The sequence below is a fragment of the Hippoglossus hippoglossus genome, chromosome 22 (genome assembly GCF_009819705.1).
Source record: "Hippoglossus hippoglossus isolate fHipHip1 chromosome 22, fHipHip1.pri, whole genome shotgun sequence".
Lineage (NCBI taxonomy): Eukaryota > Metazoa > Chordata > Actinopteri > Pleuronectiformes > Pleuronectidae > Hippoglossus > Hippoglossus hippoglossus.
In genome coordinates, this window is record NC_047172.1 from 26,094,838 (window position 1) to 26,145,723 (window position 50,886).

Genomic DNA, 50,886 nt, shown 5'->3' on the forward strand with positions numbered 1-50,886 from the left:
CGAAAAGCTGTCCACCTCCTTTCCGCGCCCATGTTAATCAATTGGGCTGTTCACACCGGCAGCGAAGCGCCGGAAAGCGCAGGGAAGCGCCGGGAAGCGTCGCGGCCGGCTCGAGATCAGTGTTGGTTTCGGGGTCTCGGGGTCTGTTCTATTTTTTTCGCTGACCACGAGCGAATTGGGTCGGAAAACACACTGAAATTCCCATACTTCTGATTTCCCCGCTGTTCTCCTGGAGTTTCAGTTTCCCCGATTTTTCCTCCCACATGATGAAATTTCCCCATCTTTAATTATGTACTTATTCCACACATTTGTCAGTTGTGTCTAAACAGACAGACACACACAAGCACACATATATGCTGCCCCTAGCATAAAGTTTTGAAAAATATAATGTCTCCTTTCACTGCTTTGCAGACGACATTCAAATATACTTGCCCCTGAACCATAAAACTAAGACATCACTGCAGCCCCTGCTTGACTGCTTAAATTACATAAAATCATGGATGGGTTAAAACTTCCTCAAATTAAACAACAATAAGACTGAGGTTATCATATTTGGACAATCAGAACTGCAAGTTGTGGACAATCTTGGGCCTACAATCTATTGTGGGGGGGACCTTGCGTAGGTGAGTCACCTACCTAATTTTTTTGTTAACTTGTTTTATTAACTAATGAATGTAACCTCTGGAGTGAAGGAAGGAATTTGCATTTGTGTGTGTGTGTGTGTGGGGGGGGTTGGGCACTTCCAGTTTTGCGTGTGTATGTTGGGGGGCCTGGGGGGGGCACCAATCTATGTTGTGATTGCTATCTCACAGGGCTCACACTCATTGGTAGCTGGAACAGGCTTACGTGTCTCAACGCCGACATGTTCACTGACATTATAAAAAATCCAGTTACTAAAATAAGCAATCCTCCTAACTCAGCTGAGCTCTAATAATAAAACACATTATAACAGTCTAGGGCTGCACAATTATGGCCAAAATCATAATCACGATTATTTTGATCAATATTGAGATCACGATTATTTATCACGATTATTCATTAATTTTAGGGACAACATATTTTTATTGCACTTTCACGTTTAAATTAACAAGAACACTGCTTCCACTTCCATTGTTGTGCTACATTCTGGCTAATGTACAAATCTTTGCATCAGACTGGTCCTTATCACAGTGCATCTTGTAGAAGGAAAATATAAATAAAATAGTATCAACACTTTTTACCCAAAATTAAATCAACAGAGCACTGCTTTCACTTCCATGTTGTGCTACATTCCAGCTAATGTACACGTCTTTGCATCAAAATAAAACTTATACGGTTCTTATTCACCTGAAGCAAAATATAAATACAAATTTTACCCAAAATAAAGGGCTAACTAAAAATAAATATGCCATCACAGAATGCAACCAAATGAAAACAATTCCGGCCTATGCAGAAAAGGCAATAACAAGGTGTTAGGCCTACAGGTTTTTGGCAAGAAGCACCAGCCTGTCGACATTTTTCTGGCTTGAGAGATGAGCGAAGGCAGGTCACTACATTTCCCCTCTCTGAGGGGGAACTTGTGGCCGGAATTCAAAAGTACTTTTTTGCCAGCTTTGAGAGTCGTGGGTACAGTCTCTGGTGTTCCCTCCACCAGTCCAGAGGGTCCTCCTCACTGTCAAGGTTGGCACACTGTATGTAAGACTGTAGCTCAGAGGCTACAGCTTGGTGTGGTTCCCTCAGCGGTCTTGAACAAGCTCCCCAAGGTCTTCTTTTTCTTTGAAGTGCTGGGTGCATCCTCTGCAGCCTCAACGTGGGGATCAGTTGGGCCCATCTCCTTGAAAAGAGTATGGTAAATAAAATATGAATGTAATCTAATGAAACATATTTAACATCCATATCCAGAAAGTAGATTACAGCACATTAAATCACTTGATTTCATAGCACATTTTAATCCACTTCATTTCATTAATTTATAATAAATTCTGTATGTAATCACAATAATTACTAACCATGCTCGCAGACGCAGCCATCTCAGAAGTAAGTCTGGCTTGGATTGGTCCAACCCTGTCTACACTAACGTATCTCAGCTTGAACCGTGGATCAAGAGCAGAGGCCATGTCAAGCAGTTCTTGTGTCCCAGGATCCTTGTATTTTTCATCCAGGTAGCTCAGGATTTTGGTCTTGATGGTGGTTGTTAGGCCTGGATCATCATCGTTCACTTTCAGGATAGAGGAGCTGAAAAGGTGGAGGACTGGCTTGACAAAGGAAACACTGACATACTTCTCACTGGAAAGCGCATCAGTAAACTCAGTCAGAGGGCGGAGGGATTTGTTGATGGCTCCCAGTACGTCAGTGTCCTGCCATGTTGGGATGAGGTGTCGGGCCTTTCTGTCAGTGGACAAGACTTGAGAGATGGCCCTCTGCTGCTCCAGGACTCTTGCTATCATTGCCTGCCTTGATCCCCACCTTGTGGGGCACTCAGTCTTCAGTGCATGCTCTGGAAGCTTCGGCTCCTTTTGTGCCTGTGCTAGCTCCTTTTTACGCCTCCAGCTGTAGGAGAAACTGCTCACAAGCTTTTTGCAGATCCCCACTGCACGGTCAATCCGAGGATCTCTCATTGCATTCTCTAAAAAAGAACATGAGATTCATATGTAAAATTAAAACACAGAATAAAACCTTATATACACTCTTCCTTTTGAATGTTTTATTTTCACGTGTTCTTTTAAGATGTTTTATTTTTTATTATTGATCTTACTCACCTATTGCTAGATGGAGCCTGTGGCCAAAGCACTGGAGCCTAGTCCATTTATTCAGAGAAGCTGCCTTGACAACGTTAGATCCGTTGTCTGTTGTAATGCAGACAAGTCTCTCCTCCTGCAAGCTCCAAGAGGCCATCGCTTCCCTCAGTCCCTGGGCAATCGACTCTCCTGTGTGGTCTTGTGGGAAAAATGACGTCTGCAAGCATCGACTCTTCATTGCAAAATTACCGTCGATGTAGTGAATTGTCAGGGACATGTACGGCTCCATTGTTCTGCTTGACCATAGGTCAGTCGTAGTCGCAAAATACTCTGTGACATCCCTTTGTATTCCCCCCCCCCGACGTTTTTCATACAGTGCACGTAATGCCTGTTTGGAGAAATAATTGCGCGAGGGGATCACGTATCTCTTGTCTAGTGTCTTGACCATTTTTCTGAAGCCTTCATTGCTCACAGTATTTATTGGACACATGTCTTTGGCCAAATGAAATGTGATTGCATCTGTTATTTCAGTGTGTCTTTGGGAGGTGGATGGATGCGCTGTCGCGCTATGCAGGGTCGCTGTTATGGTTTTCTGGGTTGACGTTGGACATGGACGGAGATTCAGTGAGGTAACGTTAGCTTTGGCCTTAATGCATTCGTCGTACTGTGGTTTGTGGTGATTTTTCAGGTGGTTGAACAAGTTGTATTGCTATGCGGCGCAGACACAACTCTAACGCACTCTGTGCATATGATTTGTTCTTGGTTAACATCACTTGCCCTAAATCCAAAAAACTTCCAGACAACGGATGATGATCCTTTTCGAGGGACTAGCTCCTCGCCTTCTGCTCCTGACATTTGATTTACCTTTCACACGACACCTGTGACCGTCTGCTCTCTGTTCTGTTGTCTGTCTCTCTACTCTTCTACTAATACCGGAGTCGACTGCAGACAGAACTTTTTTTGAGGCTGCTGCTGCAGGGTGCGCGCATGACACCTCCCATCTCGTTCTCCCCCTGGTGGTTGGCCGACTGTTAGTTGAGGAAGCGCTTGATTTGATATGTAGCAGAGCACGCATTTTAAACATCAATATCGCTGACGATCATGCTCAATTAATTGTGGCAGCCAAAATCGTGATCGCGATTAAAATTCGATTAATTGTGCAGCCCTATAACAGTCCAACATTAACATGTTAACCAGTCCGTTACTGTATATATATTGGTTGCACAGACATACATATATATATATATATATATATATATACACACACTGCTCAGAAAAAGTAAGGTAACACTTAAATCACACCTTAGCTCTCGATGAACGAATTAGTTAAAAATCTTTTGTTGTATACATTGTAGAGACAAAATGATGTAACAACGGTCAACGGAAACCAAAATCATGCCCAGAGTACACACTGAGGCCGGGCATTGTCCTACAACAGGAGGAACCCAAGACCCGCTGCACCAGCGTAGGGTCTGACAATCGCTCTGAGGATTTAATCCCGGTACCTAACAGCAGTCAGGCTACCTTTGGCTATGACATGGAGGTCTGTGCAACCCTGGGGCTGGAGTGTGGTAGTGGAGCAGGTCGGTGAGGTAGGAGGGGGCCTGGTTATGGAGGGGTAATATGATCACAGCAGCGGGAGTGGGTGAGCAGGTGAGGAGCAGAGCTCTGGATGTGCTGTAGTTTATTTAGTACTTTGGATGATGTGCCATAGAGAATACTGTTGCAATCGTCGATTCTGAAGGTGATGAAAGCGTGGATCAAAGTTTCAGCAGTAGAGGAGGAGAGTGATGGGCGGAGACAGGCTATGTTTTTTAGGTGGAAAAAGGCAGTTCTGGTGATTTGGTTAACATGGTTTCGAAGGAGAGGTTGCTATCAAACATGACTCCGAGGTTGCGGATGTGTGGGGAGGGAGAAAGAATGGAGTTGTCGATGGTGAGGCAGAAGTTGTGACTGGTTTTAGTGAGGGATTGGGACAGATGATGATCATGTCCGATTTGTCACAGTTTAGTTCGAGGAAGTTGATTTGCATCCATGATTTAATGTCAGTGGAATGAGTTGCAGAGGTGATGGATTTAGTGGAGATGGAGAGCTGGACATCATCTGCTTAGCAGTGGAAGTGGAGACAATGTTAACGTATGATATTACCTAGTTGGAACAGGAGAGGACCAAGCACCGAACCCTGGGGGACGCCTTGGGAAAGAGGAGCAGTGGAGGAGGTGCAGTTGTGGATATTGATGAACTGTTGTCAGTTTGTAAGATATGATTTAAGCCAGGAGAGAGCAGTACCGGTGATGTTGAGGGAGGATTTGAGGTGGGAAAGAAATTTTTTGTGGTTGATGATGTCGAAAGCTGCAGTGAGGTCGAGGAGAATGAGGATGTTGAGGTGACCCGAGTCTGAGGAGAGGAGGAGGTCATTTGTGACTTTGAGGAGGGCTGTTTCTGTGCTGTGCTGTGCTGTGAGCGGAAACCGCATTCAAATGGCTCGAACAGATCGTTGGAGATGAGGTGAGCTTTGAGTTGTGAGGCGACAACACGTTCCAGTATTTTGGACAGAAAGGGAAGTTTGGAGATGGGCCGGAAATTGCTCATGGTGTCGGGGTCAAGTCCAGGTTTTTTGAGGATGGGGGTGACAGCAGCCAGTTTTAGTGTATTGGTTACTGAACCGAAGCTGATGGACGAGTTAATGATTACTGTGATGAGATGGCTGGGAGACAGTCCTTGACAAGATTGGATGGGATGGAGTCCAGGATACAAGTGGAGCTTCTCATTCCTACCGTGAAGTTGGACTCCATCGGGGGACACAGGGGAGAACTGAGAAAGGGGCTGAGGGGTGGAAGAAGGGGGGGCAGGTGGAGCAACTGAGAGGGCTGGGGAGGTTTTCAGGTTGCTCTAAATGGTATCAATTTTTGTTTGGAAAAATGAAAGGAAAGACTTGCACTTGCTCACTGTGAAGGATTTGGAGGTGTTGTCCCTGGGATTGAGGATTTTGTTTATTGTGGAGAAGAGAGCCTTGGGGTTGGAGGAACCATAGTTTATGAGGTGTGAGTAGTAGGTGGACCGGGCTGAGATAAGAGCATCTTTGTATTGTTGAAGGTAGCCGGTGTGAGCTTGGAGATGGACTGTTAAACCAGTTTTCTTGCAGAGTCTTTCAAGCTGGCGCCTATGGGATTCCATTTGATGGAGTTCAGGAGTATACCATGGAGCTGAGTGTGTGAATGAGACAGTTCAGGCTTTAATGGGAGCCAGCTGATCAAGACAGGAGGAGAGTGGGTCATTGTAGTAGTTGACAAGATTGGAGGGATTATCAGACAGCGGGGGAGGGGAGGCAGACATTGTACTGGCGAGAGAGGCTGAAAGAGTTGTGGGGGAGATAGATTTAAGATTTCTGAAGGATATATTGCGCTTGTCTTTTGGGATGGGGAGAGGGATGTCAATGTCCATGGTGATTGCCAGGTGGTCAGAGATATTGAGGTTGAGGCGATGTATTGTGAGACCAGTAGAACAGACCAAATACAGGATGTGACCTGTGAGTGGAGAAGTTTATGTGTTGCGTGAAGTTGAAGCAATGCAGCAGTTCCAGGAATTCTGTGGCAGATTTACAGTCAGTGTTATCAATGTGGATGTTAAAATCTCCTAGGAGGAGAACGGAAGGTGAGATGGCACATAGCTGGGTCAGAAAATCTGAGAAGTCAGAGAGAAAGGAGGGGTTGGCTTGGGGGGGGCAGTAGATAACAGCAGTTTGTTGTGGTGATGTAATGAGGAAGTTTGGGTGCGACAGGATCATAGGGATGGGATGGAATTAGGGGACGTGAAGTTGTACCAAGAGCTGGGTGTCCGTGAAAGGAGAAGCGATGAGCATCCCAGGAGTATCCACTGGATGATCCACAGCATAACAGCTGCAAGACGGTGGCCTTTCTGGCAAGACAGTCCGGTGAGGAGGAGCTGCAGGCCGGAGGGGCCACCAGCCAGTTAGCCTGACAATCCTGCCTGGAGAATGGAGGTCAGTCTGGTGATGTGGTGGCTAGCGGAGAATACCAACCCAAGCAGGCTAACCGCGCCGGGATGGAAAGATCCCGGCAGGATAAGAAGGTGGGCTCGTGCCGGCTAGCAATGCGGCAGGCAGGGATGAGAAGATTGACCGCTCCGGCAGCAGGAAAACGATGCAGCGCCGCGAACCAAACCCGAGTCCCGGAGCCAATAAGGAGGTAACTTTTGGCACATGGAAACAGCGAGCTGATCTGGTGATGCTATTTGTGTAGTTTGGATAATAGACGGTAGCATTTAGCCGCAAACACGTAGCTCAACTTTATCGCCTAATTTCAGTGATAAATGGCAGAACTAAGGATCAGGATCAGGTACGGAGTGGCAGCCAAAAGTGCACCAGCATCCGCCATCTTGTAAGTAATCTGCTGGGAGTCATTTTGTAGGGCTCTGGCGGTGCTCCTCCTGTTCCTCTTCGCACAAAGGAGCAGATACTGGAAGTAACATGACCAGAGCAGAATTTATTTAACATTTCGGATGGTGTTGTAGAGTCTGACAGCAGTGGGAATGAAGGACCTGCGAAAGCGTTTCTTCTCGCACTGTGGGTGGAGTAGTCTGCTGCTGAAAGAGCTACTAAGGGCCCCCTCGCTGTCATGTAGGGGGTGAGAGGTGTCATAAATAGTCTGCTGCACACTCCAAAGGACCTCAGTCTCCTCAGCAGATGGAGACGACTCTTTCCCTTCTTGTATCCTAGATGTAAACCTGTATGGTCTGGGGCGACCTCATGCGAAAGTCTATCACCATCTCCCTTGTCATGGTGGCGTTGATGGAAAGGTGATTCAGTTCACAAAAGTGGACAAAGTCAGTGTTGATCCCCCTTTACTCCAGTTTGTTGCCCTGCGATACACGACCAACGATGGCTGTGTCATCAGAGAACTTCTGGATATGACAGCTGTCTGTGTTGTGTCTGAAGTCTGATGTGTATATGGTGAACAGGAAAGGAGAAAGCACTGTCCCTTGTGGGGCTCCTGTGCTGCAAACTACCACATCCGACACACAGTCATGAAGCCTCACATACTGTGGTCTGTCGGTGAGGTAGTCGATGGTCCATGCAGCCAGGTGGCAGTCCACTCCAGCTCCTTCCAGCTGTTCCCTTAGCAGTGATGGCTGGATTGTTTTGAAAGCACTGGAGAAGTCAAAGAACATGACTCTCACAGTGCGTCAAGAGTGTTCTCCAGGTGCTCAAGGGAACTGTCTTCCACGTGTGGCCCACAGAGCACTTCCCAGTCCGTGGTCTCAAAACAGTCCCTCAGTGCCATGCTCGTCTCCTCACACCATTTCCTCACATACCTCTTGGTTTGGGGTTGTTTATTCACCATAGGTATGTAGGCAGGGAGCAGACGAACCAGGTTGTGATCAGAACGACCCAGTGGGGGGAGGGTGGAAGAGCTGTATGCATCCTTGGCATTTACATACAGTATTCCAGTGTTTTATGGTCTCTGGTGTGGCATTTAAAGGACCCATATCGTGTAAAATACATTTTGTGGGCTTTACTATCCGTAATTATTTGAAGGGGGTCAGTAGGTACCCTCAAAGTAAGCTCCCCACCACCACCAACACCCCTCCTCCCCTCCACACCGAACGCGACACCAAGCAGACATGTTGCTGAGTTAGCACCTTGTTAGCTACCACAGGCTAACCACAACATACAACACTGAAGAAACACTGCAGTGTGGAGGGATGCAAGGAAGAGAATGTGTCTGTGGACATTCCTCTTAAGAACGATACTATTCCAGACCAGTGGTTACGCTTTATTTCTTCTGACATGTCGTGTCGGTGTGGGCTCATTACACCAGACTCTCAACCTACAGCATCTCCTCAATGATACAGCTGTTCCACACTGCTCACTGCATGCTCTACATGCAGCAGTATGGAGAAACGAATAAGTTACTGTAACTCGGGACCGAAACTCAGGACTTACTCCTATATTGGCAGACTGTCCTGCTAAAACTTGAACAAACATGAGGATGGTGTAACTTACCGTTCGGAAACATCCTGTTGTAACTGACTGTGAATATGTGGGTTGTCTTCTATAGCTGTATCCAAACATAACAACATGACTTTCAGCTGTGTTTACCAGAGAGATCGTCAATGCGCCAGAATGAGACCGGTGATAGGCCCGGTCACGTGTCCCTCAAAGTGCAGTCAGCCAATCAGAGGAGGGGCTCATAAATAATTAATGAGGCAGGCGAAAACAGTCTGTTCTGTCTGGAGAACCAGAGAGAGGCAGAAGAGAGGACATGGAAATACACATTGCAGCTGTTTTTCGACTTTAAACCACTGATATCATCTAAGGGGTACCAATACCTCAAATTTAATCCCAGAAAGGTGTAAAATATGGGCCCTTTATAACAAACTGGGTGAAGGTAGGGAGAGTGGAAGACAGGGAATCATGGTTGGAATCTCCAGAGATGAGGAGGAGGGACTGAGGGTGCGATGTCTGCAGCTGTGACACTACAGTGTGCAGAAGCTCGCAAGCTGCTGCAGCATCGGCCAAAGGGGGGATGTAGACAGTTATCGCAATGACGTGCAAGAACTCCCACAGGAGGTAATATGGCCAAATGCTTACAGTTAGCAGTTCGATGTCTCTTGTGAAGCACATGATGCTACATTCCAGGTGCTCCCTCTGCAGCATGGTTAGCGCCGTTAGCTCTTCCATCTTATTGGGGAGAGATCTCACGTTCCCCATAATCACGGAAGGAATACACGGCTTATTACGTTGTTTCTTCTCCCGGCACTTTGTATGGCGCCATCTTGGGGTCTGGTAGTTTCAGTTTATGAAAAGTGTCCTGTTTGGTTTATTGCAAGGAAAAGGGACAATGTGCAAAAACCAGGCATGTAGTCAATGGAAAATGTACAGTTTAATCATGTTGGGTACATGTGTTAAACACTGTTCAATCCCATAAACTGTGGCTTCAACATTTAAATATCAGAGATTAAGTAAACTGAAACTGAGAAAATGGAGAATCATACACAAAGTTCTGTTGTTCTGTCATCATCACATCTCATTAAAGAATTAAGGATATTGTTATCCAGTCTCTGTCCTCCATATCCTGAAGAATTGCACCAAATAGGCTTGTGATAGTTGGATGAGGTCCAGTTGTTTTACGTCATTATCTAAGGCTTCAGCCAGTCAGCGTCTGGTAGATTAATGGCTGATTAAAAAAACAATCAAAAGCAAGTGAGCTCAGAGAAATAGAAAAAGAATGCATGAAGTAGTTGCTAACAATCAGACATTATCACACTAAATTCAGTTTTATGATTTCCCCTGGGCTGTGGATGTGGATGTTGGGTTTCTGGGTGCCAGAAACATTACTTTTAATCTGAATCTAAATCTAATGTAGTAAATTTACACTTACTTTCCTTCACAGTCAGTATAATCTGACAGCTTCACTACATAACTGCATAGACTTACACACAGCTTTTTACCTGATAAACTTTAGACATACAGCAGGTGTGAGACCAAAATGACTTGTGATAAAAATCAATTGCCGGGTATTTCATGGGAGAAGTTGACATTTTTTGAATTGCAGTAAATGGAGAATTTCTGGAGCCAGCCTCTGCCGGATCTTCTGTGGTATTACACTTTTAAGCACTTCCGCATTGGCTTCATCTTGTTGAAACTCTTCGAGCCTGATCTACTAAAGGTTTGAGCATACAAAAACGTGTGCAAACTGGATTTCACCCGCAAAAAAAACATGCAAGCTGATCTACTAACGGTGCGCACTGAGGATTGCCTGCAGAATAACACGTGCTGTCCATTTAGTACATTTGCCTTAATGAATATGCAATTTCAAGCGTTTCTACCCGAGACCGCAAAATATTGGGAGGAGTAGATGCAAATACCTTCATTTAGTACACGCATTGTGATTTACAAAGCCTGAAAATAATTGCGGTGATTGTGACTGCGTCTATATTTAATACCTTTGAAAGGTAGCTGCTAATCGGTACAGCGTTGCCGACAGATGGCAGCAGTTATTGTGGTGAGGAGGAGACGGCATGGAAGAAGATTCACACTTAAAACAAATTTCTACGACTGCCTTTTTCCACTTGCGTAATATCTCCAAAATCAGACATGTCCTTTCTCAAAAGGATGCAGAAAAACTAGTCCACGCCTTTGTTACATCCAGACTGGATTATTGTAATTCCTTATTATCAGGCTCCAGCAGTAAGTCGTTAAAGACTCTGCAGCTTGTCCAAAATGCTGCAGCACGTGTCCTGACGAGAACCAAGAAAAGAGACCACATATCTCCAGTATTAGCTTCGCTACACTGACTTCTGGTTAAATCTAGAATAGAATTTAAAATTCTCCTCCTCACCTTCAAGGCCCTTAATAATATGGCACCATTATATCTTAAAGAGCTGTTAGTACCTTATCAACCCACTAGAGCACTGCGCTCCCAGAATTCAGGCTTACTTGTCGTCCCTAAAGTCTCTAAAAGTAGAGTAGGAGCCAGAGCTTTCAGCTATCAAGCTCCTCTCCTGTGGAATCATCTCCCACTTTCAGTTCGGGAGGCAGACACCATCTGTACGTTTAAGAGTAGACTTAAAACCTTCCTTTTTGATAAAGCTTATAGTTAGAGCTGGTACAGGCTTGTCTTAGACCTGCTCTTAGTTATGCTGCTATAGGTCTAGAAGGTCGGGGGACACAAGCTTCTCTTTCCAGCTTCTCCTTCCTCTTCTCAATCTTTATCACATCAAAGTAATTCATATCCCATCAATACATGTTACTGACTTGACTTCTTCCCCGGAGTCCCTTTGCCTTATCGTCCGCAGCTGTGGCCACATCGTGGATTAGGATCTGTGGATCGCGTATCAGAGATCGTAATGGTGGATCCAGTATGGCGGATTCTGTATCGTGCTGGCTGATCATGATAATAAAGGCAGATCCTGTATCGTGTTGGCATCAGATAATGGTGGTGGACCACGATCGAGGTGGCAGCTGATGGTGGATCCTGATGGTGGCAGTGGACAATGACTGTGGACTATAGTGGCATCCGATCTTGATGGTGGATCATGATCTTGCTGGCTGCTGACCATGGACTATGATTGCAGCAGGACTGCTTGATATATAATATTTCTCCTCAGACACTTGACCATTAATGACATTAATCCACCAATTCACTGACCTTCAGTTATGCTTCAAAATGTTTACCCTTATCAATGCTGCAAATACCCTTATCTTTCTGATGTTCTCCTTTACACGTGGCATCTATTGCACTTCTGTCCGTCCTGGGAGAGGGATCCCTCACATGTGGCTCTCTCTGAGGTTTCTACCTTTTTTTTACCCTGTTAAAAGGGTTTTTTTAGTAGTTTTTCCTTACTCTTGTTGAGGGTTAAGGGCAGAGGATGTCACACAAATTGTGATTTGTGAATATGGGCTATACAAATAAAATTTGATTGATTGATTGATTGAAGATGTAGAGAACAGGCTTTTTCTGCTCATCACAGAAAGTGAACTGCACCTGCTGCCCCACCTGTTTTATTTGCTGAGGTTTTATTATGAGCTTTTTTCTCTTGTTCTTCTTCTTATGGCCTGCCATCTTCTCTTAATTACATCGGTTGTTCTTTTTGTTTTACCCACAGCATTTACTTTCTCACAGAGACTCTCCCATATCGCGTTTCTTTGAGTGAAATTAATATTTCTTTGCTGTAGCTCAACAACATGTTTGTTTGCCTCTTCCACTAACACTTCCAATTCCATGGCATTAAATTTCACTTTGTGCTTGCAGTTGAGGTTACGGGGTCCTCCAAAAGTCAGGTGGGTACCAAGGTATGGATTTATGGTGGGCATAGAGTCAGGGAAGGAGGGCAGGGGGCTGGCAGGCCATGGAGCAGACTGATGGTTAACAGGCTAGATGTTAGCATCCTGAGACTGAGACTTGGGCAAGGAAAGTGTTCAGTCTTTTCTCGACCACACTAAGATATGGGACAAAGTGACTCACTCAAGGTCTCTCTTTAAACCAGGTCTGAAGGGCAGAAATCATCCTGAGGAGGACAGTTCGCAGCTGGGAGCCCGAACAGGTCAGCTCATCCACCACCCCCTCAAATTCACAAACCTTGTGAAAAAAAGGGCGAAGCTCTGCTGGGTACATGTTTTGTTCAGTTCGTACCGTCACAGAATGTAGAGCAGGAGGACCCAACTCAGAAGTCACAGGTTCAGGTGAAGAAACAAAGATTGTCCTGTAATGCAGGCCGATTTCAATACATAGAAAAATAAGTGCAGAAGAAAAGAAGGGTTCATAATTCAAAATCAAAATAATCTAAACACAAAAAATCTAAAGAACGGGAACACAACTGATAGGGAACCAGACAAACAAGACAAACTGACAAAGACCAAGAGAAGCACAGAGACTTATATTCACAAGGGAAGCAGGAATATATGCCAAATCTTAATCTTAATAAAAATAATAGGCAAGAGCTAATCAAATAAACAAAAGAAGGATAACTCTAGGAACTACAATGTGCCAGATTAAACGTTCTGTAACACAAGAACATAGATGGGACTTTCATTCATGAGCCACAAAATGAGTTAATTTACAGGTATAATTTACCTCATATCTTTAAATTTTACAATTCTGCCCAATGTCTCTGTGAATTGAGATAACTATATATATGAATTATGATGCACCCTATGTCAAATCTGAATAATAATATGCCATACATCGAAAAATGGTAAATAGTCTGTACATATATATAGTGCTTCTCTGGTTTTGATGACCACTCAAAGCGCTTAACAGTGAAGTTTTTGACACATATCACACATACATTCTTTGTGCAGCACAGCCTTCAGGGGCAATTTGGGGTTCCCAAAGACACTTGGGCATGTGGAATGGGAAAGACTGGGATTGAACCCCGACCTTCTGGTTAAAAGACGACCCCGCTCAATAGCCTAAGCCCCAGCCGCCTCGAATAAACAACATTGAAAAACTTGTCAAGTCAAAATTGAAGGAAAACCGGTGACACAAACAACTAGCCTTCCACGTTTCCTTTTCAGTTTACAGAGTCTCTGTGAAGGGCGCAAACCAAAATCAAAATGACTTGTGCTGGAGCTGTACTAAGTGCTAATATTTCTCTATGTCTGCTCTGGGCTCTGGCCAGCCAAATGGTAAAACACCACTAAGCAAAAGTAAGCATCCCACCAGCCTTTAAAGTTTCACAAGTGAATATGAATGCTTTTTTCCCTCTCACAAGACACTATCCTTTTGGCACTCAAAAGGAAAACTAAAGGATGAAAACATTTCTGGAGACATTGGCATCACACAGGCTTCCCAGCAAGCTTTGAGTTTATGCATGTGGGTTTGTGTGATTGTGTGTGAAAGAGTTGACAGGTCTGACAGGGGCTTGATATTTTACTCATGGAAATGATGCCCTCACCCAGCCATCAGTGTCACATAGTCTCACTGGGTGTCCATCACAGGCTTTGTAAGGAATAAAAAAACAAAATGTGGAAGAAACATGTTATAAAAAGGATGTTTTTCATGTTTGGAGTGCCCAGCCGATTGGCCTGTCAGCGGGGGGAGTGATGAGACACACATGTGATTACCTATGCATTAAGGAAGATGATAAGGGCCTTGCAGCTTAGGAATGCTTCAAAATAGCTGTGGAACAAGGCAGCCTTGTATTGAATAGTAGAGGACTGTTTAGTTGAAGCTTATGTATTCCAGCTTTCATAATGCTGGATGAGATACCTCTGATTGAAATTGTTGAGTAATGCACCAAAACAAATATTTTGAATTGCGAGGCTCTCAGCTCACTTTGCTTTCCTGAACTATAAAAAGCAGCTCAACTGTCAGAACATTTTTGTTGAGGAAATTGCAACTCAGTGTTGATATTGTGCTGATGGTCACAAATCAATCAATGTATGTGAAACACTGAGATGTGTAAAAATACTTTGAGTTCACTATGAAACTTGTGGGTCAGAGGACGTCAGTTTAGTAGGTGGTCTTTCAGTGTGAACTAGAACACATTTACATTAACTTTGGTAAAATAATGTGGGCACATGAATTCTTACCCACCTCTAAATGTTGTCTGATTGATCAGATCTCAATTGCATCCCCAGTGCATCTTAGATTGTTCACATCTGCACTTAAAGGTTCAGTGTGTAACAATTCATACAATTTAGATGATTACACACTAGTGAAAACATTAGTAGGATAATATTATATTCAATTTATGCCAATAGATGCCTTTCATCCAAATCTTACACACTGAACCTAAGATCTGTCCACAGGTGATTGGAACACCTGAGATGGATTTGATACCAGGTCTGAACAGGGCCATAGTTGAAGTTAAAAGCAGTTATTGTCATATGTACCCTCCCTGTACAATGAAATTCTTTCTTTGCCTTCCACTATGAATACCGTTAAGAGTTAAACAAATATCAAAGAAAAATATAAAAATATATTAAGAGTAAAAGATATAAGCATGTTATATACAGTAAAACATCTGTGCAATGTAGTATAATAGACAGTAGTGTAGATTTTGTTATGGTAGAGTAGTCCAGCCAGTTCAGCTCATTGTTTATTCATTCTGAATATTTGGTTTCTGTTAAGAATATTTGTTTCTCTGTTTGTGTTTTAAATTAGGATCAACTTTAGTTGATAAATGCATTTGTTTAACTTAATATATTTTCATTCAAATATTTGTTTCGTTGTTGCTTGTTTGCCTTGATTTCTAATCCTTGTTTTCTTTGAGGTTCCCTTCCTAGTTGAGGCTGGTGCTCATGAATGCCTGCACATGAATGCCACATCTCCACCAGATGGTTTCAATGTGGACTAAACCATGTAGGAATGAGGAATAGGGGGATGGGAGCCAATGGTTTTCTTTTGTATTTTCTCTTTCACCCAGCCTTAATTAATATTAACTCTAGCCTTAATAATTTGTTGTAGAGTTATTGTACTCTTTAATGTATTAATTTAAAGACACATTTTAACATATTTAAATGCTTTTGTTTGAGGTTGATGCTCAGTTTTGTGTATCGATGCCATGTATCTTTATCTTGTGAGAAAGTTCCTGGACTTCTGGTCTAATTGTTGCACTTCCATTCTCCCAGACTGACTGCTCACATCCTGAGTTTAAATGGTTATGGTTTTATATAACGCTTTTCTAGACTTGATGACCACTCAAAGCTCTTTACAGTACAGTTTTACATTCACCCATTCACACACACATTCACACACACATTCACACAGTGCATCTATTAGCAGCACTTTGTTGTTCTATGACGGGCAATTTGGGGTTCAGCATCTTGCCCAAGGACACTTCAGCATGCAGATGGGGAAGACTAGGGATTGAACTGCCAACCTTCAGGTTGGAGGATGACCGCTCTACCCCTCAGCCACAGCCACCCCAAAGGGTTTAAAGGGTTGAAACATCAATCCCTAACAGACCCCCAGCAATTTGAAGCTGCTCACTCTCTCAACCTCAGGTCCACAGATGATCAGCAGCCGATGAGTTCTCCTCTCCTTTCTCGTGTCCACGATCATCTCATTGTTCTACTCACACCATGTCACCAGACTTGCCACCTCACTCACATGTTGTTTTAACATTGCCAGAAATGACTCATCAGCAGATTTCAGGAGTATTGTCCTTTTGAGAGGCGTATGTGAACACTGTGTAGAGCATGGGGCACAGTGTGGAGTTGAATCCAAGGTTTCCAAACAGTTTGTTAGTGAGCTTGTTGGGGATGACTGTATTAAAAGCAGAGCTGTAGTCTATGAAAAGCATCCTGAAGTAGGCGTCTATTTTTTCTAGGTGGGAGAGGGCTATGTGAAGGGCTGCAGAGAGGTACTTCTATTAGGGCGGTAGGCGTACTGCAAGGAGTGCAGCGTCTCAGGTATAGTGCTCTGAATGTGGCCCAGAACCACTCTCTCTGAGTCTTTACTCTTTGTGTGGTTATTAAGACAAGAAAAGTGCAGTACAGACCATTTATCATTTTACAGATAATTTAGGCCACCAAAGCTCAACTCAGAAGGGCCAACTCCTCCAGTGAAGACCAAGCCTTTTGCCTACACATGAAGAGCTACAAGGGCATTCAGAGAGTGCATTCCTCCACCTAGGCGAATGCCCTATCTCACGATATTAAACAAAGAAAAAATAAATTCCTTGAGTTGTGTGAGAGATCCTTCTCCCAGGAGGGAGAGAAGTGCAATAGATGCTGGCATAGCAGACCACATCAACAAAATAACCATATTTACAACATTGATTAGAAAAAACATAAAGGGAGAGGTGTATCAATGTTTAAAGTATTTGGACATAAGAAAATGTCTGACTGAGATGAAGGAAGCAGTAATGGAAGTTGTAATGATAGAGGTGTTGTCAGTAATGGTAGAATATGTGATATTATATTGTATATCTAAGCAATCAAGTTGTAATCATCACCCCGATCTACGATCACGATCGTCCACCATGATCTACGATCAGCTACCACCACGATCACCATCCATGATCGCAATCTACGATCCACCATCCACCGTCACAGTCATGATCCATGATCTGCAAATGATAAATCACTATGGGCCTCATTCACCAATATCTCTTCTAAGAAACCTCTGTCAGATTCATGCATTGTTCGCATCTGTTTTCTTATATTGATGAATGCATTGTGGTCGTAGGTTGAAAGCGTGTGTCAGTTTTTCCTAATTAGCATTGGTAAATGCCCCGCCAATGCTCATAAAAGGGAATGAGACTGCACACAGAAACTGAAAAGAACATTTAAGAACCCAGGAATGATTGAACGTAATTCTAACGACGGCGCCGTCAAACCATCAAAAAATCTGTTATATTTTGTAGTAAATACCACAAAAAACGATACATGGAATGCAGTTACACGTGCAGTGAAAGCTGTATCGGGAGAAAGTTGCATAATTGAGGTAAGCATTTTCATCTCTGATTTGAAGTCTCAATGAATATTGTCAAACACAGAAGAGAGAGTGGGAAGGAAAAAGAAAAGGAAGGTGCACAGAGTGATCTGAGCTGGAGCAGCGCATCATTGGAAACACAGAACTGCAGGTGAATCCTCAGCTGAGCATCTGTGGATACTAGACCTGAGCCTGAAGGGAACCATCGGAATCAGACATGCTGGGCCAGGTTCAAATAAAATGTTGGTGAATAAGGGTCAATTACTCCAGGGAATACGTCAAGTCAGTAATATTGATGAGACATTGCTGTGATGAAGACGAAGAGAGTGTCATGTGTCCCCGACATTCTAGGCCTTTAGCAGCATAAATAATCGCTGGACCAAGACAGACTTGAACCAGATCTAACTATAAGCTTTATCAGAAAGGAAGGTTTTAAGCATACTCTTAAACTAGGAGATGGTTCATCAGGAGAGGACCTTGATAGCTGAAGGCTTTGGCTTCTACTTTACTTTTAGAACCTTCAGTGATCAAAAGAAAGCCTGATTTCTTGGAGACGAGTGCTCTCGTGATATGATATGGTACTATGAGCTCTTTAAGGTATGATGATGCCATATTATCAAGGTGTGGAGGTGAGGGGGTTGGGAGAGCACCCAGACACCACAGAGGATCAATCAGCACAGGTGAGAGCTGTTAGCTGAGTGATCCTCACGTTTAAAAGGCAGCGACTGGGCTGCCTCGAGAGAACACTCAGACAGACTCGGAGAGACTCAGAGACTCGGGACATGAGCAAAGCTCACGGAGAAGCACATGAGCGACACTCAAGACATTAAGCTGAGCTGCAAAGCCAGGGGCCAGCTGAATTAGCTGGCACTTTAAGTTGGAGTTTATGAGTTTTGTTTTATATTAATAAAGATGCTAAAACCTGAATGGTTTGTCTCTGGCTGCTGTGGTGAGAGCCCCGTGGCATGGTCAACTGCCACACAAGGGCTTTGTAAATTAAATTTATCAGGAAGCCTGTGTAGTGAATCTAATACATGGGAAATATGACCACATTTCCTGGTTCATTTCAGGACAAGCTGCAGAGTATTGAAAGACTTACTGCTGGAACTACAATAATCAAGTCTGGACGTAACAAAAGCATGGACACATTTTTCTGCATCTTTTTGAGACAAGACATTTAGAATGTTACGCTGGTGAAAAAAGGCAGTCCTTGAAATTACTTTTAAATGAGAATCAAAGGACAAATCTGGATGAAAGATAACTCCCAGATTCCTGATGATTTTGCTGAAAGCAAGTGCAATGCCATCCAGAATAGCTAAATCATTAGATAATGTATTTCTGAGGTGTTAAGGGCCAAGTATTACAACTTCTGTTTTATCTGAGTTCAATAGGAGAAAATTGTAGGTGATCAAGGTTTTTATGTCCTTAAAACATGCTTGAAATTTGGTTAATTGATTACTTTGTCATGGTTTCATTGATGAGCTTACCTGGGTATCTGCATAGCAGCGAAAATAAAAATATTTTGACATTTACAAAATTGAATTGTTTCCTGATGTTTCCTAATGGAAGCATATAGTTAACTTTGGTGGGAAGAATTTCTTTGAATTTCTTTGTTGGAATTGGGTCAAAAATACAAGTTTCTGGTTTAGACAATGAGATGATTCAGGTTAGCTGATCAAGGTTGATCTGAGAGGTGCTGTCTAAATAAATAACAGGATTCTCAGGAGCAACTGAGAATGTGTTGAAGATACTTTAGCATTAACTAAGGGCAGGTGAATTTTGCTTTTAATTGTAAAATGTATCAATAATGAATCCTGTAATGACATCTAGATAAGGAGTTTTTAATAATTGACATGTACTCTGGTAATAAGACATTAAAGGTTATTAAATTACCGTCTGACAGGAGGATTATGATTATTCAGATTATGTGGAAGGACAATAAAATCTTCAATTTTGATGCCATATGATAAAAGAACAACACATGACTGGGTTGGTATACACTCTGACTGAAACCAATTGAGTCTTATATTGAAATAAATATAGGCTATCATTATTAATGTCCACATGAATATTAAAATGACCTACAATAATTACTTTATCTGATTTAAGGACTAAGCTTGACAAAAAGATCAGAATCAGAATAAACCCCAGTAGTACAGTAAGCTACAGAAAATAGGATAGTTGTTTAGAAGAAGGCTTTCAAAGGAGTTAGTTTAGGTTTAGAATGAATTGATAAACTGGAGTTAAAAATAGCTGCAATTCAACCTCCATGGCCATAGCAGCGAGGAATGTGAGTATTTAATGACTAGGGGGAGCAGATTCATTCACGCTGACATATTCTTCAGGATGCAGCCAGGTAAATAAGAAAGTAAATAAATATTGTAATCTGAGATTAATAAATTTACTAAAACAGCCTTGGATGGGAATGATTTTACGTTTAAGATTCCACATTTCGGCATCTTGTTAAGAACCCTATTGTTTTTGCTCCGGTTTGTTATTGCTATTACTATTTGGTGTCTGCCACTTCGGCTCAAATTCCTGTGAGCTGGAAGGAGCTAGAAACATGAAACTTGGCACAATAACTGAGTTGTGCATCAACTTTCTTTGAAAGATCACCCATGGTGGCTTTAATTAGGCCTCAAAAATAAAAGATTTGAATGGCCACGCCCCTCACACCCTAAGTCTGATTGACTTGAAATTTGACACACAAGGCCAACTTTATGTACTCCATAACTGTTGAGTGAGTTAAGGCTAGAATCCGCTTATTGCCGCTTGCAGCTATATTGTTGTGGTGTTTTTGCAGAGGTTGTGGTAATTTTCTTTTTTAATGCGGAATTCCTCTTTCCTCTAACCCTAACCCTGCATATTTTTGATTTAAATAATTTAATCAGGGGTGGGGCAGACACAGTCTTTATGGGGTTTGGGCTTTATGACTGATCTAAAAGGAGCACAAAGTGTATAGCACTAATCTGCAACTCCAACTCAAGTCATTTTGGAATTTTATACTTATAGTTATATTCCTGAAGTGTCATGGAAAAAGAAAATATATGATTCTATACTATTTCAAGGTCACCAACTAAATATAGAGGTCAGATTACCCTGAGTTGTATCCCTTTCATTGAAGCATGTGTTGAGATTAGAGTTATGCATTTGGTTATTGTAACAGGACTCCGGGACAGTGTCTTTGTCCGGCCCTGCGCCCGCTGCACGCTACTGCTGATAAAGGGGAGAGAGCGATTAGCCAACGTAGAAAACCTGTGCATGATCAGACTCCTTCCCTGGCATCGTGTTACGTTTTGTGGCTGGAACTCAAAGCAGAGAGACTGAGGCAGGTGTAAAACTGTGAAAAATGGTATTTAATGACAGATTGTCAGGTAAAACGACAGGTGGAGTAGAGGGCAGGCTGGCTCTGAGGAGGAGTTTCTGGCAGCAAAACTCGATGACTGAGCGCACGGAGGAACACATGAAATCTGGAAAACGCTGAAGCTGGTACAGCAGCGATGCACACTGGCGAAATCTGAACACAAGGGAGAAGAAAACAGGTAAATAAAACACAAGAGCAGAAACACAGCAAGGCTGTAGACTGGCAGCAACAAAAATCTTGCAGGCGAAAAACACGCCAGAAAAAGGCAAGAGCATGAGAAGGACTAAAGTCGGGATGGAATTATCTGGCAGGCTTTTATTGTCAGGTTGATGAACTGGAGATTGAAGCCAGGTGTGCGTGTGCCTCGACTGCAGCCACGGGGAGACCATCCACGCTCCCTGCACTACACACACACACACACACACACACACTGAGGAGAGGAAACAGAGGAGGGAGAGAGAAGGAGAGGAGAACACAGAAAAACAAAAACAAAAACCTCACACATTGTTCCCTAAACCACACCCCCGATCTCTCCCTCCTGCTGCCAACGCTGTCCACGCCCCACTACCACAGCTATGCTTTAGCTTCATAATGATATCTCTGGCTGAGAAGGTAGATCTGGTTTTACACTAACCCAAAAGGGTTGGTGATTTAATCCCTGGCATCTCCAGTCTGCATCCCTGTGTTCTTGGGCAAGTTACTGAACACCAAATTTCCCTGGACGGATGTACCAGCAGTGTTTGATAGAAAAATAAGCACAGCATATCGTAGCACTGTTTGAGTGTGTTTGTGAATCGGTGAATGTAACTTGAAAGTAGACAATAAACCAGAAAACTGCTATATCAATTTTTCATCATGGAAAAAAGGGATTACATGTATTTTCCAAATATTCTAGAGCAGAGGTCTTCAATAGGGGGTCCGCGACCCCTAGGGGGTACGCGGAGGTACTGCAGGGGGGTCGTGAATTTTTTTTTCAACCAATTTTTTTTCCACAAATTTAAACCTCTTTAAATACAAATTAACATGAATCCAACATATTGTAGCGAGCGGATGAATGGAGGCAGAAGACGTTATCTTTTAGTCAGCAATGCACACATTCAGCAACACAATAATAAAAACATGAATATATGAACCTGTGTATTATTTGAATAGCTTAGTATTGAATGCACAATAACAGGGTAGCTATGTTTATACATGGCACTAGGCCCAGTTGAATATAAAACACAAGTTTATACAATATATATAGTAGGGGGTCCCTGCTCCATCTCTCCATCAGTTTGGGGGTCCTTGGCCTGAAAAACATTGAAGACCCCTGTTCTAGAGATTAAATAGCTCCTACTGGGATTTTTCTATCTCCTTAACCAAAGTTTTTCAACAAGCACGGTTATCAGTAGTAGTCCACCAATCATACCTGTACACAGTTGCATTGGGAACAGTGGGAGAAGGTAATTTAAAGAGAGCATTAATTACATGAAGGCTGACTTGTACCTGATGGCAATTTTGAAACCCTACATTAAGAGTCGCTAATCATTTGGACATTTTGACTTGTTCACATGTTTTAAGAATTAGCATAGTTAGGCTCACTTTCCCCTTCAACCTACACTTACAAAAGCTGATTATGAGGCAATAAGCAAACAGGCAATGTGTATTAATTCACTGTGAAAAAGTAAATGCTTTCAGGTTTAGTACCCTGATGTTTTTTGACACCTACATAACGGAGAAAAACATTATAGCTTTAGCATTAAAGGCAAAGATATTTTCCAACCTATTAACATTCATTAGTCAGGTTATCTTTGGAACCCACACAGAAAAAATACGTTAATATGTTTAAGGTGCTGTCAATGTTATGGATCCTCACTCTTCATCATATGCTAAGGGAGTCTTGCCTTTCTCTGCTCTCACTCAAATGAAAAGTACCATTGTTTGGAATTTATGTAAAAAACATGACAGGGGGTTGGGAAAAAAGTATATATACCGGGGGTTGGTGGTGTGTGTGTGTGGGGGGGGGGGGATCTTGATTTTTACAAAATCCAGGCCTCCAGAGCTAAAAGTTTGGAGAAATACCCTTGATAGTTCTTTTTATGAGGGGTTTGAAATTCTTGTCTTGTAATAATAATGCCTGTCTGGGTCATCAGAAGTGAAGCAATGGCCATGACCTTGGGCAATTACAGACAGCCATCAGCAAAAGCTCCCTTTTGGTCCTGTCATCTCTGAATTCCCCTGGCAGAATGTATTACTCTGCTGTCAGGGCACAGCCACTACATGTATTTCTGGTTGCCAAAAACCTGCAACTCGCTAATGTTTGGCTCTCTCACACACTGCAGAACATTCTAAATCTAATGGGGAGAAACACCTCTATTCACAAAAAGGGGCATAAATCACAAACTGCCCTCCAATATTAGAGTCTGAACTAAATTCCCGGGAGATGGAGTGGGTGACAATGCCTGCTGGAAATTTGACAAACATGTCAGGCACTTTTCTCGTTTGTGTTGCAATTTGTCATATCAGCTAACACTGTCATGAAGCATGGCTCTTTTATTATGAAGGTGTTTGCCAAGTAGATGGTGGATATTTGGATTTGAATGCTGAGATTAGTGCAAGTTAGATTTTTTTGTCTTTCTTGCCTTACCCTAATGCCCTTAATCCATTTTATTGTGGCTATATTATCCCGTAACAAAGGTAAAAGGACTTGCCTCCACAGCTAAAAGCTCTCCTTAAAAGCAGCAGTTAGCGGTTAGAAGTCAGCAGTTCCCACAACAATGTGACAGAGATACACAGAAAGAGGTACATGCTAGTGATGCGCGTACCGCAGTTATACCTGCGGACTCGCTGTTGATTCGCAGGTCAGGTGGGTAGGGTCGTAAAAATTTACATTTCTGATTAATAACAGATGGGTTCGGGTGAGTGAAATAGGCATCATACATCATTCATTTTTTTAATTGTAAAGGACAAACAAAGAGAAACTTGTTCATTCCTTCTACGAGCACTGCGTGCGAGCGCTTATTCAGCACGGATGGGCGCATCATTGAGGCCAGCACTTTTTGTGCAATTTGCAATTACTAGTCAATGAAAACATAGGGCCTAATTTTCTTGCGGCAAGGCGCACTGTGCAAAGTGCGGTTAAATGTCCAATGCACAGAGAGCGTGTCTGTACACATTTGGATTATGGTGACTGCGCCTGGCACATTTGAAAACGGGGAGAGATGAGATGTACTGGGTGTGTAAGCGGCGTGATAACAAGACCTAGTTTATTACTTTTATCCTTCCCTTTAAGTAAGTTCATCCTATGAAATAAAAAAAAAATTGTAACTGGAGATAGATAATTACAGATTTAACCTGTGACAGCCCCTCTCTCTCTCTGAGACCCACGCAGTCAGTCCTCACCAAATGGACACTACAACTTTTTGCGTGGTGCACACTAACACACCTAGTACATCTCAAAACTAAAAGCCCCCAGATGGTTATAGGACCTTACCAGGAAGCCCATATAGAGGCTGGAGTTTAGAAATGAAAGCCCCCAGATGGTTATTGGCCCTTACCAAGGAAGCCAGAATTTTGGCTGGATTTTTCAAACTAAAAGCCACCATATTTTAACAGGAGCTTAAAGTAAGCCCAAATAGAGTCGGGATTTTCAAAATGAAAGCCCCATGATGGTTATAGGACCTTACCAGGAAGCCAGAATAGAGGCCGGATTGTGAAAATACAAGACCCCTGATGTTATAGGAGGAATTTTATGGATTTTTGGGATGCTACTCCTCCCACAGCGTTGCGCACACATGCACAAAAATAGACCAAAAACTGCAGCTCCATCGAGATGGTGTGCAATGACTTTTCTCAAGTCTTTGCACAAAAGTCTTTGCTCGAAAATGGAGATAACAAGACAGAGATGCCCCCTGTCCCCAAGACAATAGGGTTCTTCAAGAAGATATCATGAGGCAAAAGGGTTCATACGGTGTCATTATATGCAGATGACCTCCTCCTTTATATAACTGACCCAGCATTGTCTCATCCACCTATTTTATCCAAGCTGGAACAATTTGGAACACTCTACGGCTATAGCCTGAACTTGCATAAAAGTAAAATTTTCCCTACTATCCCTGCAGCTCTCAATCTTCCTGCTTCTATGTTTCCCTTTAACAGAATGACTTCACACTTGAAATACTTGGGGATTGCAGTTCCTCCCTCCTATCTTCTTCTATACAAACTAAATTTCTTGCCTCTAATTAACAATTGAAAAAAAGATATGGAACGTTGATGTACACTATCACTATTGATGGCTGGGTGTATCAACCTACTTAAAATTATAATTTTTCTTAAATTCCTGTATCTTTTTCAGAACATACCCATACTCATGCCCAAAAAACTGTTTGTGTTCCTCGACAGGATTTTTTCTAACTTTATCTGAGATGGCAGCCACTGCTCAAAGAAATTCTGACTGCTGTTTGATAGCGGGATGTAATCCTCAAAGTGATTGTCAGACCTTATGCTGGTGCAGTGGGCCATGGGTTCCTTCTAGTGCAGCACAATGCCCAGGGTCATGTGGCCAGAGTGTGTAGGCAGTTCCTTGATGACCAAGGCATTGATGCCATTGCCTGGCCCTCACGTTCCCCTGACCTCCTTATGTATCAGTTGCATCCGATGCTGCCAAAGTGCCGCTACAGACTGTCCAGGAGCTCACTGCTACCTGATCCAGGTCTGGGAAGAGATCCCCAAGGGACACCCATCTGCCGACTGATCAGGAGCATGCCCAGACGTTGTCAGGAGTGCATACAGGCACGCAGGGTCAATACACACTACTGAGTCACATAATGTGATGAAATTTATGCTTTTATTTTCTGTGTGGTTTTGAATCCAGCCCTCAATGGGTTGATGATTTGATTTCCATTAACCGTTGTTACGTCATTTTGTTATCAACAAATTATACAATGTACATCAGTAAAGACTTTTAACTTAAACATCATTTGTTCATCAAGATCTTATGTGTCATTTAAGTGTTCCCTTAGCCGTTTGAGCCGTTGTACATAAGGCCTTTTTACAAAGACCCAAAACATTGGGAGGGATGGTTATGCCCAACCTCCTCTATTACTACTGGACCTGTAACATTCAGAAGGTTGTCGTGCTAGTCCAAGGCAGCTCACTTGAATATCCACCTGAATAGGGGAAGACGGAACCAAATGACCTACCTATTCACTCCTTAGTCAACTCTCCACTGCCATTGGTAACTGGTACATATTGCAGCAATCCAGTTACACAATCAGATCATGGTCTCAACTGAGGAAGTATTTTGATATACAAAAAGCCTCTTTAATGGTAAATGGTTTGTATTTATATAGAGCTTTTCTAGTCTTGATGACCACTCAAAGCACTTTACAGTGCAGTTTGCCAGTCACACATTCACGCATACATTTATACAGTGCATCTATTAGCAGCACTTTTTTTTCTATGAGGGGCAATTCAGCATCTTGCCCAAGGAAACTTTGGCATGCAGATGGGGAAGACTGGGATCGAACTGCCGACCTTCTGGTTGGAGGACCACCTTTTCACACCAGCAAAGTTGGATCTTTCTTTTTGTGCATGGCATAGTAATGGTAGTTTAGTCATAAAGGATTTATATTTTGATGTAGTGTTTGCATCATTCAATCAAGTGGTAGAAAAATTTAACCTACCCCACTCCCACTTTTATTGTTACTTGCAGATCAGGCACTAAGTACAGAAGGGTTACCATCCTTTTCCAGAGACACCAATAGATAATCTCTTAGCCATTGTTCCTAATCTCAAGGGTACCGTCACAAAGATCGATCATCAATCAATCAATCCAATTTTATTTGTATAGCCCATATTCACAAATCACACTTTGTCTCAAGGTGTGACATCCTCTGTCCTTAACCCTCAACAATAGTAAGAAAAAACTACCCCCCATCACCATGGTTGATGGCCTGGTCGCCCACTACAACACTGCTCTATCCCTCAGTCTTGACTCTCTCTCGCCACCCTCTAAACCTGAACTGTCTCCTTCACCTGCCCAGCCCCCTGGTTCACAGCTGAACTTCACGCCAGGGCGGCTCTATAAAAGATCTGGCCTCAATGTCCACCTGGAGGCCTAAAGAGACCATTTGCGTTCATACAAGGAGGTGATCTCACACACCAAGACACAGTACACTCCTCCCTCATTGGCAACCAGCAAAACCATCCCAGAAAGCTATTCACAACCATTAACTGCCTACTTCGCCCAATTGACCCCCCCTGAGGGGGAACATGGATAAGTTCAGGAGGGTCTGAATGCCTTTTCTTATCTACTGTGATAGCTTAACAACCATTACAGATTATGTCTGATTAGAGTGCAACATCGCCCAAACTGTACAAGCTGTAGGATGTGAGAGCATTTATATGTAAATATGTAAACATAACAATGCTGAAGATGCTTGCTTATACAACTATTTATTTTGATGTCTTGCTCCTATTGTATTTTTATTTCTTTGCTGTATTTTTTTTGTAAATGTGATTTTTTCACTTTGTCTGGGTGGCAATATACCACTACAGATAAAAATGAATTAGTTTCTTTATTTAATTTAGGCAAATTTTGTCAATAGATAGAGGATGATTTTCAGTGAGTTGGATAGGTATTCTAGTTGTTAGCAACAGTATCAGCTAAGAAAAAATGGTCAAGAGTTGTTTGACTATCAACCGGAGATGCTTGGATTGAACAGGGCAACAATATTGAGGCTCAATACTTGGCTGCGGTGCATTGAGATTAACTTGGTTGTCATTAAACACCACTGACAGTCACTAAAGTTGACTCTTAACATGTTACCAAAGCCAAGATCATTTATTCCACTCTCGGGATGTCAACATGTGAGAAGCGAAGATATCATCCTAATTGGACAAAACAAAATGTCTTAAGCAGAGGAAAAAGTCTCATTGGATCAGAGTTACTTATTTTATTTGTAAATATACATCCATTCCTGCCATTCAGGCAAAAAAGTTTGGATGGGGCAATTTAGGGCTAGTAATGAGGTACAAAGATTAAAAAATTAAGTGATTTAAAATAGGTGATGTCAACAGGTTATTGTAATCATGATTCGGTACAAAAGCAGCATCCGGGAAAGGCCTAGCTTGTTAGGAGCAAAGATGGGCCGAGGATCGCCAGTTTGCCAACAAATGTGTGAGAAAATTATTGAAATGTTTAAAAACAGTTTTCCTCAAAGAAGGATAGGAAGGAATTTGGATATTTCATCCATTACATATATTAACAAAGGGGTAAATGCTTTACTGTCCCAAGTGTTTATTTTGAAAAAACAATACAATTCATGAGGTCAAACATCAAATAATGTGCTTTTGTATTGTTTTTATTGTAATACAGGTCAAAGGTCATATATTAAATCACTGTTCTCAGTTTTAATTTTAAATGTAACATACAGTCCCAACTCTTTCTGATATGGGGTTGTATTAATATACAATATTAAGTCTGAGAACCTCTTCTCCAGCTCAGTACCTTGCTCCCGCCAAACTTTACTGAGAATCCAGTTAGGGATCATGTGGGTGGGACCTGGAGGAAAGATGTGCAGAGGGTTGTTAGTCATGAGTTGACTACAAGCCGTCTCGTCGTTGTTTGTGATGAGGCCCAGGATTGTCATTTCGTCTGCAAGCTTAATGATGGTGATAGATCTGTGCTTGGCTGTGCAGTCGTGGGTGAATATGGAATACAGGAGGGGGCTGAGCACAAAGCCCTGAGGTGTGCCCTTGTTGAGGATTAGCTGGGAGGAGATGTGACTGCTAATTCTCACCACCTGAGGCCTGCTTGTCAGGAAGTCATATATCCAGCTGCAGATGGAGCTCCAGGCCATAATCAATGAGCTTCGAGACGAGTTTCGAGGGAATAATGGTGTTGAACGCTGAGCTGTAATCAGTGTTACGCATGACCGCGTTCATTTTTTCTGTGAACGCTGAACTGAACGAATCAGTTTACAAATGATGACGTCTCGCTGGATTGAACGCCACTAAAAAATGAAGTATGAACGTGAACTAGTTAATTTTCATACGAATTAACTCAAGTTTGAACAAGTTATTTTAAAGTGTAAACTGGCACAACACTGGCTGTATTCAACAAAGACCATTCTCCCATATGTAAGTGGGGCTCTGAGTTACATGAAGACAGCACAGGTAACACCGTCTTTTAATATCTAAGTACAGTGCACAGTAGAGAGTACTTGCATTGACCTGCACATAGTTCACCATGTTCATAATCATGTGTTTACCAGTTTGTCCTGGTCCTTATACTGGGATGATTGTATATTTATGTGTGCACATGACTGTAATCTGGCAGTGGGTTACATCACACTCCTGTGGTTTTTCAATTACCCCAGTAACTGACCAGGCAGTGGTAATGACCTGTGAAAGCTTGGTTCTGCTTTCTGGCTATGTCGGCCCTCCATAAACCAGTTTGACTTTGGGTGTCTGTCAGAGTCTGGCTGCATTTACACATAACTCAAACAAGTAGAGTCTGCTCTCTGTGTGAGTTTCTCTGGGTCTCACTGACATGACCAAGGTTGCCTAGTCACCCCACAGAGCCCTCTCTCAGCCTACACATGCTGATGAGGATAATAAAGAAAATTTTTGTTAACAGCCGGACATGGATGCTATTGAGCTGTTGAATTTGGAAAGAAATGCAGATTTCTTAAGAACTATTGTTTTTTTTTACTCTGGCCTGATCAATGTTAGCACCCCAACCCCAGTGCCCATGAAAATAATTCATGAAGTGGTCCCATTTTGAGCCTATTCCTCCCCTCCCATCCTCGTTTGTAGGTAAATCGTGGCTGTCAGTATAGTAGCAACTCTGATTAAAGTTCAGGGGTTTAATAGATCATTTTAAATAACTCCCAAATTACTCTCCTCTCCCCAGCCGATCCACCTGGACCCTTGCCCTGGGTGCATGGCAGTTTTCAGCCGTCGAAGGGCAAGCCAAGTCCAACCTTGTGGTTCCTGCTTATTCCCCCAGGAGGGAGTGCTGCAGGCCTAGACCAACATTCTCAGCTGTGTTCAATCTGCTCTGAGACAAGCTGGCTATGAGAAAATGCAAAGAGTAAAGGCACTTGTGTGCACATGAACCCACACCCTCACGCATACACATCAATTCAACACACACATATACAGGAGTAGGGACATGGAAAATCTGGACAGTTAGCACACTTTGTTCACTTGGTTCAGTTGAAATCTGTCCAGAAACACTCTGACACACGTGCTCTCGCACACACACACACACACACACACACACAAACACACCACCACGATCTCCACCTCCTAGCTCCCCAGGTGACTGGAGTCTGCTCCAATTAATTGTGTTTAACCAATCTAATCACACTTTAGCACATTAATCCAATTTTCAAGCCAAAATACATCTGAAATGACCGGCATGTGGCCTACTGACTTTTTTTTATTGCCACTGCAAATCAGATGAAACCCAGAGCTGGCTGCCGGCCCCTGCTTCAGCCTGCACTCTCACTGAACTTGGACGTTCAATCTTTTCTTTCTCCTCCTCAACTCATAGAATTTATAGCATGACCCTGATGCTTTCACTCAAAATATATGCCCCTGCAGAATTCAACAATTAACTAAGATGAGGTAATAAATAAAAGGTTTGTTATGTTTTTACCCATGCTTTGCTTGATTATGCTGTATTATTGGTTGTTGTGTAGATACTGTCCCAGTATCTTATCAGTTTGACATCCAAAGTCATCAAGACAGTCAGATCATTTGAGCCAAATCCCCCATGTGAACCAATCCTTCTGCTTTTGGACTACCCCTGGGGGCAGGTCACAATACTTTAGTGACACTAATTTAATGTTCTTCATATACATCTGAGCTATATAACTTCACTATGGATCATCTGGAGGCAAACAATTATCAAGAAGGGGAAGTTGTTGCTCTGTGAAATTACATCTTCGGGTTCTTACAAAGAAATTGGTTTACAATCAAGGGTCCTGTAAAAGGTGATGGTGCATTTATAATTAGGCTCTGCAAAGCAAACAAAATATCGAAAACTTTTTGGGATCTTGCAGCAGCACCATAGAATGTGAGAAACATTAGGGTAATTGAGTTTAAGAGTTGATATAAAACTGTCAGTGATATTCAAAATAATGTAGACAAACAAAAGGGCTACTCATAGGAAAAATAATGACTTGGAAACTGAGTAAACTGAGTGACATTACCAAATCCCAGCTCAGCATGTGGGTAGAATGATGTAATGGGAGGTGGAGCAGCACGCCTGCCATTGAATTTACTATCCTTGAAGCCATTCTAACCCCCCTCTCTACTAGTAATCCAGCCATAAAACCAGCCTCAGCAGTAGGAGAAATTGATTAATTAATCATTGGGTAATTAGTTAAGAGGCAAGCCTTTATTTTCAAAAATGAGACATCTAATTACAAGTTCTCCTCTAAACGTAGCTGTTTAATATGATGGTAAGAAAACATATATCTACAAGCAAATAGGAGGTTCAAGAACTGGGAGACCTTTTCACATGTCTTGTTAGCTGCAGACTCACAAGTTAAACTCTGCAACATTTGTCCTTTGTCTGTCTGAGGTCAAAGTGAGCTTTCACCAGAATCTCAAAATAATGCAATTAATGTTGTGCTTTGTCTCCTGTGAAATAAAAGGTATACTGAATATTTTATACATCACTTGTCAGTATTTTCCAAAGCCAATTAATTGTAAAATAGTTATATGACACCACTGTGATTTCAGTTTACTCACCTATAATATTGTTTAATGAACGAGAAATGTTTTTCCTTTTTACACCACACATAACTTTGTAATAAATCTGAATGTTCATTTGCATCTGTCCAGGAACTAAGGATTTACTCCATTTCCAAATCTGAAAGTGATAAAACACAAATAAATGTGTGTCAAGTCACAATCAGTAGAGTTTTGTTGAATGTGTGCAGTACTTCTAGGCATCACACACTGATACTGTTACTAAGTGCTTGTTATGGACTGGTGGTGCTGATGCATGTGCTCAGAGAGAAATAGATCAGGTTACCTTCATTTGGTCACTGAATGGTCAGTAGGAGTCAAAGTGGCAATGAAAAGTACGTATTTACTACTTGTGGTTTAAAGCCAAGACCATAGATACAACTAGGGCTGGCACTTCTTATGGGGCCCTAAGCAGTCAGCCGCCACCCTCCAAACCCACCAGACCAATGAAAAGTTCATTGTTCTTTGAGATTATCATAAGTGCTAGTGAAAGATACCGCAATGTTGCACAAGAAATTTACAACAGTATTACACAATCTATAAGTTATTTAAGATAAGTTATAACTTTAAATTGAAAAAAGTGAATGTAACTTTTGAAAGAAGAACAACTTCTTTTCCAAATAGAAGGCTGCATTTTTAATGACGTGATCTGACATTGTGGTGGCTCAGAGCGGGTCGTCCACTTAACAGAAGGTCAGCAATTCAATCCCCGTCTCCCCCATTCTACATGCTAAAGTGTCCTTGGGCAAGATACTGAACCCCAAAGTGCCCCTAGCAGTGTAGGAGTGATGTGTGATAAACAAAGGGTTGCACATAGATGCACTGTAATAATGTGTGTGTGTATGGGTGAATGGTAAAACTGTAATGTAACATGCTTTTAGTGATCATCAAGACTAGAAATGTGCGATGTAAATACAGACCATTTATATACACAAGGGTTTTGTACCCACAGTGTCTGGTCTGGTCTGAAATGACCGATTACAGACAACACTGTTGTCAGTTTTCAGGTTTTTTGGACTCTCTCTCTCTCTCTCTCTCTCTCTCTCTCTCTCTCTCTCTCTCTCTCTACTTACAGTATGCTATCATTTATAACATTGAAATGTTAAAATATGCACACCAAAATGTAAGATGAAAAATAATATAAAATCGAATATAATATTATGCTCATGCCATGTCTTGTAATGGCTTACGTAGTATATATTAATTGATGCATTATAAATATAGTTGTAGAGTGTGTTAAAATAAATCAGTTAAAAACATTTGTAACTTATTACTACATTCTGCTATCTTCTAGTGTTATTAAGTGAACAAATCTAAATATACCACATAGTTATTCATGTTTCAACTTTGATCTTTACTCAAAAGAATACAGTTTTTCAGCAGCTGCTTTTATGTCAGTCCTTCTCAGTCCTAAAAGAATTAAAAGTAAAATAATTCTTAACAATATCTGTTCAAAATTAAACAAGATAGTAAAAAATCAGTGATCAATCATTTTCATTTTTGTCGACCAATCAAAAACAACAGGTGTTCACACCTGAAACTATACAGCCAGTCTCTGTCCTGTTCTTGACCAACAGAGAAAAAAAAAAGAAAAAGGATTTTTAAAAATGAGTTTGAAACTGTACAATTGTGCCCTTATTGTATATTGACTTTATTTATTATTTTGAACAATTTCTTGTTGAATGTGTTAGTTATTAATTTTAAACACTTCTGGCCCCAAACTTTTTTGTTTAATTCATTGCTATTAATTTCAAACGAAAACAGTGAAGTAATAGTATTTCAACAGAGAATACCATATCACAGTCACTGACTGGTTCTTAGAGGTTCAGTATATCAATCTCACTAAGTCATAAGCTCAAAGAGATTCCTCCAAAATGTACAGCTTTGATGTCAATTGGTCATTTAAATAGATGATGTTAAATGGTCTGCAGTTTCTCAACTCTGACCTTGCAAGCTGAAAAGGCTAGATTTTCCCACTCAGCAGTGGAACATGCTGAAAAAAGTTCAATACTATCTTTACACATAGTCTGAGAATGACTCTTTGATTCCTCCCTTTTCCACAGCCACCACTTAGAGCTGTGCAGAACAAATAAACTGGCAACACAAGGAAACACTAGAGAGACAGTGTGCGTTCTATGGAGTCATGCCATTGCTTGGTTGTCAATGTGAATGTAAGTAGACCACAAGTGTGAGCAATCACTGAAAATTATATGCTTTTAGAGGGATTTGATATAAAGGTATTAAGCCGGTCTGAGATGTTTGGCAACTCAAATCAATGGGGATTATATTCATGGACATGATATGCACCACAACTGTGGCAACTTGTCAATTCCATCCTTCTGCATATTTTCCGACTGTGACTGCATAAAGTGGATCCCAGTAGATTGATGTAATAGGATAAATGTGGCTATAGAGGGCTCTTGGGCCCAGTGAGGGCACAACATCGTAGGTGGGATGGAACTCTACTCCTCATCCTGTGTGCATTTCCCAGTGCCTCTACTTGGCTTGTCGCATCCCTGGAAACTTAGGAAGGCCTCTAACAGGCAGCTGAACGGAGTATGAGCAAGACTTTTATTCATGTAGACATCCACTTTTCTTCTTCAAATGTAAAGGCCTCTACAATTTGGGTGGATGATAATCTAAAAATGATGTGTGCTACATTTTGCATGTGGGAATCTATGGTTGAGTCTACCATCAACTCCCAGTGTGGTCAATTGTAGTCGGCACGCAGCTATGCATTCAGATCCAAATTTAAAGCTCAATTTTGTTTAGTGTCTGACAAAGTTTCCCAGATAGCGCGATGCAAGGGTGTTTTGACTGTTCAATCCTAGTTATCGGGTTGTAAAATGGCTGAAATGGAACTGATGTGATCAATGACGTGTGTAAGGTCATTGCACAGCTGCTTCATACTGGAGCTTACTGGAGCTCAGTAAAACCACTAAAGGGTAGAGCGGATCGTCCACTAACCACAAGGTCAGTGCTTTGATCCCTGTTTTCCCCGCTCAAAGTGTCCTTGGGCAAGATACTGAAACCCAAATTGCCCTTGAACACTGTGCTGGCAGTATATGAGGGGTGTATGATGAGTTGGTGCTGCACATCGAAGCACTGTATAAATGTGTGTGTGAATGGGTGGATGGCAAAACTGTTGTTGGGACCTACTATTTGTGAACAATAGTTGGGCCTACAAGCTTGCGATAACAAGTCTCTTTTGTCCTGAAGACAAAGGAGAGCTTCCAGAAGTCTCCAAGGGTGCTTCATCTTCACACCTAGGTGTTACACCTACTCCTGGACACAACCTTCAACCACTATTGGTCACCGTGTGTCCCATGACCCATGAGGTCACCAGGCAAACCTGGAGGAGGAGTGGGTACCTCCATGTGGTCCTTTGTTTCATAGTGGCCAGCCGCCATTTAAAAAGCACATTCTCTCACACACACACACACACACACACACACACACACACACGTACACTCACATACACATCTGTGTATAGTAAGTACTTTTAATTAGTTTGTGTGTTTTACATTTATTATTTTCATAATAGATGTTTTTCTTTAACACATATGCGTCATTAATGTTGCATTAGTGTGAATTTTACCAACATCTACACTGTCAAGAACTTCATATCCTTCAACTTTGCTAGCTACTGATGTGGTAATTTTGGTTAAAGTTATTAATTTAATTATTAATTAGATTTCCAAATTTGTAGTTCGTAATTTCATGAGACTTAATCAATAAATTGGCTATCTTTTCCCTTCCTTTGAAGGGTGGTGCCCTGAGGTAGCTTTTATAGTAATATTTTTTATATTAATATAAAATATTTTTCTGATTGCCAAATCTATTGAATATCCATAGGCACACCATTTAATGGTGCCACGTTTAATGTAGAATAATCCCAACACTGTACTGTGAAGCGCTTTTTAGTGGGAATCAAGACTAGAATTTACCATTTACCACAGTATTTTACCAAATTAAAGTAATCTTTTATGAATCTTAACTCTTTCCTCCTTTCAAAAAGTATAAGATATAGACATTGTCCTTGCTGTAAAATAAAAAGTTGATTGGAATCACAATGTTTTCCTAAATAAAAAGAAAAAACAATTATTATTATTGTTGTGGTTGTTGTTATTATTTGGTGTGGACAGAAACTATAGGGCTCATTGTTTTGAGGGTTCACATCATGGACAATCACGAATATGACTAAAATAAATATGAATATAAGATATGCAAAAAGATTCACAGTTATTGCAGGAGTAATCACAGTTTTGGTGTGGACAGAATCTATAGAGCTCATGGTTTTGAGAGTTCACTTTTTGACAGGTGAGGTGAGGAGTTGTACAGTGTTATTGCTGTGGGCAGGAATGATTTCCAATATCTGTCCTTGCGGCAGTCCACTAGGTGGTAGTGAGGGTGCTGGTGATTGTCCATGATGGATAACAGTTTGTACACTGCCCTCCTCTCCACCACCCCTTCAAAATAGTCTGGTTTGCAGCCAGTGATGGAGCTAGCCTTCTTAATAAGTTTGTAAGTCCGTTGGTGTCACCGGCTCCAATGTTGCTCCCCCAGCAGACAAAAGCAAGTACAGTGCACTGGCTACAACAGACTGATAGAAGATGTCCAACATGTTGTGCAAAACATTCACATGTTGAAACATCTCAGCTTCCTCAGGAAATAGAGTCTGCTCATCCCTTTCATGTACACGGCATCAGTGTTGGTTTTCCAATTCAGTCCGTTGTCGATGTGGACGCCTAGTAGTAATCCTCTACTGTGCCAACATCCTCCCTCCCATCACTTATAGACCCAACCACTGCAGAGTCATCAGAGAACTTCTGCAAGTGGCATGACTCTGAGTTGTACTGAAAGTTAGAGGTGTACACTGTGAAGAGGAAGGGGGACAGTACAGTCCTCTGTGGAGCTCCTGTAGCAGTCCCCACCATTTCAGACAGAACTTTACCCAGACGGACAAACTGAACTCTGCCTGTCAGGTAGTCACTGACAGGCAGATAGTTTGCGGCTTTCCCTCATAAGCACTGGCTGGATGGAGTTAAAAGCACTGGAGAAATCAAAGAATTTGATTCTCACTGTGCGACTAGTTTGATCCAGATGTGTTTGATCCAGATGCTCACTGCAGCAGGTAGATAATTGCATCATCTACTCCTAGATGAGGTTGGCGAACTGTAGAGGGTCCAGCAATGATTTCACATGTGGTCTGAGGTGGGCCAGGACCACCCTCTCCAGTACCTTCATCAAATGAGATGTGAGGGCAACAGGTCGATAGTCATTGAGGCCAGATAGACTCATCTTCTTGGGGACCAGGCAGAATGTTTTCCACAGCACCGATATCTTCTTCTGATGAAGGCTCACTCCCTCAGCTTTCCCCTTAGGTCATGTTGTATGGCCCTCAGTTCCTCTCTGTCCCCAGACCTGAAGGCTTCTTCTTGTATTTGCATACAGAAGATCCAGTATGAGCACTTTTGACAGTACATTGTTTTCTAGAGGAGGCCTAGATTGGTTAGGCCTAGTTAATTAAATCATTTGCAGTATAATAGAATAAAACTGAACATTCTAGCTTAATCCTGTTATGGGACTTATGGATATGTTATATGGGCATGTACGTGTATGTCTGTTATTATTGTTGTTTTCTGCAGGATTCAGACAACAATTATTTTCATTATTATTATTATATTAATTGTTGCTGCTATCATTAGTAACATCTTTACATCCATAATTAGCACTCTTATTGTTTTCATTATAACAACTAGTCAGAGCTGATTTTGTGGGGGAGTTTTTTCTCTCCACAGTCGCTTAAGTGCTTGCTCATTGAGGGAACTCTTGGGTTTCACTAAAAGTTTTAAGGTCTTGATATTATAATTTGGCGCTATACAAATAAAACTGAATTGAATTGAATGTATGTCTGACTTAAGTAAATGGTGTGAATGGATCGACTGTAACAAAGTACAGACACAATCTCCTTTGTTAAGGTTAAGGTTCCTTTATTGTCTCCCATGGGAGAAATTCGTTTTGGATTAAGGGTGCTGCTTCAAATAAAGGCATAACATTTGCCTGAGATAAAACAACTAAGCAGTTTGTTTACAGAACATTCACACTGTTAAGAAATTTCCTAGATTTCAGTCGTACTTGTCAAAGACATACACATCTCAGTTCATAAACACAGACAACAACACATCACACCTTCCACAGACTTACAGGCTATTAGTGGAGCCTGCAGTTATTGAAGAGCACCCCCTGCTGTCTGCCTGATGTCTGCTGGTCCCCTTGAGCTGCCCGTTAATAAGTTTAACTGACAGCGGTAAGAATGAATGTTTATAATGGTTGTTTAAATTAACTCTTTCCAGAGTTCATTAATACATACTCAAAATACAACACATGAGAGGGGTCAGATAAAATCCTATTGGCCTGCAGAAGAGTGGACTGCTCAAAATATTCTTTGGGGTTGCTCTGTAAAGATATTTTACAATATTTTACAATAATATTGAACATAATATGGAGGCGCTGATGTATTCTCATGCAAACATTTAAGCTAAGCTCATTATCAATGTGAACTCCGAAGTATTTTAAAGAAGAGACCCATCTGAGGTCATGGCCATGTATGGCAACAAGACTCTGGTCTCCAATTAATCTGGGATAAATCATTATTTCTACAGTTTTCCGTATTGATGTGTAGGTGATGCTCATCACACCACTCCACCTGTCAACTTCAGCTTTATAGCTGACAGTGTTTGAGTTACTTGTAGGTAGATAGAAAATAACATTATCATCTGAGAATTTCACCACAAACTGAATAGGTTGGGAGCTGACACAATCATTTGTATACAAAGTAAACAAAAAGGGCGAGCTGACACATCCTTGGGGTACTCCTATACTACTTACCACTGTTTCAGAAAGTTGTGATTTGAATCTCACTTGTTGTGGCTGGTTTGATACAAAAGGGTAACACCATTTAATTAAACAAGGATTAACATTTAACTGAACATATTTTTTGAGCAAAATGTCTGGATAACTGTCTCATTCCACACACATGGTCAGTGTGTAGGAGTTGAGGGGGGAAACTGCTTCACATTCAAGCAGAACACACATTTAAACACCTGTAGTTGGACCCAGGGCTGTCCTTTCAGCTCAGTGGGTAAATAAAGCTACTGTTTAAAAATCCTGTGCATCCTCATGCATGGTTCTGCTAGGTTCCACGTAACATGTATGACAAGTATCAAGCATTGTTTAAAGGGTTGAAAGTTCTATTTCTACAAAAGGTCATTCAAAAAAGTCCACTTATTATAATTTTGGAAGACCAACCACAAAATAAAACAACTGTGAGTAATTTAAGTGACAGGAGGGCTCAAAAGCAACTACCCAGTCTTCACTTAAAATTATAGTGAATATCAGGTTTTTTCCTCACTGTATTATAATTTTTGCAGTATGATTCTTTATGAGGTACTTAATTCCACAGTATCTACCATTGCCATGGTCAAATTTCTTATCTCTAATAATGGAAAATCTCTTGATTCAACATTTCATACAACTAAATAAAAGTTTGCCGCAAAAAGAAACTAGGAGCAAATTAACTTGGACCACATGTTGCAAATTATTATAGAAAAAAATTGTGGCAGGAGATATGACCCTTTAATTCTCTATCTCCAATACATCTCCTCTATCAGTATAAAATAACAGAGTCAAACTTGAGGCAGAGAGCCATATTCACTAAAAAAGGGAGGTGGATTTTTGAATACAGTTCAAGTACAGTTGGATTTTTGTATTCCTCACTGCCATGCCAGTATTAAATTCTTATTCTATGCATTCTTGCTACATGAAGCTGAAAAGATGTGGAACCTAAAATCCATTTGTAGAATTACAGCAGACGGGCTGGGCTATTACTCTTTATATACTCTGTGCATACCTGTGCCTGATATGCACCTCCAACCTTCATTTCTTGCTATGAGACTTGAGATTTCCCAACCCTAATGTATGGATAGGAAACTTTAATATTGGTAGTTCTGACATGGGTGTGTTAAAATTCCCTTCCAATGAAAAGCAATTTGCCCGTGTCAGAGGTTTTATGACTGTAGGAAAATGTATTTACTGTTGTGTTATAGATCCTGTGTGACTTTTCATCTCCAAGTCAATTCATGAAGAAAAAGGAAGAGATCTGTTTCAGTTGCTTTCATAAAATATATTGTCTTTGACACTTCAATGGTCTCACTATTGCAATGTACAACAGTTCATTGGTGGCTGTAGCTCAGTAGTTAGAGTGGATAGGCAGAAGGTCGGCAGTTCGATCCTATCTCCCCGGTTCTATCTGCCAAAGTGTCCTTGGGCAAGATACTGAACCTGAAATTGCTCCTGACGGCTTTATGATAGAGAAACTGCTGCACCTAGATGCAATGTATGAATTTGTGTGTGAATGGGTGATAGGGAAAACTGCAAAGAGCTTTGAGTGGTCATCAAGAATTGAAAAGCGCTACATAAATTTAGATTTACCATGCCATCAACAATGCATCTCTTTGTTTAGTATTCTACTAATCACTGCTGTTTTTCATGCCAACACAAGAAAACTGAGTATTTCCTCTCTTGAAACGACAGTATTTCCACAACCATCATCCATTATCATGTATATTATTACAATTTCAACAATTAAGTTCATTATCTTGTGATAGTTTTTAAAACGTTGATTGAGCATGTTTGAAGAAATTTAGTAGCTACAAAGCCCTCAGACTTATTTGTTACATCCTCCTGCTGAACCCTGAAATTAGTTTGACAAAAACATTAATTCCATCAAACTACTGTTTCCAGTCAATAATTACCTTTCACAGTCCAACTAAACTTAACTAAACACCCCAAAAATATTACCATCTGAAAGATGCCACAGTGCACACCTGGAGATCTTTCTTGGCCCTAACATATTTAGAGATGGCTCATGGAGATCCATTCTTTTACCATGAGATCTTGTGCCCATCTGTATATGATGTGTGCTATTATCTGAAATAAGATCTGACATCAAACTTAAATGTGCAAAAATTTAAAAAAACTTTTAAATTAGGGTCTTCATATACGCTGTAACTGAAAATGTGGTAACTCAAAGGGTTGAGGTAACCAGGGGCGTGTGCTAGAATTTTTAGGAATATATATTCTATCTGAACTATATTGACTGTTTTTGTTTGATATAATATATGGTGCAAAAGACAATCTGTGAAAATGGTCAATTCCATAAAATGGAACCAAAACAAACTCTCGTCTCTGAATGTTAATGTTTCTGTTGATCATGTATTAGCTGGCCTTAGCTTTCTCCGTCCTCATCAAAGCCAGTCATCTCAGACTCTATAATCATTTTCATATGGACAAGGTTCTGAAAAAAGCAGGTTTCATCAGCCATTCTCATCTTTCACCCAAAGCAAGAAAATGGGGGAGTTGTTCAAATGCATGTACATTTCTGTGCGGACTACTCCAATAATAATACACAAACCAGCTGGAATCACTGCAAAAACTAAAGCTGGTTTCCTGCAGCCTTAGATCAGATTCACTTCTTTTCTACTCTGTTTTTTCATATGAGATGTGGTCTACCAGCTGCTGATGCCAGTGTCTCAACGGCTTCATTTTCCTGCAGGGGAGAAATTATGGATTTAGTGTAACATTGTAAGTTATAGCTTTGATTGCAGATTTGCTTTTATTTGGATGGAAATTATCTGTCTCTGTCACTACTTGTACTATCGACCAGAACCTGGAAAAACTATTAGGTATTGACATAAGTATCAGGCATATAACATTAGATATATCTAGCTACAAATAAAGAATTAGACAGGAAATTTGACTTTTAACAAGACAATGATGATTGCCTTGAATTTGAACTCATATCCTATCTCCATTGTCTATTAATTACGCAAAAATGACTGGCCAGAATACCATGAAACTTGGTGGAAGGATGCACTGAGGGTCAGGGAAGAATTTGCGGAATTTTGGTGCAGATCTGGATCAGGGGGCGGATCCAGGATTTTTTTACCCACTTTCTTTGATATTGTATATCTGTGAATAATTACAGAGATGTTTGTGGGACTAATATTTGTAAATGTAACTATTTCGTGCCGAAATTTGGATCTAGTGAATTTGAATGTGGTCTCATAAGAGTACTGTTGGGCCTTGGCGGAGGTGTGTGCTCTTCAAGTTACCATTCATAATATAATATGAATACATAACATTTTTAGGTTTTAACCTACTATGTAATGTGCCTTGAGATAATGTATGTTATGATTTGGCACTATACAAATAAAATTCAATTGAATTGAATTACAAAATATATATGATATTATATAGAACTCCTGACATTGTATGTTTTGTGTTTTCCTTTACAAACATACCTTCAACTCAAACTGAACTAAACTAAAACTAGCAAATAAAAGGCATATAAGTCAAACTCCATAACCACATATACCCCCCCCCCTTCTACACCATTCCAATCGTTCCTGCTGGCTCGGCCTACATCCACACACAGAGTGCAAGTAAGTAGTCGCAACTGAGTAAAGAAGATGTCTTGAGCTGCGAGGTTTAGACTCTGGCATGGCAAACATGGCATTGTTTGTCAGACCACCTTTAAGGACCAGTTAAGTGGATGTGGCAAGCCTGGCTCAGCATTGTACTTGGAATACACTGATGCAAAGTGTTCCCCCCTCCCCACTCTCTGGCCATATAAACACACTGTTCCTTTGTAATAGTTTTCAACAGGTTTTCTGATTCCCTCTGTATTTGTTTATTATTGTTATAATGACAGAGTACAGAGTTTAAGGGTGGTGGGGCTGAGCTGATGGTGGCTGTCTATCAGCTTGGTTCCTTATACTTAGGGGAAACGAAATAGTACAGTAATATCTATGTGTGTGTGTGTGTGTGTGTGTGTGTGTGTGTGTGTGTGTGTGTGTGTGTCCAAGAACCAATCATCAACAAACAGTCCACACAGTTTTAGCCCCACAGCTCAGGAGATTTATGGGTTTCTAAAAGCCACATATTTTGAAGATGCTCATCTAACTGTCTATGGTCTGACGGGCAATTTGCCATGGACAAAACAACCCCCCCCCCCCCTTTTCACACACACACTTGAATGATGAGAGTGGGTAAAAAGGGGGGTTAACAGTTTTGTCTGTGTATTGCTCCAATGCCCCTCAAACCAGATAACACTTTGCAGATATCCCTAGCCTGAGTTCTCAATGTTGATGCTTGATGTTAGATGCTTTCAGACATACGCTCAACCTCAGGACATTGTTTGGAGGGGCTGTATGTGAGAACTCACAAGTCCTATTGAGAGCCTCCAGACTTTCTTTAAGCCCCCTATAAATCTTTGCAGAATGTGTGACTGAGCCTATGAGAGAACTCAGCGGGAGATTCACCGCGAGCAAATGGGCATGTTGATGAAGAACACGCGACAGAAACATAAAGGCAAAAAACAAAAAAGAATAGGCTACTAACATCCAGTGTCATTGCTGTAAACAAAAACATGTGACTTTATACATTATGTCCTGCCTCTGCCTGCAAAAGTCTCTTATTCATTTGTGGCAGTGACAAGGCAATCCCACTGGAAAATGTTTTCCTGCGTCTGGTGATTGTTGAGAAATTTTTGACCATCCTCACACATTACTTTATATGCCACTATATATTATGTATATTGTATATTACATATTATATCTGTACAGGAGAATAGTGCCTGTCTAATTCCACAGATACTCCCTTCTCTCTCTAAGCAGTACCTAAGGTCAGGTTTTAGATAAAGGGCCAACCAACAGTGCATTGTAGTGTCTACATTGAGGGACTTTCATATCTAACTCAGATGCTCCAGACAGAGGCACCAACTTCAACTCTCACCAACTCCAACTGTTTTGCGTATTTCACCAGTGGCAAGACGTAAGGACACAATGTGATTTAGGAATGCATATTTAGTCTTAACTATCCAATAGGATGCGAACACCTATATGTAACATAGAGGGTGACAGCAAATCTAGCCATTTATGGATGTGCTGTTGGAATGGGTGACACAAGTAGAGGGAGATATATGGGGATGCTGTGGGAGACATCTTCAGACTTGGGGGTGACCATTGCTCATGTTACTCTGTTAGCATTTCTTTATTGTTCCACCTTCTGGTCTCCTTGATGCATCAAGTCTACATTAAAACCTTCTGCATAAGACATCAGTTGCTGCCTGAGTTCTCCTTGCACCAGCTTCCAGAAAACTTCCATAACAGTGATGTTACCCCCAGATCCTCATCACAGACTAATAAGTTATTGTTTTGTTTTGATTTATTATAATGAAATGCCAATTTACGATTTATGTTACAGATCCTCTAACTTACAGATCCCCTAATTTAAAATGATTTAGCTCGACCTGCTCTCACTGTGTGGAAGATGTGAATTTGGTTGGTTTTGCCATCTCAAGAAACAGAACAGTGCTCTTCCGGACTGTTCCTCTGTCACTCAGGGTCATTTGTGTTAACTTGCAGTACTCATGCAAATTGCCCAAATTGTGCATCTAAATTAGTAATGTAATCTTGATGAGCCAAAAATGTGCATCCTTCAATGTGAGGGCACCATTATGAATGTCCACATATAAGTGTGCACTCAAAGAAGGAAAGATATATATATATATATTTATAACAGGGTTATAATCCCTGATTAAAACAATAAACTCTGTGAATCCTCCACCTGTCTTTAAGACTACTTTCTCACTTTGTTTTTAAAAGCAGTATTTCAGATGGTTGCTCCAGACATTTTAGCCATTGAGAAATGGCGAATTTCCCTTACATATCAAACATGCCACCTTTTACTCAAAATCTACACACAATAAATTCTAGTTTGTAGAGTCCCACAGGGGTCTATTCGTGGTCCCCTTATATAGAAGGGTACCCATGGGCTGTTTTGTTTTACAGGAAGACAGTCTGCACAAAAGATATTAATATAAAATATTATTAATTGACGATCATGTTGGTAGGCATGAATGGTAAAGGTTCGTATTTATAGTGCTTTTCTAATCATGATGACCACTTTACATTACAGTTTTGCCATTCACACACACATTCATACAGTGCATCTTCATGCAGCACTTTCTCTATCACACATCACATTGCCAGCAAAGCTGTCAGGGGCAATTTAGGGTTCAGAATATTGCCCAAGGACACTTGTGAGTGGTTGCTTGATAATTCTCTCTTGGTTCTCTCTTCTCTCTCAATGACAAACATAAACAATCATTGCAATCCACTTTTGAAAGAATATACTGATTGGTGCAGCATTTAACTGTCACTGTCCCCCTGGACTAGTGGCCTCAAAACCACTAAACACACACAAATAGCCACACCCATACACGCACACACAAAGCTGCAGATCTAATGGAGTTAGTGATGTAAGACATTTGTACCTATCTTCCCCTATTGTCAGATTAATTACAACAATACTTATTGGTTCACTCTAATTGGAAGAAATGGGATTAGTTTATTCTATGTGGTTTAAGTCAATTGGCTCATCTTTGTTTTTCAATGGACTCCACTGAGCAGGGGGCTGTTTGCATTTGTGTTAGTACAACCCCTACTCAGTGCAGCTTTTTTTTTGTGACAACAGCTCCTAGTAACTCGAAAAGAATAATGCTGTTAATAACATTTTTTTTCATCTATTGAAAGGGAGAATGATGACATTTTCAGTAGAAAGGAAAAATTGCTGGTTCTTGAGCCATGTCTTATTTATCCCAAACATTGTACGGACCCCAGCGTAATCAAATAAGTTTGAATGTGAGCGAGAATCAAAGAGCAACATGATATACAGACTTCCCTAATTGAATAAAAAAAAAAAAAGAACAGTCTCCTAAGCAACAGTGGGAAACTTTATCCCAACTTCCCCCCCCCCTCCTCTAGCTGGGCAGAATGCTTGAATTTCTTTGCTGATTTAATAGAAATGAAAAAGGATGGATTTCGGGTTATTTCATTAATCTGCCATCTCTCTCACTGCAGAGGAAATGAAGGCGAATAGAGTTCAAAAATTTTGTTTCTCATGCTCAAGCATGCCAGGGACCATACTTCTTCTCTCTGGAAAGTTAAGACCCAATCAACCGGCCAAATTCCTGGCTGATCCATCTGACTGAATTGATGTGTATTCTGGTGCATCTGTATTCTGGGAGAGATAATGTCACGTTTAACCATTTAATTGCTTGCGGTCAACCTTTAGATGTGTACCCGCTCTCTGCTGTCATTTCTGCACCATTAAGATGATTACCTCCTACCTCCACCCCTTGAATTTTACCACAACTGGGCCTGGCCATATCCAATTAAACCCTTCAATTAAAGGTTTCACTCTGTCTAAGATGTCCCAACCTCAAGCTCCATTCATCATTATCACTAACCAAGCCAAATTGTATTCCTCCTGTTTGACATACATTTAATATTACTTCAAAGTTTCCCATTCTCTCTTCATCTCCTGACAGAGTGAGGTTGATTAAATTCAACATAAGAAGTTTTACTGATAGATCATGATTTTGAATGCTTATCAGATTCAAATCAAATCACTGTGTACCAGTTTATACAATAAAACTGGATTTGATAACTCCTAAAAAATCATTTGAAGCCTTAATTATAAAGGCTGTGATGTAAACGTTCGTGTTTATTTTGCCAGTTACACCGCTGGCTTAACTTTGGTGTTCATTGTTTTTGTTACAGCTGTTCACTTATCCTTTAGTTATTTAGTGTTTTGTTTAGTTCTCTTCCTGCTTTATTTTGTTAACTCACTCATCATTATTGGACCAGTGTTTTTGGATACCAGTGCTTGTTTGGACTGATTCCCTGTGTACCGAACCTCTAGGCTCCAATAAAAACTTTGAAATCTGTACCCGCATCTGAGTCCTCTTTGTCATTATTATAGTCATTATAGTTTTGCTTTTTACTGAAGCTGTCTGTAGCGACACTCATATAGGTTTAGAATGGTCCTCATGGACTGAGCATGGGCTCAGTGGGAGCACATTTATGATATTTTTTGTCACGTCACAGACCTTGTGTTATTTGTATTTTGAAAACCGAGCATATTATGTTTATGAATTTGCATTCAATTGAAAGACCTTTACCTCAAATACATCAAAATTTCTGTCAAAGATACTCTGTGGAGAGTTTGAGCAGGAGTTGCACTATGGAGCTGCTATGCTATGAATGCTTGTCTCCCAGTTTGCAGGAATTTTTCAATTGGCTGTTTTGCATTAAACATTTCATTCTGAGGGATGAGAGAATCATTCTAACATCACAAACTTACTGTGTGTTTGTGGTTTACAAATACTGCATATAACTGTTGTTTAAAAAAACATTGTGAGTTTGCAATTTGTTGTTTTTCCTAGTTGTATCTGCATATCTCTTGAATTTTTTTCTCCATGAATGTATTTTAAAGTTTTATTGCATTAACTAAAACATTTCCTAGTCAATTGGTTAGAGGCTATATGCCTTCATGCTTTTTGAATTACTCAAGCTGCGATAGAAATCTACATTAGTAATGTGCCAATAACAACATACTGAGAGGAAGCTAATTTGAGAAGGTACAGTTTAAGGTCAAATAAAGTTTTTTAAAGATTTACAAGGTATTGTTTATTGCTAGAGATATGCTTGCTGTGAGGAAATGTTCTGTTGATTTCAGGCATGAGGTATTTCAAATGGTAAAGATGTAGCAGGCAGTCTTCATCCAAACGAAACAGACAGAATGACTCAGTAATAGGATCTGGTGAATGTCCATGTCCCAAAATCAAGGAAATGAATATCTGCACAAAACTGTATTTGTTCTTTGTTTTCTCCTCTTAAAACAACATCTGCCTTTCTGGTTAAATTTCTAATGATAATTTGAATTATCCTAAAACAATCTTGGTAATCAAATTTCACACAGATTCTTGCAGTTCTTCCTCTCTGATTGTGTACTTTGAAATGAGGAGGAAAATATGGAGGATGAGCTTGTAAAGTCCTGGGATTGACAGCAAATGCAAAGATCTGCAGGGCAAAGCTCTAACACTTCTCAGGAGCAAGGTAATGTTAATATGTATTTCCAGGATTACTGAATTTTGTATGACAAATGTCTCAAGGAACATGCAGCCTTAGCTTCAGGTTCATAGAGCCTGGTCATCCCCATGCTTCAGTTACCCATAATGATGGTAATTATTACATGGCTTGACTAATACTGGATAGATTCTCAGGCTCCTAAAATCCCCTAATGCTGCATCAACCCTCCACCCCTCTCGTTAGCTGCCCAACAAAGGCCATGTTGAAAATGGCAAACAAGAGCAGTTTGCCTCGCAATGAAATCCCTGAAGAAGGCGGGCAACCTGTGAATGTGAGTGTTTTTTACGGGGGTTAATACTTAAGCCATATGAAGATGGGATTAGGGACCAAGCTTACACAGCAAGGACGAAAATTGGAAGTGCTGAGGGAAATATGCAGCTAATTCCTTTCTGTCATCAGTGGATATTAAAGAATTTTAGCTGTTCTGCTCAAATTGTTTGTGAATCACAATGGTGGCACTGTTAAATTTGGCTGCAAGCGACCAGGGTGTAGTATTGTCTCATTTCAATCCCTTATAAGACCTCAAGTTTTTTGAAGTAAATATGTTATTTTGTTGAGAAGAATTTACTGACTTCCTGTTGCTTCACTGCCACAAATTTAATATAATGCCTAAAGAAAATGCATCATTTTCTTTAGGCATTATATTGTGCATCGTGTATTTAAGCAACACACACATACCGTGACAAATTGTCAAAGAGAGGAATATGCCAACCATCTCTTTAATTACCATAGAGAGAAATAGGAAAGATATCCACAAAGTCACAAACAGGTCCACCATTCAGTGGGTAGACTGGCACCTGTACAGAATTAATGGGGGACCTCTGGCGTGAGCTTGACAGAGTTAAGCTTTTAGGTTGAGTTACACAGAGGGGTGGGACCAGTGCAGGCCAGGTGCTGGTTGGGTAATACCTCCCAGATATCAGCAATCTGTTTTTTGTTTCCCCTGCTACCCTTGGTCTTGATTTTGTGCCATCTCACTTGATATTTATCAGGCCTCTCAAGGTAGATGAGTCAGACTGCAAATCACTTTAGGCCCTCCGCTTTCCAGTGGACAGTATAACAGTTGACAAATTTTGGAGTAAGGGCCACTCTATCAGAACTAGATTCTACAATACTGTCACAACATCTTACAACCCAGCCAGTCCACTCCACTCTGCTTCTGCCAATCAGCTTGCTGCTCCCTCACTGCGAGCTACCCACTCAACAAAATCACGACTGTTTGCTGTCCTGGCTCCCCTATGGTGGAACGAGCTCCCCATTGACATCAGGACAGCAGAAAGTCTACAAATCTTACGCCGCAGACTAAAGACACATCTCTTCGACCTACTACTCCTTGGTTAAGCATAAAAGAAGAAAAAAAATAAAAAAAAAATAATAATAATAACTAAATAAAAATCTGTTAGTTAGCTTTTTTGAAGCAAATTGTACTCACTTGATTCTTGTTGTTTCTTGGTTTGTACCCTCATGGTTAAATTCACTTATTGTAAGTCGCTTTGGATAAAAGCATCAGCTAAATGAAATGTAATGTAATAACACCATTTCTGAAATCAAAACTTTTCTTAGTGTTCATGGTAAAAAGCCAATAATGACAATGGCTAGTGTTACTAATGTTGAGTAAATCTTTTTCCTTATATTGTGTGTTATGAGTTGTATGGAATTTCACATTCAAGTATCACAACCCAAAAACACAAATACTGTAGTTAGTAGTTGAATGATATCAGATCCTAGATCTGTATTCTATGCTAATTACAACCAGACCTATATACTATCCATGAGTGAGTCATTGTAAATGGTAAATGGTCTGTATTTATATAGCGCTTTTCTAGTCTTTATGACCACTCAAATTAATTTCATTACACTCAACTCTCTTCCCCATTTTTCTCCACTCATCCTAAACGATCGAGGCCGATGGCCGCCCAGATTGAGTCTGGTTCTATTAGGCTTGTTGTGTGACCTGTTGGGTCTCAACCTTAGCCGGCCTATATAAATTGCCTTGACATATGTTGTATATTGTGATTTGGCTGGATACAAAAGAAATTCCTGTGTTGTGTTAAGACAGTGCTGTGGTTTAATGTGTTCAATCCACTATGGCTGTGTCTGTGCTGGAATGCTTTGATAGAAAAATTGCAGGTTCCATTATGCTACTGCCACAGTGTGTAGAGCTGATTTGAATTTCTTATAATTCCAAAGTGTGTTAAGTAGCACCTCTCTGAAAAGAGGGGGGAATCAGAGAACATGTATCAGACCCTGTAATATGTAAATGTGTGTGTGTGTGTGTGTGTGTGTGTGTGTGCGCGCGTGTGTGCGCGTGTGTGTGCGTGGGCGTGTGAGTGTGTTTCCTTGATCCTGCCTCATGACTGGCTGCCTGTAATCAGTAATTACCAGGATTGGCAGATGGATTCTGGTAAGAATGAATGATTGATGACCACTGGAAGAAAGTGACTGGGCCATTTATGTTTTCTGACAGCCTGACGTTAGCACTGCATTGAAACCATTTAAGTAGAAAATGACTGGATGTAGACAAAGGCTCAATAGCAGATATCAAACTGCTATTTGTAAAAGGGACTAATTTGCATTCACCTCCTCTGAGAATAGTTTGTACATTCATGTGACTCCTTCTGTTTTCAGGAAAATCAATCCAAATGCTAGTCAGACTAAATGCTGCTCAAGGAAAATAGGAACACACAGGGATGTTTGTAGCTACAGTTGTCTTATGTGCAACCCACTCTCACAAAGTTTGATTAAAACAAGTTTATAAACTTTGGAATCTGATTGCAAAAATACTTAGGTGGACACTTGGATGGTGACACCGATCAATCAACTAGTTTGTTTCTGCCCTCTCATGGTCTTAATCAAATGCATTCACTAAAGAAGACCATTACGCTATACTTTTATTACTTCCACATTCATCTTAAGTTACTAACTGTAGTTGGTGGTGTCTGTGGGTGCAGTGCTCCCTGTGTGCGCACCACGCACCGAGTGGGACCTAAACCAGAATATTATTGAAAACATTTTGTTGAACCTGTGGGTCCCGTCAGGCTCAGGTCGAGTATCCACAAATGCTCAGCTGAGGGTTCACCTGCAGTGTTGTG

General features: G+C 41.0%; 1 long non-coding RNA gene across 1 annotated transcript; it reads left to right on the plus strand.

Moving 5' to 3' along the window:
• The first annotated feature begins 20,399 nt into the window (after positions 1-20,399).
• LOC117755901 lies at positions 20,400-35,506 on the plus strand. The gene is made up of 3 exons (XR_004612697.1): positions 20,400-20,411; positions 29,185-29,190; positions 35,247-35,506. It is a non-coding gene; the product is annotated as an uncharacterized LOC117755901 (long non-coding RNA).
• Positions 35,507-50,886: the final 15,380 nt, after the last annotated feature.